Here is a 72,089-nt window from a genome sequence, read left to right as displayed (position 1 = left end):
ACGCCCAACCCAGCAGACCTTTACACGCACAATTACCTCCCCATGCTAAAAAAAGGCAACGGAGGAACTGCACAAATGGAACTCCTACTACATATCATGGCTAGGAAGGGTAAATGCGGTCAAAATGACGCTGCTCCCCAAACTACTATTCATATTTCAAACACTCCCGATAACAGCCCCACCAACCTTCTTCAAGGCACTGAAAACGGAAGTCCGTAAATTCATATGGAAGGGCAAGTCTCCCCGGGTAGCGCACGCCCAACTAATCCTTCCCAAACTCTGCAGGGGACTGGCACTGCCAGACTTTGAAAAATACTATCACGCGGTACACCTCACGAGAATCATCAGTTGGACGGTGGCCAGCGGCACGAAACCATGGACCCAACTAGAGTCAGACACGACCAACTGCGACCTCAGAACACTACCTTGGATCCCGAAAGCAACATACAAACATAAACACATCAACAACCCATTCGTGGTGGCCACCATGCGAGTCTGGCATGGACAAGGCACGAGGCAATACCTAACGACGGACCCAGGCCCACTCCTCCCCTTGAAAGGCAACCCAGATTTCCCGGCAGGGGACATGGGCCCAACCCCACACCCAACAGGGCACAAGCCAATCATCCGCATGAAGGATGTCCTTCGGAACCCCTTCGACATCCGACTGCTGAACGAACTATTCCCGGATAGACCACTTACATTTGCGCACACACTCCAGTGGGCACAAATGACACAATACGCCCGATCCATCCCTCAAAAACCATCTCTCCTGAGAGACCTAACAACGTTTGAACACATCTGTATGCAAGACAAAGAGCCGCCACGCGCCATATCACAAATCAACGTGCTCCTAATCACGAGCAGATACCTACTAGCACCCCCATGCATCAGACAGTGGGAGGAGGAACTAGAAGAACCCATGACAGAGGCGGAATGGGACACCCTCATCACCTTGATACAGAAAACGCCGGGCTCAGCACGCCTACAGGAGAACTCCTACAAACTCTTCACCAGGTGGTACTTGACACCATCAACGCTCCATGCAAGAAACCCGGAGACACCTGCTGGAGGTGCGAGGAGGCAGTGGGGACGTTCACACACATCTGGTGGACATGCCCCAAGATCCGCCCATACTGGGAGACGGTCAGGAAAACTATACATGAAGTAACGGATTAATTACTGCCTGAGACCCCAGCCGCCTTCCTTCTACACAAAACCACCATGCCGACACAGACATACATCAGATCCATTATTCCCAGACTACTCAATGCAGCCAAAGCGACCATCCCCATCTACTGGAAGCAAACTACTACACCCCCACTGAGACGCTGGATAGAAGAGGTGGAAGCGATGCGAAAATTTGAGGACCTGAAAGCCGACACCACGCGACAAAGAGATCGCTACACTAAACGCTGGTTTCACTGGCTACGCCACACCGCGTTGGACCCCTTCCAAAGCCGCCTCGCAGCAAACACCCCTGAGAGGAACGAGCGAGAGGGAGACGGGGGCTGAACGGAACGGGGCGGCGACGGGGGACTGGAAGACAGAAAAAAGGCCACCAAGCCTACCCTCACCCACCCATCCATGACACATCCACACACACTAACATACTCAAAAATCGACTTCGGACACAAGAGAAAGTTACACTACCATATGAAGTGAAGGGGACGCACACCGCGATCACAACCAACCACAGGCCAAAACGATACACGCATGACAAACCTAACCCACACAACACAAACACCGGAGTACATTCTGAGAGCATACGACGAACAAGCACGGTATGACCAAGACGTGACAAAGTAATATAATTGCTCCCACACCACAGACTCGAACACAGGAGACACGGGCCGCAACAACGACCCCCCCTCCCACACAACAACCAGTTGGGTAAAGCGACAACATGACCAAAGAATGAGACACGCCCAGACCCGAGGAACTACATAGTGACAACCCAAGGGCATGAACCCACCTGGAACACTGGATACAGTGCAACCCATAGGACCGCAACAAGCCCCGCTCACACCACGCACCCATACAATACATAACCACACACTGCCTTAAAAACGCTCCAACCACACATAAGGCAGACGGCCACCTCTGTAGATAAGATACGCAGCGCTACAACACGCGACAAAACCCAAAACACACACAGGAACACGCCCACACTCATCGCACAACACACACACACGAACCAAACTAAAGGCAACACACGCACTATGACAGATGATAAAGATGCAAAAACTGGCTTGGATCCTTTACGGGGACTCAGTTTCGTGCCAGATGTTCCACAGTCAACTCTTGACCGTCTGGCGGGAGCTTGTACCAATCAGCTTTTTCTGCAGGACATCAGGCATTGGATGGCTTCCCAGCTGGAAAACACCTATTGGTGTGCTGGCTCCTTCGGGGAATCAGATTCGCATGTCCACCCTAACTTAGGTACTCTTTACTTTGGAATGTGGACCTTGTCCTCTGGCTTTTTGAAAATTGGCAAACGAATGAAGACCTCTCACTCAAACAACTATAGGCAAAGCCCTCCCTCATATGTTTTCTTTTATTTGCTAATGGAATTATGATACTACTGGGTATGCACTTATTGAGGGTTCTTGTACGTTATGATTCTGCTTACTTTGGATTTACTACTCTATTTAATAATGTATTATGGATATATTTTGTTGTCCAGAAACATATTTCACCAGTTGTTTCTCTGTTCCTTTCAGCCTCATAATCGGACTTGGCCCTGTTGTGCATTGGTTCTTTTCATACTATAACGGATGACCCATCTCTCACGGAGTTCCAGTTCATCTACCCAAGGACTTGCTATTTCGGTTCCACATTGACCATAGGTTTCTTGAACTAAGTTTTTTGTCGGCATCAACAAGAAAGAGGAGTGGCTTAGGTCACATGGGGGTTTATGATACAGAGAGCATTCTTATTGGATGTAGTGTTATGTGTTAACCCTTTAAGGGTACAAGTTTAAAGTTTTTTCTATGAATATGACAATATCCTTTCTTTGCTGCTGAGGAATAAAGAAAGCGATAAAGCCTAATATGAGCCTCCGTGTCCTTAATAAAATCATGACTTTACGTCATGAAATTAGTAAAATCTGGACATTCAACTTCAACACACATGGCCCCAGCGTGCATCTCTGATGTCTGCCCCAGTGGACAGATTCTAGGAGCCATGAATGTGGGTGACCTGCTAGATGTATTGGACGCTTAGCACCCATGCTGTCATGGCGTCCTGTGTGGCTGCACACTTTGCACATCCCGAAGGCTGACCCTGTATACTATATAATTACTGTGGCATTATCTGCACCTTAGGACCTTGGGAAAAGTACATAATTGGCACAGTAATTCCAAGAAATCATGTTTTCACAATGCTCCCACAATTGTCATTTTGGGTCACTCACAACCCATGATTAAGTTTAAAAAGCTGCGTTTAACCCCTTAAGGACACATGACATGTGTGACATGTCATGATTCCCTTTTATTCCAGAAGTTTGGTCCTTAAGGGGTTAAAAAAGTGATCCATTGCTAACAATATATTGGGACACACACAACCACACACCTTTTTTTTTTTACCTGGCAGTGAAAATGTTAATGGTGTTTGTGTGTGGTTGGGGAGGCATGCAGTTCTACACTTTACTGTTTATCTGCAATTTCCTTCCTCGCCCACTCCATTGACACCACAAACACATTTTGTGCCTTAAAAGCTCCTTTTTTTATCTCATGTAATACATTTTTAGCTCAGTGTCAAGGGCAGACACACAGCTATCTCTGATCTTAGGCTGTGATTTTCCCATCTGTGGATAACACCACATCCTGTGAGGTGGAAATGGGAGGGGTTCAAGTGACAGGAGCAAGGTACATGCGTAAATACAAATAATTTATACCTCAATAAAAAAAACTTTAAACTATGGCTTTAAATACTGCACATTATCCACTCCAGTCAGACTCTACTAAAATGTTGTCATGCTGTAAACTTACATAATTTAAAAAAAGATTTATAATAATTTATGTAAAAAAATAAACAGATTATTATATATAAAAAACAAAGACATCACAGTGTCTCTTTTGATCTATTCTACATAGAAGCTTTTGGGAGACTCTAAATGTTGATGTTGTGAAGTTTCCTCCTCCACCTCCCAATATGTTCCATGGCCGAGTGCTCCTGTATTATTCTAGAAAACCCTTTATAAGTTTTTTTCAGTGGGAACAGAGCAGTTAGACGCCATGGTGTCTGAGCCGGACACAGCAGACGCCAGGGAGAGGGTCTGTGTCCTGATCCCACCCATTTCTTCCTGGAAATAGGAAGGGGGGGGATTGGTAGTGAGATCCGTGTAGTGAAAGCCTTTCACATAATAGATCCAAGGATTACTGACAATGCATTTCTACTTTTTAAATTCTCCCTAAACAGCAGACACTAGGCCGATATGTCAGCATCAAAAATGGTATCTTATTAAATTGTCAATTTCTGTCATGTGTTCTGTCACTGAATATACAATACAAATACACACCCACTTTGAAATATGTATAAGAGTAAGTAATTTAATTTTGGAGACACAATCCATATGTACAAGAGAATACATTGATTACATGGTGCAAATTCAAACAATGGAGCACTGCAATAGGTGATATTACATTCTTTATTGAGGTAAGATTTGATTATCTCTCTATCTATCTATCCATCCATCCATCTCCCAATCTACCTAATTATACAGCTTGATTTACTAAAGTATTGCCATTTAAATCTAACATCAAAATTCCAGGGCAAAATAGATAAAGTGGAAACATAGTTAATTTAATTTCCAAAGTGTTTGTTTTGGCCTTACTTTTGAAACTTATGTAGAATTCCTAACTCTTCACAGTCTAGTGCACAATCCTATGTATGCCTAGTGTGGTCACCAAATTTATAGCAGTAGAACCTGGGCCGATGGCTATAGGCTGAGGTTACAGGCTAAGCAAGGGTCTACCCCTATCCATCTTTATAGTGGCTGCTTCTCTCTAGAACCTAATATCACGGTCAAACATTTTTCAGCTGTAATCAAAAAATTTTTTTTTTATTAATTTGAGTTCTTTAACTAAATCACATTTGAAGTAAATATACACTCAATTCATTTCAGGCAGTAATTCAATTCCCCATGGATGTTTTACCTAGCTAGGAGTCAGCTGCACTTGAACTGTACCAAAATGTTTCCAGATTCTCTAAATTAGAAATATACCTAAATCAAAGTGTATAATGAACAAACCCCACAGTGGTTTGTCTAATAATGAACATGCCGTGTACAAGTAAACCCAATTGCGTAAGGTCACATCCATCTAAATATGCAGTTTATTTCTTCTCGTAATCCCCCCTCCTTTCTCACACACACATCCTCATCCTCCAGCTCCTGTCTCCAGTGTGTCTCGGGCCTTCATCTGGAATGCAGATTCCCACACACATATGGAGACAGAGTGTTTTGAAAGCAGCCTTAGAGTTCTCTGCATGTTATTATGTATATGGGTGTGTGCGCTTTTTACTGTTTGTGGGGTTGTCTGCTCAGGTGTGTTTTACTGAGTTTGTCAGTTGGTTGGGTAAATATGTATGTAGGTAGATGTATATGGCTATATCTGTTTATCTTTATGTGACTGAATATAAAGGTGTTAGTAAAAATCATGAGTATGCGTGGTTATCTTTGTAGGTAAAAGTATGTTTATATAGCACTTTACACCTGTCACATGCTCTGTGTCAATACGACACACCCAGTGTCATAGAGAGCAGGAAATGCCTTTTTAAATGCATGATAACATTGTATGTGTTTCAATTCACAGGTCATATAATGAGTATGAAAGCATCCAAGTATATCTACCCATTGTACAGCGTTGCAGAATTTGCTGGTGCTTTATAAATAATAAAAATAATATGTATATATGTGTCTATATATATACATGTATATAGAAAAAACACTATCAAGCACACAAAACCAAACACAAAACAAATAACTCGGTAAAAGGAGGCTGTCTAAATACTGTAAGAAGTACAAATGAGTTAGGCATTACTAACAGGACTGTTATGGAACTTTTGCATTTTGATGCATCTGCGTCAATTCAGTAATGGTTGCAGTGCTCCCATTCCAATAACGGTGCATCCACGTCATGTATGTACGTAGTGGGCATTGGATAGCATTCCCTTCATCCCCCATAAAACCATAACTTACCCCTTCAAATAACGACAGACAACTTCTTGGAGAAAACAGGCCACAGCATTTATTAACAAAACCAAATACTGTATAACTCCTTTAACATATAACGAAATAATAAATATCATAAATTAACATAAACAATTTGCATATAGTCATACAGTAACCAAAGAAACCGTCCTTGCCAATCTAACTTCCCCACGGCTCTCACTTTTCCCCCCCTCGGCATAATAAAAACATCTTCCTTTTCAGGGCTCCCCACCAACTCGGTGGGGCCCAACCATAATGCTCCCCACTGGTCGACTTACAACCCAGTGGGGACACGTCCAACCTGGTACCTCCTCCAGGTTCACCATAAGAGACAGGGGGAGGATGAGACCCGGCCATTATCCCCATTTTTCATCTAATCTACCAAACCACCCCTTATTTGGCAAGGACACCCCCCGCCTCGCTGTGACAACCCCCCGGGCCCAAAGCAGCAAAGGGAGGGTGGGCGGGAAACTTGTTGCTGGCCCAGCTCCTAAGTGGCACTGAGGTCAGTCTGATCTGTCACCACCCACTTCCTCACATCTCACACTCCCACACGTAGCACATAGCCAATCATGCATCATCCATCCCACACTCATACATGTGCCCCTGTCCGCTAAGCTGCGCACTCTCCCTGGGGCCTAGTCGGGGCGTTCATTCTGAAAATAACGCATCCACGTCAATTCCAACATGTCTCTTGGCTACTCACTCTAACTTGGACATAGCCGTGTCAATTTGTAGAGCATAGCCATGTCATTCTGGACGGGGCATTATTGTCACTAGGTCGCAGTTGCATCATTCTGACCACAATCAAACTTAAATAATGTGAGCCATGACTTTCATTACTTTTTTTTTGTTTGTTTCAACAAGGCTTTATTGAAGCAAAGAAACATAGTTATAGTAGTACAATAGGGCAGTAAGTTGATGTGTGAGACTCGCAGGTCTCAATGTGAATAAACAAAGATGCAGTAAAGTGATAGATATTCGGTATTCAGTACTTCAGAAAAGTAAAAGGGGTAAATATATACTAATGCGTAGGTATCGAAGCCTATCGGGTATCACAGAATATGAAGCGGAAGTAGACGTACCCTTTGGGGAAATGCTATGTGCGGAGCCCGCATAATTATTATCTTACTTGTTTCCGCTTTTGTTCAAGCGGGTTCGGTTAGGTTGGGGGCAACTAAATTGTAATTGATATGTCTGAACTATTGGTCACATGTATTGGTCACATGTGTGGGAAGGCCGAGTGCCAGGAGTTTTGGAAGTTGGGTAAAATTTGAGGTAGCAGCAGTAGTGGGATTAAAAAAAATGTTAGTAACCAGTTCCGACTTTTCAAGACATTGTGCTGCCTGGGTTCAAGACACCCTCACCCCCATCATGCATGCACACACACACACACACACACACACAAGCACATTGACACACACACACATATATATTCGGGGGGGGGGGGGCAAAGGGAATGCTATTAATGCATTAAATGCATAAACTTTATATGTCTTGCCAATGAGCAGAATATACAAAAAATAGGTATACCATGCAATGAGCTTAATATATCACGCCAATGGAAAGTAAATGCATACACTTGGTATATCATGCCAATGAAGCAATAAATACATAAAATTTGTATATCAAGCCAATGAGCCACATGTGTCCCCAAACAGCCTGTCAATGCCATTCTGCCCTTAGCCTGTGTGTGCCATCCCTCTGACGCCTGCCTCTCTCTGCCACTAGCCTCTCTGCCACCAGCCTCTCTGTGCCATCTTTCTGCCACCAGCCTCTCTCTGCCCTGTGCCATCTCACTGTCACTAGCCTCTCTGTGCCATTTCTCTGCCACCAGCCTCTCTGTGCCATCTCTCTGCCGTTAGCCTCTCTCTGCCCTTAGCCTCTCTGTGACATCTATCTGCCACTAGCCTTTCTGCCTCCAGTGAGGGTGACAGTGTGTGGAGATGGTGACAGTGTGTGGAATGGAGACATCCCCCCTTTCATCCATGTCTCTCTCTTCCTCCCCTCCATGTCCCCATCCCCCTCCCCTATATGTCCTGCTACCTGTTCCATCCATGTCTCCCCCCTTCTCCTCCATGTCCCTTTACCAATTCCATCCATGTCCCCCTCCCCTGCATGTCAACCTACCAATTCCATCTATGTCCCCCTCGTCTCCATTTCCCCCTCTCCTCTCCATGTCTCCCTATCTCCTCTGCGCGTCTTCCTTTCCATGTCTCCCCCTCCTCTCCATGTCCCCTCACACATTCTAGCCCTGACTGATGTGTTTCTCTCTCCCTTCTTCTCTCCCTTCTCCCTTCTTCCCTAACTGGCACGTAACGATATATGGCCCCGCTCCCTGCTTACCTGTCTAGGCAGGGAATGGGGCCTCTCACTATCCAGCGCACTGTGCTTCCTTCACACGTGACTCCCGGCGCTCCGACACTGAGACTGACAACTAATTTCTGCGCTCCTGGTGGCGGCAGTTTCGCAGACGGTTCGGCGAACTTGTTAAATGTTAGTAAAAGGTTCGCACTAACTGGTGCAAACCTTCTGAATCCCACCACTTGGTAGGAGATCGAGGTTGTGGCTAGGATCAGTGTGGTTGCGTTTGTATGCGTCCCCAACATCTCTTATATATCCGGTGTTGCTATGGGGTAAGACTCTCAGAGCTTTCATGACTTTTTATGTGTTAATAGGTTGGTGCCCTGCCTGGCGTTCTGTGCATGCATCATTGATGCAAAATTTACACAAGGGCACGCATGCCCCTTAACAGTGCCGGTTTTGGCAGTGCTGTCCCGATCTTTGGGTCCTGTCCCAACTTAACTACCCTCAACAATCATAGCATGAGCGCGTCATAAGATGCACTCAGGCTATTTTCAGGGCACTAGGACCCTGCAGGTCCTGCCTTCAGTGGCCTGCATAATGCACGGGCAGCCTGGCGTGCATTCACATCAGGCTGACTTGCCATTAATTCAGACAGACTTGCCCCATCTCGGGAGGGTCCACCAGCATCACTTCCTACCTCCCACTGGAATCCCAATTCTTAAGTCTCTAGTGTTGGGAGTTATGTAAGGGCCTTTACCTATATATCCTCTGGCTTTACTACGATCCAGTGCCCTTTTGTGATTTCTGGTGACCTTTAAGTGGGTTTTACATGCTTGACTTCTGTTTTTGACCTAGCTAAATTATTAACCATAATTTATTCCAGTCCTCTTTCCAGTGTTCCTGACCCGGCTAGTTTGTGACCACGAGTTATTATTCCTGTCTTCTGTGTACCTGTCCTGGCTATGATATTGACAGAGAAGGAATAAATCTCACAAGGCCCTATTCAGGTTACAACTTTGGGCCCTGCTTTCATTCTTCCCATAGAGATGGCTAACAGGATCAAGCAAATTCATGGTTGTGGGCCCACTGCCTATCCCAGGCACCTGCCTAGGGTCACCTTCTGGTTAATCCTGCTCTGGTTATTAACCATGTTTTTGTTTAGCAATTTTTGTAAATTATTATTTTCCTGGTCTGAACCAGGATAGATATAATTCTGATACTTACTATTTCTGTCCTAAACTTAAACCCTGGCCACTCTTAGATCTGCTAATACTCCTGTCTAGTTTTCTTCTTGCTTTGACTTTGGTAGGTTGCGGCAGATCTTCACGTGTCATGGCACAGGACAAACAGTAGTTGTTTTAATTAGGAAAAATGAAATAGTTGAATACTTTGATATAATGCAGTATTGGTTGTTCCCATAAATTAGGAAAATGTTTGAGGAAAATAATTGAATTACTCATTACCAATGCATTGGCATTTAGTGTATAAATTAACTAGAATTCACTGTTTAGTAGGCCCAGAATTGTTTTTTCACAGAATCTAGTGCTGCTGACAGATGTAAGCATCTGAGCTTGTATCGTGTGCTATTTGCATTGATTGTCCTTGTAGAATAATAAGTTTTGTGCAGCATAATAAGTGCCATCCCAGTTTGCTCTCAGATACATAGCACATTACCCATTAATGAGCAAAGGGAGATGAAGTGCCCGCGGAGGCCTGCCTTGTTGTGAGCCTCCCAACACATCAATTTTGAGACTCCAGGAGTTGCATTAGTGGCATTAAATAAAGTAGTTTTTTGATAACATCTTTGGACTTACCATGATCTTTCTTTCGGAACCTGGATACCTAATGCTTTGATGGGAAACATACCCTGTAGACTGAGCAATGCCTCTATTTTGCTCCTCAGTAATCCAATCTTCTACCAGTTCACAAGATCTTCAAGTGGGGTTTTACACAAATCCATTTTTTGAGAGCTGGTTGGAGGCTCTATTTACTGAGCACTCGCTATTGGATTAAAGGAAGACACCAGATATCCCCAGGCGGGGATTGTACCACCCAAGCCAATCTATGTAGAGCTACCTTAAATTTTACACTCTATAAGTGCATTTCTATATTTGTAGTCGGGGGACATAAGTTGTAATAATAACTAGAAAAGCTACAATTTCTGGGGAAATTGTGAAGTGTTCTTGCCTCCACCAGTAGTATACAACTGGAGTGGGCGGAGTAACTGTTATTATTTATTTATATAGCACATTTAATTGCAACGTTGTTGCACAGTTACATTAAAACATACAGTTATAAAAACATTAGCAGGTGCAAATGGCCCTGTCTATGACATCACTTGCTGCTGCAGCCTTGCACAGGTCAGAGTATTTTTGCGGTTGCCATCTTCAAACGGTCGTATTTTAAAAACTATAAATCCTACAGTGAAGAGCTTTATATTGTGAGAATCACAAGACCCAGACCTACATTTTGATGTATAGTATGTCTCTGAGATATTAACAAGGAAGGCACAGTCGCAGTTTAGAAATTGCCCTTCAAATGTGAGCTTTGCAGAGTGGTGTTTCAATGAATGTCAATGGACTGCGTGAGTTGCAAACAAATGGTCATATTGCGAAAACAATCAGGACTATGGCTTAGCCGTGGACATTTTTAGTGGCAGCAGGGATAGCTGAACGTTTTGATATAAGATTTGTGTAGGTGGGCTTGAAAATGAGGGAGTAGTGGCAGTTTAGAAATCATGTCCTGATTTTTCAGCTTTTGCCAGCTACCACTCTAGCTTTGCCATTCATTCCTATGGGACAAATTTCGCCACAAGAACTACGATATTCCGAGAACCATTAAGCGAAACGTTCCACAAAGTAATAGCAACGCGATCGGGAACAATCTGCACGTTTTGGTAAATATTTGTCTATGTAGTGTAAAAACTGTGGGAGGAGTTAGGGTGGCAAATTTGGCTATAATAAGAATAATAATAACTAGAAAAGCTACAATTTCTGGGGAAATTGTGAAGTGTTCTTGCCTCCACCAGTAGTATACAACTGGAGTGGGCGGAGTAACTGTTATTTATTTATATAGCACATTTAATTGCAACGTTGTTGCACAGTTACATTAAAACATACAGTTATAAAAACATTAGCAGGTGCAAATGGCCCTGTCTATGACATCACTTGCTGCTGCAGCCTTGCACAGGTCAGAGTATTTTTGCGGTTGCCATCTTCAAACGGTCGTATTTTAAAAACTATAAATCCTACAGTGAAGAGCTTTATATTGTGAGAATCACAAGACCCAGACCTACATTTTGATGTATAGTATGTCTCTGAGATATTAACAAGGAAGGCACAGTCGCAGTTTAGAAATTGCCCTTCAAATGTGAGCTTTGCAGAGTGGCGTTTCAATGAATGTCAATGGACTGCGTGAGTTGCAAACAAATGGTCATATTGCGAAAACAATCAGGACTATGGCTTAGCCGTGGACATTTTTAGTGGCAGCAGGGATAGCTGAACGTTTTGATATAAGATTTGTGTAGGTGGGCTTGAAAATGAGGGAGTAGTGGCAGTTTAGAAATCATGTCCTGATTTTTCAGCTTTTGCCAGCTCCCACTCTAGCTTTGCCATTCATTCCTATGGGACAAATTTCGCCACAAGAACGACGATATTCCGAGAACCATTCAGCGAAATGTTCCACGAAGTAATAGCAACGCGATCGGGAACAATCTGCACGTTTTGGTAAATTTTTGTCTATGTAGTGTAAAAACTGTGGGAGGAGTTAGGGTGGCAAATTTGGCTATAATAAGAATAATAATAATAACTAGAAAAGCTACAATTTCTGGGGAAATTGTGTGAAGTGTTCTTGCCTCCATCAGTAGTCTACAACTAGAGTGGGCGGAGTAACTGTTAGTATTTATTTATATAGCACATTTAATTGCAATGTTGTTGCCCAAAGTGCTTCACAGTTACATTAAAACATACAGTTATAAAAAATTAGCAGGTGTAAAAGGCTTTGTCTATGACATCACTTGCTGCTGCAGCCTTGCACAGGTCAGAGTATTTTGGCGGTTGCCATCTTCAAACGGTCGTATTTTAAAAACTATAATTCCTACAGTGAAGAGCTTTATATTGTGAGAATCACAAGACCCAGACCTACATTTTGATGTATAGTATGTCTCTGAGATATTAACAAGGAAGGCACAGTCGCAGTTTAGAAATTGCCCTTCAAATGTGAGCTTTGCAGAGTGGAGTTTCAATGAATGTCAATGGAAGGCGTGAGTTGCAAACAAATGGTCATATTGTGAAAACTATCAGGACTATGGCTTAGCCGTGGACATTTCTAGTGGCAGCAGGGATAGCTGAACGTTTTGATATAAGATTTGTGTAGGTGGGCCTGAAAATGAGGGAGTGGTGGCAGTTTAGAAATCATGTCCTGATTTTTCAGCTTTTGCCAGCTCCCACTCTAGCTTTGCCATTCATTCCTATGGGACAAATTTCGCCACAAGAACGACGATATTCCGTGAACCATTCGGCGAAACGTTCCACAAAGTAATAGCAATCCGATCGGGAACAATCTGCACGTTTTGGTATATTTTTGTCTATGTAGTGTAAAAACTGTGGGAGGAGTTAGGGTGGCAAATTTGGCTATAATAAGAATAATAAGAATAATAATAATAATATATATGTGAGATAACATTAAGTGGTCTTGCTATGCAAGAACACTTAATAATATATATGTGAGATAACATTAAGTGGTCTTGCTATGCAAGAACACTTAATAATAATATATATGTGAGATAACATTAAGTGGTCTTGCTATGCAAGAACACTTAATAATAATAAAAGTAGAAATACGCACAAGTCAGTTGCTGTGTGCCTGAACCGACATATGGGGTAGGCCGGTGATAAAAGAGGGCCCACCCATGAATTGAGGTAAAGGGGAAAAGTGGGATGGATTAACCCAGTGGTGATGGTTTTGTCATGGAGGGGGTCTGAGTTTTTATAGCTGGGTAACCCCTCTCACAATTACAGGTAGTCGGGGACATAATAATAACAAGTAGAAGTAAACACAAGTCGGTTGTGGTGTGCTGGAACCGACATATGGGGTAGGCCTGTAATAAGAGAGCAAAAAATTGATGTATACAAACAGTGACGTACCTACCCCCGGCCACAGCTCGACCCCTGCAACCATGGGCCACCACAACTTCAGGGCCGGTGCACTGCCTCACCGGCCCGGGCCCTGCGGTCGCTGGGTGACCGGCAGTAGGGGAGCGCTGTGCAGTGTTGCTCCCCTCCTGCCAATCTCTCTGTGTGTAGCGTTACCGAGCACCGCAGCTGACAGGAAGTGCTCACTGAGAAAGCACTTCCTGTCAGACTGGGTACTGCTTGGCCACGCTACACACAGACATAAGGTACAGGGGAAGAGTGGGGACAGAGGGATTGAGTGCTGGATGGGGGGAGTGAGGGGGCTTAATGAGGGCTGGAAGGGGTGGTGAGAGTGTGAGGGCTGATGGGGGAGTGAGGGGGCTTAATGAGGACTGGAAGGAGGATGAGGGGAGTTAATGATGGCTGGATGTGGGGTGAGAGACGGAGTGACGGCTGGATGTGGGGTGAGGTGGGTTAATGAGGACTGGATGGGGGTGCGGGGGTTAAGGAGAGCTGGATTGAGGTGAGGGGGTTAATTTGGGATGGGGGTGAGAGATGGAGTCAGGGCTGGAAGTGGGGTGAGGAGGGATAATGAGAGCTGGATGGGAAGTGAGATTGAGGGCTGTGTGGGGGGGCAAAGGGGGTTAATGAAGGCTCAAAGGGGGGTGAGAGGGAATGAGGCAAATTGAGAGGTGGAGAAATTAGAGGGGCTAGGGGGGGAGTGGGGAAATGAGCGATGGAGTAGCTGAGAGGGAGAAAACGAGACTCGTTAAGGGGCTGGGAAGTAGACACATGGGGGAAAAGGAAATTAGACACATGGAGGAACTGGGGAGGGGAAACACATGTGTGTGTGTGTGTGAGGGGGGGGGGGGGGCGGGACAATTGTTGCACCGGGGCCCATTGGCTTCTAGTTACGCATCTGTATACAAATAACCTTTATTACACACGTTACAAAACTAAATCTAAATGCTAGTCTCAATTCCTGTTTTAATATGAGCAGGCACATTGTGGCTTGATGTTGTGGAAGCGGCTCCAATTCTAAAGGAGTGACCAGAAAAAGCAGAGTGGTCCGAGGCTCATAAAAAGTGTTCTAATATATAAAATGAATTTAGTAGTGGTCAGAGGTTTGCTGTATAAAAGGAGTAATGACGTATTTGGGTTTAGACCGGCTAGTGTTGAACAATATGTATCCAGTAATTGCCGGTGGGGTAGTAGCATACTTCAGTAGAAGGGCCTAACTGGTTTGTCTTGGTGTGATCAATGGTAAGTACATAATGTTCAGTATCTTTTTATAGGCTCATTTTTAGGTGTAGATGGTTGGACGTGATGTTATTGGTAGTGCATTTGTTTGGATGTAAGAACCCATAGAAGGCTAGATAGGCTGCAGTTTTAACCCCTTAAGGACCAAACTTCTGGAATAAAAGGGAATCATGACATGTCACACATGTCATGTGTCCTTAAGGGGTTAATTATAAGATTAGTGCTGGTTTCAAACGGATTGGTGTCTAGAATGTCTGAAAGGGCACGAAATTTAGGCCGATCAATAGGTTGTCTAGTACTGGTAGTGGGTTTGTCCAAACGTTGTATGCCTTTCAGTATATTCTTGACAAGATAGGTAGACATGAAAGGATTCGTGCTTGGATAGGCACTTAGGATGTGATGTTGTATAAACGTAAGGTAGAGTTTTATGGTGTTTAGTGATAATTTTAGGTTAAGGTGGCAAAAAGAAAAACGCCACTATGGAATCTAGGAAATGTATGTCGCTGATCAGTGAGAAGTAAATGTGGTATAGAGAGTGAAAGCACTATTGTAATCCCAGGATGTATTGGTTGAGAGGGCAGACCTGGCCAGCTAAGTGCTGTGAGCCATGAGACGAGTCTTGGTAGGAGGGAGTGCTGACCGGACTGATGTTGACTGTAGGGTGGGCTCTGAAGAAAACCTGTAAATTAGAACGAGACAACGCATCAGCGGCTGTATTAATGCGGCCTGGTAAATGTATGTAAGTAATGTGAAATTGTAGTGTAGCCGCTAGCCCTGTCAATCTTCTAATTAGTCTCATGATGGTGAGTGATGATGATCTGCCCTTATTTATGATGTCACAAGCCGCTTTGTTGTCGGAGAAACATATAACTGCTTTTCCTTGCCACAGGTACCCCCAGGCTTTGGATGCTGCCACGATAGGCTAGACTTTAAATAGAGTTTATGTAGTGTGGAATGAGGGTAGACCACAGGTCTCGACTGGCCAAGAATCTCTAAACCAGGAGTCACCAAAGATAGCTTTGAACCCTGTATGGGCTGCCGCATCGGTCCATATGACTGGGGATGATTCAGAGATGGGGAATAAACATCGCCTTCTCATTCCACCGAGAAAACTAAGCCACATGCATAGGTCAGCCTTAGCGTGTGTATCTAGGGGAACAGTACTTTTGTCAGTATTTAGAAGGGCAAGAAGGCACAGTAGTCTGGAAATAAAAGCCCGGCCCTGTGGAATCACTGTCATGGTGAAGTTCAGCGTGTCTATTAAGGATTGTAGTTCCATTCTAGTACACGTGCCCTTAGCCAGAAAATATTCCACAGACTCTCTGATATGTTGTACCTTTTCCATATGTAAACTGGCTTGTAACAAGATAGAGTCTAGATTAATTCCTAGGAAAGTAAGATTAGTTGTAGGGCCAACAGTTTTTTTCTGAGAAAAATGCTAATAGGTGTGGATTAAGGTTTTTCTATAGTGAGAAATTCATTTAGATAATGTATGACTGATGGACATTTGGAAATGTTGAGGAATAGCCAACATAATGTGTCGGCAAACACAGAAAATTTTGGACTACTCTTAGCACCAAAAGTCAATTGTGTGGCAAAGTTGTATTTGCTCTACCACAGTATGCATAGTGATGTATGTATGGGTAAAAGCTTGAAGGCATTGGAAATATCAGTTTTTCCTAACCATGCTCCTACACGAGCCTTCAGTATGGCATCATCTTCTGCAAGGAGAATTCCTTAGATTGAATTAATAAGTTGATGCTAGGGGTGGACAATGGATGTGGAGCCGATAAATCGTAAATTAGTCTCTTTTTATTGTTGAAGTTCCCTGTGGCTATACCTATGTGATTGGTAAACCAGCAGGAAAAGGGTGGTTTTGAGAAAGGGCCTATAATAAACCCGTTCAATTCTTTCATGAGCAACGCCCCAGTGCTGATGGGGTCAAGTAGGGCGGACTGTAAATTTGGGCACTCGTGTAGTGGTGAAGAGGAACAGATTACGTCATGGTACAGACCAAAGCCAGGACAAATTCAAGGCAGAAAGGCATTGGAAACATCAGTTTTTCCTAACCATGCTCCTACATAGAACAGAACATAGAACAGAACGGATTGGCACGAACAAGATACAAAATGGGTTCGTTCGCAAGAATGGGAGCTGTGCGGCGGCCGAACATATAATACGTATGGACCCTTTCAGGTCAGCCTGGTACTAATTCCGGCGGGCTCCGACAGGAACGAGTAGTAGAGCGGAGCGTGCGGCTGAAGATCAGCGGCTGTAGCAAGGTGAGTTGGACAGCAGGGAGGCTGTTAAATTAATACATTGCTAAACACAAATACACACACCAGTCAAGCCATAAGACTTGCTTTTCCCACAGAAATCTCACTTTGGCAAGGGATTGTGGGCAGGTAAATTCAAATGAACTCAACAAAAAAATTATTTTGCCTCATAATTCCACCACACATGGATCATTATATATATATATATATATATATATATATATATGAAAAACCCCTGCACTCTAACCAAAAAATTCAAAATACCTGGTGCTCTGGTTATAATTCCCAGATAGAGTGCACTCGAAGGTCTTATTAATATGCTTTCATTCAGCAATTACAGCGATTACAAATCATGTCATGTCGACATTTCAGTCCATACAGACTTTTATCTTGATTAAGTCCGGGTGGACTGAAACGTCGACATGACATGTAATCGCTGAATGAAAGCATATTAATAAGACCTTTGAGTGCACTATCTGGGAATTATATTTGTATATAACTACTGATATTACTAAATCGAGGGAAGCGGGATGGAGCGCAGGAGGGAGGGAACAATGATGCTATCCTTTGCAGGCACACTCCAAGCTGTAGAAACTGTAGTAGAAGCTGACTGCGCTTGGAGCCAGTATGTATTGAGCGAATCTTTGCGTGGAATTGAAATTAGGGAGCACAGAACAGAGTTTGGGCTTCCTATGTCATGTATGCCAGGCGTGCAACAAACTGCAAATATATCAAGCAACAATGCTGCACATACATATTCCTACAAGGATGACCATGTCTAAAAGCAGAAGTGGTCATGGTGATTGGAGTAAACCTATAATTGTTCTGAAAGATGCATTCATTATTAGCATTAAGCAACACATAGGTTGTATCCACACTGAACCACCAATAGAACACAGGTGTATATGTAACAAATCAAGTGACTTGTTAGAATAGTATGTTTGTTGAGTAGTGGATGTGTGTCCAGGTCCCTAGCAGAGTTAAGACTCCCACGCAGAACACCAAAGCCTAGAGACACCTGCAGAGCCATTGTACAGGTGTGCTAGAGGAAATGTGTGGGTGTCAGAGTTCAGTCCTCAAACAGCATCTGTGCTTCCTGGAAGCAGAATTCTGAACATGTCATTAAAAAAAGCACTCAGGAGTTTATACTCTGACTGGATAATCCTGTCCATCTAATGTGCTGAAGATGTTTCTTCCCACCCCCCCAAGAAAAAATGTACTCAATGAAGTGTCACACTATAATATGCAGAATTAGGGAAACTCATTTAATAAAAGCCACCATATAACAAGAAAATAAACTTCCAAGGAAAGGTATAGAATAGTAGAAGAGATTTGTTTGTGTGGGAGATAAAACATGACCTCGTTTTAACATGACTTAATCATACAGGATGGTGATCTACATGCTACATCAAGTTCATCATAGGAGTATGTTCACAATTAACCCTTACAATAATAGCTTGGGTTTAAACACTGGAACAACGGTCAGTATAGGTGAATGCTGAGATACAGACAGGGTAATTCACTAAACTGCAAATTCAAAGTAAATTTAAATTTAAGGTCAAAATAACAGGAACATTTCTGTAAGTCAGCTATTCTTTCAGATCGGCTCCTCTTGTCTGAAATTTGAAATTCACTTTGAATTCTCACTTTCTTAAATAACTCTGAGAGACAAACCTAGATAATTATCCTTTAAAATCTTAATATATAGCTATGATATTAGTCATTGTGTGGTTGGGAATAAATCTGGATATTGGATTACATCAGGAAGATCTCTTAGGGATAGTAGGGCCTCTATTTATTTCAATGTATGACAAAATTAATTCCCCAATGGGCATGTGACTCCAGTTCCCTTAATGCCACAGTAGCCTTCTGGGTTTTTGTGCAGGTATTGCTGGTGGTAATCCTCGGCGTAGTAGAAGACAGGAGTAGGGTGGATCTCTGTGGTGACAGCGCCCCAGTTACATCTTGCAAGTTGCTATAAATATATATATATAGATACAACAATATAAAAAAGTTGCAGTCACATTTGTTAATTAACAGCTTTCAATACACGTAAACCTTTTCTCTTTAAGCAGATTTGATGGTACAGATTAAAATTAGCAGGTATGATAGGTTCATTAGTCAATCTCCTTACTACATTAAGTATAATTTGAAAGATAAAAAACAGAAGGAAGGTACTAGCGCTAGTATATAGGTGTGATTCAGGTGAGGTAGAGCAGCAGCTATAACACCAAATTCTTATCTTTAAAATGGTTAAATAGTGAAGTAAAGGTGAAGCGCTGTATATTTAACCGTGAAAAGACGTATTTGTGTACTAATTACTAAGTGACAATACCTTAATGTTTATACAAAAACGTCCATTGGCGGTATGCAATACCTAAAAATATAAACAAATACAACCAAACATAGCGTATACTGTGATATAAATGGTATATATAAATATAGAGTGAAAAAATTCCCACTCACACTTTTAAGAGCTAAGTATGTATAGCTCAATATAATAGCTTGCGGGGTCCGTAGAGGCGACCCTATCCCTTCTTTGGTAAGTTTTCTTTCCCTTTCTTGATTTCTAGAGTGAGGGAGAACTGCATCATATGTGTTCTCCCTCACTCTAGAAATCAAGAAAGGGAAAGAAAACTTACCAAAGAAGGGATAGGGTCGCCTCTACGGACCCCGCAAGCTATTTTATTGAGCTATACATACTTAGCTCTTAAAAGTGTGAGTGGGATTTTTTTCACTCTATATTTACATATACCATTTATATCACAGTATACACTATGTTTGGTTGTATTTGTTTATATTTTTAGGTATTGCATAATTTGACATATGTTGTTCAAATAATGTGTAATTCAGAACAAAGTATAACATTAGAAATTACATGACAATGATAAAACATACTTTTTATTATTTAAATAGTGCCCTCATATTCCACTGTATCAGCAGGGCAAATGTTAAATTCCGTTCCAGTGATATTTTTGGCAAGGCTGATAATTATTGCCTGTGATCATATTAAACAAGAGGAAAGTGGCTTTAGAAAAGCTACTTAAGATATTTATTTATTTTGTTTATGACTTAAACAATACAGAAGAAGGAATACACGTGGTGATCCTATGAGGTTGCATTTGCTATTAGGGGCACGGGCTTTGAGATTTTAGGCATTTCCTGGTTACATCAGATGCCACTGCGGAAGAATTAGAGCTTGGGAACCTGCTCATAAGAGGGACATTTGAAGTCTTAAAAAAAAAAGACATTCTAAAAACATTATTTAGTGCATTATGCCTATAACAGCATAAATAACCAACTGCAAATCCCCTTTAGAACGGCCCTTGAACGTAAAAAATAATTACTTATGTAACCTTACGTTCGGTCTACGATGCATTGGCACATGTAAAACATGCAGTAGTTTAGAGTATAATATTGCCATTTAGTAATTGACCATTACAGTATTGTTTTCAGTAATATGTTTTGTTAATTAGATAGACTTTATTCTCCATGCATTGCTTTTCTAGACAGGTGAGTAAACACGTATTTCAGGGGTATTTGCAGTGGCGTACACATGACCCATGGGGCCCCGGTGCGAAAATTTATCTGTGGGCCCCCCCCCCACCCCCGCGGGCCGGGGCAGCAACACATGGCGGCGGGCACCTGGTCGCAGGGGTTGCAGGGCTGCGACCCCTGCGACCGCGGTATGTACTCCCATGGGAGTCCGGCGCTGGAGAAAGGTAAGTGCTGAAGACACACACACTCTCACGAACAAACGCATACGCACTAGCTAACAGACACACACATTTACTGACAGAGACACATTGAGCGGCAGACATACATACACACTCACTTACAAAACATACACTCTCACTGACAAACACACATTCACTAACAGACATCAAACAGACTTACTAACACACACACACAAACACACTCAGTAACAGACACACACAGTAACACACTCTTAAAATATGTTTGCTTTGTTTTTCTTATCTTTGTAAAACATATGACTTCTGGGGGATGACTACCTAGTGTCATCCCCCCTATGTTGTCTTTAAACCCATGCTTAATACAATCGACAGATATATATAGGAACTATAGAAATATAATCCACAAAGGATGCGGTCAGCAGTCTTTGGATCCAATTGCTGGCCCAACACACCCTCTGCTGGTTGTACTGTAACATGACAACATAAATTACTACACAGTATCAAGACGTTTACATTATTATTATTATTTTATTATTTATATAGCGCCAGCAAATTCCGTAGCGCTGTACAATGGGTGGACTAACAGACACGTAATTGTAACCAAACAAATTGACACCCAGAAAAGAGGGATTGAGGGCCCTGCTCAATGAGCTTACATGCTAGAGGGAGTGGGGTATAGTTAAACAAAGGGTATATGTAGGGGTAATGAACTTAGGTTATTTTTGACAATTACAGGAGAGGAGAATGAAAACCCGCTAACAGTTTTAATGATATGCTTTCCTGAAGAAGTGTGTTTTTAAAGATTTTTTTTAAGGAGTGGAGACTGGGTGAAAGTATAACGGAGAAGGGAAGGGAGTTCTACAAAAAAGGTGCAGCCCTGGAGAAGTCTTGGAGGCGAGCATCAGATGTGGGAGTACGGAAAGAGGATAGATGTAGGTCTGCGGCAGAGCGCAGGGGCCTTGATGGGACATATTTGTTTTAAATGGTTTTTATTTTTGTGAACAGTGCGTATAGTCAAGTACTTTACATTTATGACAATATGACTGTGTATGCCTACGCAGAGGCTTAGCTCAGATGGAAAAGCGTTGTATGACGGTGAGCCGTCCAGTGCAACAGGTCTAATCAACGGTTACAATATAACAATAACAAAGCGGTAACAAAGTGAACTCTGTACAGTTAACAATCATATGTTGGCTGATGACAATGCTGTGGAAGTTAGTAGTAGAAGCTCTTTGAGCATAGGTTGCGCGAGAGCATGCGTTCTCTCAGCCCCCTCTAGTGAGCAACGCAGGTAGAGTCAGGTACTTGTATTCTGAAACTTGCCATTGTATAAGAGCCATATAGGTGATCATTATATAAACAAAATGAGAAACGTTTGTCTTGTGTGTGTCTATGGGACATATTTGTGTGTTAGGGAGGATAGGTAGGTTGGAGCAGCATTATGTAGGGACTTGTAAGCAAGGACCAGAATCTTAAATTGAGCCCCACGTCTAACTGGAAGCCAATGTAGGGACTAACAGAGGGGGAAGGCTTGGGAGGTGCAGGCAGACAGAAAAAATTAGCCTTGCCACCGCATTCATTCTAGATTGCAGCAGTGCAATCTGGAAACACGTAAGACCACTGAGAAGGGGATTGCAGTAGTCAAGGCGAGAAAGAACAACGGCATGGACCAGCACCTTAGCTGTGTCTGGTGTTAAATAAGGGCGGATACGAGCTATGTTTTTTGATGGAAGCGGCAGGATTTGGCAATCAACTAGACATAAGGGGTGGAGAGGTCGGACATTGATGTCTGTATCTGCATGTTTCTGTAATCACAGAAGAATCCTATAGGCCTGCTCTGTCCACCTGTCGGACAGTGAATGGGATTTAAATTGTGCAACGGCGATCCTGCTAAAAACCTCCGTGTGCCCATTGTACCTAGATTGGTATCAGCTGATGAAGCCCACATAGGCTTAAACAGTTGTGTGGTATAGCAGCATCTCTCATCCGATATTTCCATTCTCGACTACATTTGTGGGCATGCTCCGTCTGATATGCAATTGGTATCAGCTATCTCTGCAATGAAGAAAGTGAGCTACGCCCTTACAAATCTATTTTACAGGGCGTCCTTGACACGTACTTCCAGACATGCACGCAGATACATAGACATTTCAAGAATTGCACAAATATGAATGTACTCTCCTAAATACACAAAGCTACAGACTGCCAGACATATATACACACACGTTCAGATAAAAACTCAAAAACATACATTTGCTGCTGCAAATAGGCATTTTGAAACAAACAAACACAGTTACACATTTGCAGACAAACGTTCATGCACTAATACATACTGCCAGACACACACACAGATACACATTATTAGATACACACATTCCAGGCATACACTGCCACACACAGATACACATACATAGAAACAAATGAATAAATGCATATGTCAAGCCAACCTGAAACATCTGTATCCCAGAAAGCAGACACCTACGGTTCTTTTATATTGCTGTGCAACATTAAAATTACTTTTGCTCATCATGATAAAATTTTTGGAAGTATCAAAAGCAAATGCAGTACCCTAATGTAAACTTTTACCTTTTGGAACGTTTCCTTTGATATTAAGGCGGCTTTCATCTGTTGGTCTCCATAGGTGTAGATCACAGAACGGTATTGGGTCCCTATATCCTCTCCTTGCCCCATTCCTAATAAGACAAGATGATTAAGTAGCTCTTGCAAACGGTTATCTACTTGAATGTCCCTGTCTGATACAGAGCGCATTATATTGCTATTTGAAAGTTATTTTTTACATATGTGGTATAAATCTCTACGGCAGGAAAGGTTTACATTAGAACACTCCGTACCGGATTCACTAGCGTATTCTCTGGCAGGGAAAGGGTTACACTGCAAGGCTGCAGTATTCTCTCTCACAAGAGGAAAGTAAGTTTTCAGACTGCAGTGCTACAGAATATGGTGGTGCTATATACATAACGGTAAACTGAAGGATCACAGAATTCTCATCCTGGTAGGGAAAGTGTTACATTCCTTGACTCCAGTATTCTTTTCTAAAAGGGAGAGTGTTAATCTGACAGAGTGCAAGATTTGTTATCAATAAGACAGTGTCTCTGGCAAGGAAAGGATTACATTGACAGACTGTAGCACTTTCTCTATTGCAAGGAAAGGGTTATACAGTCAAACAGCATGGGGTACCACTGGCATATCCTGCTATGTTCTCCAGTTGGCGCTGGAAGGGGTTAGAACGTTAGAGAGCAGAATTCTCCAGAGTGTGGAAAAGAGTGAAACTGTTGAGAGTGTCTAATGAAATAATTTTGACTCTGACAATGAAAGATAGCACTAGCCGGACACTCTTTTCATTGAGCTAAGCCCGGCAGAGTGCCCAAACTCTAAGCCAATGAGCAGGCCATGCACAGCAGAGTTTAGCTCTGGTGTGCTAATGTAAGTTCCTAGACTCTGGCTCTCCATGGAGGTTGAGACAAGCTGAGCCAAAGTGAGGAATCAAATTAAGGTGGGTTTGCGCTAGATCGTGTGGCACCAAACACAACACACTGTAGTAGTTATTTTGCTCGGAGTGTACCTATAAGATCTGCATTGAGAGAAAATACAATTTTTGTACCAAAAGAATACATTGTTTGCATTTGTGACAAGTGACCAGGTGTATGCAGAATTGTGATTTTTTTTCCCATTCAGGTACATAACATGATAACCCAAACGCAAAAGTGCCCAAAGAAATCTAATTAGGAAATAGGAGCGAAATAGGAGAAGCCTATGAGCGGCATCTTTAATGTAATGAGCTTTATATCCCAAAAGTTAATAGCTCAGAGACACTTTTACACACTGGGCAATTATTCAAAAGGATCTCCATGGACTCTGCTTTTAAAACATTTGTTGCTGGTGGAGGGGGAATAGTTACCCTCTGTTGGGTTGTGGTTCTCCCAAAATATCTTCAATAATGTTGAATAACTTATCACATTAGGGTCAAACACAATTCGAACAACCTCGACATGAGCTGTGAGACCTGTAGGTGAAAAAGAATGAACAACTGATAAGACAACAGGTAAGAAACAAAACACTACGCTCAGGAATATAGATACAGGCGTAATGTATGGATTATTTTTATGGCTGTTTTGTGTATTTTTTTTATTTTAAATTGTGCAAGACTAAGGTTAAAGGGACACTATAGTCACCTGAACAACTTTAGCTTAATGAAGCAGTTTTGGTGTATAGTACATGCCCCTGAAGCCTCACTGCTCAATCCTCTGCCATTTAGGAGTTAAATCCCTTTGTTTATGAACCCTAGTCACACCTCCCTGCATGTGACTTGCACATCCTTCCATAAACACTTCCTGTAAAGAGAGCCCTATTTAGGCTTTCTTTATTGCAAGTTCTGTTTAATTAAGATTTTCTTATCCCCTGCTATGTTAATAGCTTGCTAGACCCTGCAAGAGCCTCCTGTACGTGATTAAAGTTCAATTTAGAGATTGAGATACAATTATTTAAGGTAAATTACATCTGTTTGAAAGTGAAACCAGTTTTTTTTTTTCATGCAGGCTCTGTCAATCATAGCCAGGGGAGGTGTGGCTAGGGCTGCATAAACAGAAACAAAGTGATTTAACTCCTAAATGGCAGTGAATTGAGCAGTGCAATTGCAGGGGAATGATCTATACACTAAAACTGCTTTATTTAGCTAAAGTAATTTAGGTGACTATAGTGTTCCTTTAATCACCAAAAACAGAATTTAGCAAGCTAAATCTGAATGGTAAACCTGATTCTAGAATAGTTGATTTGGAAACAAATTTCCAACTCCGCTTTAGTCGTAGATTAACTATTAACAATTTTGTCAATCGCATATAATTTACGGAAAATCTGGTATTTAGTGAATACACCTGTATGGGTCCCAGCTCCCTGTGGAGTGAAGATGAGACAGAATGAAGGGAGCATAATTCTTTTTAAAATATTTTTGCATATGCAGACTTATTAGGGACACTTTGGTACTTTTATCTAAAGCTCTGGAATGTCTAAAGGGATTTAATATATGTAAAGATTATGCACATTCTTGGGTTATGAAAGTGTTACTATTATTTATTGGAAGATACTAGAGGACCTACCCAATATAATGATAACGATCAATTAAAACATTTGTATGGTACTGGGGACCAAATATATAAGATATAACGTAGAAGATATAGCAGCGAAACCAAAATCTTCCTTTTCTGTTACACCTAGTATGACTGTGCCACAATGCCTGTTAAGACCTGTTTTGACCAGACGGTGACATCACCACTAGAGGTCTGGCCACATGGGGGGCAGGTAAACGTGAGATTACTTGCCTGAACCTGTCCCTCGTGGCCCCTCCATCTTTCTTGCCCTGAACTTGTCCCTCGCGGTACCTCCATCTTTCTTGCCCTGAACTTGTCCCTCGCAGCACCTCCATCTTTTTTGCCCTGCTCCTGTTCAACTTCTGTCACTTCAGCACCAGGAGCCGACGTCACTGCTGTACTCTCAAACTTGCGCCAGAGTACAGCATTGAGGTCTATTGACTCTTAGAGTCTGTCTTGAGAAAGTCATACGGAGGACAAATACAGAGACAAAATACTCGCTAATTTGTCTCTATATATCTCTTGACTAGCTTGGAATGTCAGTGAAATTCCAACAAAGTCAAAATGTGTATTTCACAAATATACTCACTTTAATTGTTCTTGATAAAGCCATTTACCTGTGCACAACTCTTCATAAGTGGGATTCGGGGTATAACCTCCAGCGTATCCCACCTGTGTGGAAAAGACACCTTTCTGATTCCAAAACAGCTTCTCAACACCCCAAAAACAGCCCATTCCTTAAAAAAATTAAAATAAATATATAATTATTATTATTCATATAATACAAAAATGTAGTGTAGAACTGCTCAATGGATAATCAAACAAAAATATACAAATAGAATAAAACACATTTAAGAAAATAGGAACTTATGAATACTTAAGTACATCTAGTGCCAACTTGTTTTGCGGCACTTTATAATATGATGAAGGGGGAATTTAACAATAAATTAGACAACTACAAAATGTTACAGAAACAATAGGTTGATGAGGACCCTGCTAGAAAGAGCTTACAATCTAGAGATGTGGTATAAAAATACACAATAGTGAGCGCAGTGTGGGGGATCATAAATGGTGAATATAAATTAACCAGACTATATGGAATAACTCTAATACTAACACAAATAAGCAAACATTCAACAAAGCAAGAGTTGAGCATGGAAGGTACAATTGTGATCCAATTAAAGAGTTCCAATTAAAGAGAGGGAGGAAAAGAGTAATACAATTGAAAATTAAGATATAGATTCATAAAATATGCAAGATTAATAAGGTTAACCTTCCCAGAAAATCTTGGGGGGGGGGGGGGGGGGATTCCAAGCATAGCTTAATCATTTGACAACAGTAAATTGATACATTTCCTTCAAACCCTTCTGGTAAAAATTCTTCCACAACACCCAGGAAAAGCGATACTCATTGATGGATGACACCATCTACTTAAGTCGCCAAGACATAGACATCACTCATCGTGGTGACCTTCTCAACCTCTTCTAGTCACAAAAAAAAGAATATTGCACAAAGTGTCCTTGCTGGCAGAACAGGCATTTTTATTGCGGACCCTTTGCCTGACCATGACACCGCTACTTGTGGAGCCCCACACCTTTGAACTATTGTCCCTTTTGAGCCCTGTATGTCTATGGATACCAGGTGAGGATGACTAAGGCAGGACTCTAGGTTTATGCTCATACAGTTTTCTTTATTGAACCTACTGTATTTAGTTTCATGACCTGTATTTTTTTCCCCATTTAATGTTACTTGTCTTGTTTGTGTGTGCGCAAGACTTCCCTCCACCCCTCTGTGCTCAGGGGTTAACGAGCTATATGTATATACTGAATAGTGTCCTTCCTAAATTAGTGCATTCCTTACAGAATTGTTCCCATCTTCCCATTGTTGTTGAGTACACCATCTTTTATTTCAGCTACCTTTCTTTGCTTGTATTTGTTCCTTCATACATATGGGTACTGACTATCTATGCTATTTGCTGTATACCTACATATGATAAGCGTATATGTGCTCTAACATATTGTGCTCAGGGGTTAATGAACTGTATATATCTCGAGTGTATAGACCTGATAATGTTCTTCTAAACTGCATGCACTCCTTACGGTCCCCATAGTTTTAGAGTGTACTGGTGTTTTACATCATCTGGTTCTCTTCACTGTTAATGGTTACTTTATATAGTTAAGAAAGGCACTGTCAAGATCAGTTGGTCACATTTGACCACCTAAAACAACTAGCGCATCTTACCCCTGCCAATTTCTTCAGGTATATGCAAATTAGAGACTATGTACAGCAACCATTAGTGCAACAGGCCGCTAGGAAACCACAGACCTTCTTTGAGAGGATGTGTATTAAAGAAACCGCACAACGAGGCCTAATCACCAACCTATACACACACATATGTTCAGAAATGGAGGAATAGGGATCCCTAGCATACACAGACACCTGGGAAAGATATCTAGGGGAGGTACTAGAGGGAGTAGAGTGGAGAGAAATCTGGGAAGCTAACAATTCAGTGTCCATCTGCGTATCCCTTCAAGAACAGGCATATAAACGATGTTTAGATGGTACACTACACCGGCCAAACTGCATTGCATGAAACAAACACCAACTGATACCTGTTGGAGGGGATGCGGCCTTAGGGGCACATACATTCATATGTGGTGGGAATGCCCCCAAGCACAATCCTTTTGGACAAAGATATACAACCTGATTAAAATAATTTTTCATAGAGCGCCCAACTTAAACCCCTGGACATACTTGCTTAGCAGATCGGAGGGTCATATCCAAGATAAAAGAGGTATATCTAATGGACAACTTGACCGCCGGACTAAGAGGGACCATGACCAGCTTCGACAAATTGTGGGACCCATGGCAGAACAGCGATCTCTCTGACGAAATGACATCCACCCGACCCCCGTGAAACAGGGGTAGGAGTTAATTAAGGACCCCCCAGAGGAAACGGACATACCCCAGGGAACCTCACACAAAGCCACACTGCACGGGACTGACGTACAACCCAGCCCCTTCCCCCCCCCCCCCATTATTTTCTAGCTAACTCTCTACACTTTCTCCTATTCTATGTTCTTTTACTTTTCTCTCGATTCATAATATCGTGGGGGAGCCCGGGAACCAAACCTTACATAATTAGCGAATTAGACGACCCCAGGCCGGTCCGGGTACATTGCACAAGGGACGGGCGACGGAGTTTCCCCCCCGACCAAAACCTTTACCATACAATAATATTAGCTACATTGTGCTAAATAATGTAGGACACCACCCGCTAATGTACAGTGTGATAAACAATAACCACCAAAAGTGCACCGTCCTGTTGAAACCAGAGCTTGTCCTATTAAACGGGGATACAACATGAGAAATCTCGCTACATTCTGCACCCCTACTGCAATGTACCAATTGTGTTATGTTAACGACAAGATGAGCACACAGGACGTATATTATAGTATATTATATTTTATTATATCGTCTGTTATGTCTAATACATGATAAAACCCTTGACGAGTAGCTAGGCAAGCCTACTACTAATGTTTTGTTGGATACGCATTGAGCTATCATGTGTATAACAGTGTTCAAATATGTTGCGAATTAATAGGCTTTTGCACAAGCCATGTTGCTGATGTTATAAAACTACCCTTGTCAAGGGGGGCGGAGCTAACCACCGAGCTGATCAGATGCCATTGCTGACAGCTCCGGATCCAATCTTCCGTATCTCGCCTTAATCCTGAGCATCACCACAGATCCCACCACCCTAGACCCATACCCTGATTGGGGACACCGAGCTGCATCGATAGATGCCCTTTTTAAAAAAAAAAAGACACAGCAGAAACGGCAACGGAGGGCCGGGGCCTACTCCACGTATCCACTGCCCGACCTGACTGCACTCCTCGGAGGAGTTTACCAAGGCCTTGTACCCACCCTGTCTACCGAACCCCATCCCAGTCTGGTGGATAACATGCCTGCCATGGGAAGACGTTCCCAGAAAACCGTCACCCAGACAGAAGGGAGAGACATAGGGGCTATGCTGCAACGGCCCACTAGGCCCAAGCCAGCCCCAGAAGAAAGCCAGACGGCGACCACACAAATGGACCACGCTGATCATCCAGGGAGCACCGACTTCGGTACCATACCGCCAGCCCCCCCAGAGGGATCACCACCAGCGACCAAACATGACTTACAGGTACTCCTGCATGAATTCCACAAAATGCTAGCGAAGGAGCTTGCAGGACTCAGAGCTGACTTACAAAAGACTAACGACCGAGTGCGTGCCACAGAGGCTGACATGACAGAAGTCACAACAAATTTAACAAACGTACAGACCTCGGTGCAACAGCTCCAAAAGTCCCAACACAACCTGACCTTACACCTGAATGCCCTAGAGAACAGCCATAGACGAAATAATATTAAAATCCGTGGCATTCCAACAAGTGTCACATCAGAAGAGCTGCCACATTACATAAGAAGGCTACTGGCAACAATACTACCTCCAGCGAAGGCAAGGAAACTAATAACCGATGGAATATACCGGGTCGCAGGCCCCCTAAGAGCTCCCTCACAAACAGCACGTGACGTTATCCTACGCTGTATGTCCTCACAAGACAAGGGACAGATAATGGCGGCACTGCGGGACAAGACCCCACTATCATTTGAAAACTCCAACTTAACCTTTTACTAAGATTTAACGAGGGCCACCCTCCAATGGCGCTGATCACTCCACCCAGTGACCCAACAACTGCGAGCAGCCAACATGAGCTACAGGTGGGCAGCACCAGGATCGCTGATGGCCACGCATAACGGGACTACCCATACACTTACCTCTCTTGCAGAAGCCCCGACCTTCCTTGAAACTCTGGGGCTGAAAGCGGCGGACGCACAAACCATAGAGGGAACCTGGGACCCAGAGAACAGCGCCCCCTTTACCCCGCGCGCTGCCCCGGCACACCACCAGTCCACATGAATGCAGCTAAAAGGAACAACCACAAGGACACTGCACAGAGACTTTGTATAACCGGGCTCCTCGGACACTAACGATAAGAATGTTTTTTTTTCCTTTTTGTTGTTTTGTTACCTGTTTATCTGTTTATCTCAAATTAGAGACCGAGCGACAGACACTTATATCTATACTTATGATGAGATTGTTTATACCCCAGCTTATCAGTTCCCAAGCTGCACAGTATAGCAGACACATAGGGACCCCCCTCAAAGGCCCACGACCCCGCCACAAACACCTACCACCGTGCCAACACGCACACACCCAATAGACGAGACGACCCCCCCCACCCCCCCGCTAAACCCCTTGGTCAGGGGTAACAAGCAGCACATACCTAGCACTGAACACCACACTGAGATGGAAATGCAACCGAAGGGATGGCAAACAGACACAGGATCAACAAGTGACCTAAGCACAGCTTGGCAGCACCCCATATCGGATTTAATCCCAGTAATAGGAACTATATAGTAATGTTCGATAAACACACGGTTCTGAGATAATAATGTCACCTAATGACAACCAAAGCATATTCTCTGCACACATAGCCCCAGAACCACAAATCCAACCTCAATCTCAAGCTAGACATAACTCATGAGCATTGACATGTCCTGTACACCTTAGGAAGCTCTCATTTAACCTCTGGCATGCCCTATCAAACGTAGTAAATACACATAAAAAAGTGCTGTATAATCGTTAAATAACTCTCTGTCACACAAATGTATGCCTGTTTATAACCTATTCCTGCTGTTGTGGCAGAATAGGTACTTGTGTACCATTTATGCAAGATAAAATAAAGAATTTAAAAAAAAAAAAACTACCCTTGTCAAGATAAAAAAAAGAAAAAGAAAGGCACTGTCTATCTGTGATATCTTCAATCAACCTGCTTATGATTGTTATGATTATGAAACCAAAACATTCTGTACATGTACCATTCTTGTGCCAAATAAAATTATTTAAAAAAATAAATAAAAAAACAATTAAATTCTGCATCTAGAGGTCACTGCATATGCAAACAGAAGGTGTTCCACTGTTTGATTAGCATGTGGCAGAGAGATACATGGCATCAAAGTGAAAAGAACACTGAGGATAAATGGATCATCTTCCAACAAATATTAGAAAAGTACATTTCTCAGTATGTACCATTGGGAAATAAATATAAAAGAAACAAATTAAAGCCAATGTGGCTTAGTAGAGAAGTAAAACAAGAGATTAAAAATAAGAAAAGGGTCTAGTGTGTTTATTTCCCTAAAAAGCCACACATATGACACTACTCTACTGTCATCTTGTATATTATTTTTCCCCAATCGTTGAGTTAATGTTTCACAAGACATGTTTATTGTCTATAACAAGTGCAGCACTATTGACATTCATGCTATATCTGTGCCTAATCGTTATACTATATTGCCGTGCTCACTCATGCTATCTGTTGTACGTTCTGCTGAGTCTAAAGCTTTTGTCTGTATGCACACTGCAGCAATCTGCTTACTTTACCGAGAATTTGACTACGACCTCTCTAAGCACAGATTTCTATGATCCAACTCACTGTTATTATGCGGATCTTGTGAAATAAGTTTATGTTTCTAGCCTGTTTCCTTAGCATATTATCCTATTTCATAACAAAAATGTGCAACTGTATATCGCCATGACTTTGTATGCATTACTCCACCTGTGCCTGCTGTCGTGGCACCACAGGAATGTTTGTTAATCCTATTTGCACCAAAAATAAAGAATTTAAAAAAAAATAAAAAATAAGAAAAGGGCATTTAAAGCATTTAAATTGGACAAATCAGATGCATCTTATAAAAGATATAAGGAAGCAAATAATGCGTGCAAAAAGGCAATTAGACTTGCTAAACTTCAAAATGAAAAAATGATAGCTAAAGAGAGCAAAACCAACCCCAAAGCATTTTTTAAGTACATAAATTCTAAAATAAAAAAATAAAAATGGAAGTGTAGGTACACTAAAAACTGAAACGGGGGTGTTAGTTATGAAGACCAGGAGAAGGCAGGAATTTTAAATAACTATTTCTCCTCCGTATATATTAAGGAAGAACCCATGGCAATAGATGTGCAAATGATTGCTACTAAAAACTTGCAGAATAATTGTAATTGGTTAACTCAAGACAAGGTGCTGCAGCAACTAAAGAAAGTTAATATAAACAAAGCTCCAGGGCCTGACGGTATCCATCCACGTGTAATTAAGGAACTAAGTGTAGAAATAAGTGAACCTCTGTTTGTAATCTTTCAAGATTCTTTTCTTTCAGGAAGTGTTCCGGAGGATTGGAGGAAGGCAGATGTGGTTCCTATATTCAAAAAGGGTTCAAAATCCTTGCCTGGAAATTATACCTGTGAGCTTAACTTCTGTGGCTGGTAAAATATTTGAAAGGTCATTAAGGGATAATATTCAAGAATTCCTTGAGAAGAACATGGTTAACAGCAAAAATCAGCACGGTTTTATGAAGCACAGGTCATGTCAAACTAACTTGATTGCGTTCTACGAAGAAGTAAGTAGAAGTATACATCAGGGTGTTGCAGTGGATGTGATCTATTTGGATTTTGCCAAGGCATTTGATACAGTTCCACACAATAGATTAGTGTTCAAACTCAAGGAAATCAGTCTAGATGAAAATGCTTGTTCTTGGGTAGAACATTGGCTTAAAAACAGAGTACAAAGAGTTGTCATTAATGGTTAATTTTCAAGCTGGACAGAGGTGGCAAGCGGTGTCCCACATGGGTCTGTTCTGGGACCCCTTCTATTTAACATGTTTATAAATGATCTTGAAGACAGCATTGAAAGTCATGTTTCAGTGTTTGCAGATGACACAAAAATTTGTAAAATAATACAATGTGAGCAAGATATTACTTTGCTGCAGAGGGATTTAGATAGACTGGAGGACTGGGCACTATAATGGCAGATAAAATTTAATGTTGAAAAATGCAAAGTTATGCACTTCGGCGTAAAGAATACACAAGCAATGTATACCCTTAATGGAAGCAAATTAGGGATAACAACACACGAAAAGGACTTGGGAATTGTTATAGACAACAAACTATGCAACAATGTGCAATGTCAATCAGCAGTGGCCAAGGCCAGTAAGGTATTGTCATGCATGAAAAAGGGCATTCATTCTCGGGACGAGAATATCATTTTGCCTCTTTATAAATCACTGGTAAGACCACATATTGAATATGCTGTGCAATTTGGGCACCTGTTCTAAAGAAGGATATTATGACACTAGAAAAAGTGCAGAGGCGGGCTACAAAATTAATAAAAGGAATGGAACATATCAGCTATGAAGAAAGGTTAACAAATTTAAACCTATTTAGTTTAGAAAAACGTCGCCTGAGAGGGGATATGATAACATTATACAAATATATTCGGGGCCAATACAAACCATTGTGTGGAAATCTATTCACAAACCGGACTTTACATAGGACACGAGGCCATGCGTTTAGACTGGAAGAAAGAAGATTTTGTCAAAGGCAAAGGAAAGTTTTTTTTTTACTGTAAGAACAATCAGGATGTGGAATTCTCTGCCTGAAGAAGTGGTTTTATCAGAGTCCATACAGATGTTCAAACAGCTACTAGATGCAAACTTGCAAAAACAGAATATTCAAGGAAATAATCTTTCAATGTAGGGTAATAACTGCTTGATCCAAGGATAAATCTGACTGCCATTCTGGGGTCAAGAAGGAATTTTTCCTAGCTTGTTGCAAAATTGTGCTTCAAACTGTTTTTTTTTTGCCTTCTTTTGGATCAACAGCAAAAAAAACAAATGTGAGGAAGGCTGAACTTGATGGACGCATGTCTCTTTTCAGCTATGTAACTATGTAACTATGTAAAGTTCCTGCCTAAGCAGTGAGAAAAAGCATTGAATGAAATATACTTACATTTGTTTCTGCTGAGACCATTCTATCATATGTTAAAAGCAATGCATAGTGTTATAACCCCATAGACTGTAAGCTCGTTTGAGTAGGGTCCTCTTCAAGCTATCATTTCTGTAATTTTTTTTTTTCAATTGACCTATTGGCAGTTAAATCCCCCACTCTTATAATATTGTAAATCTCTACGGAATCTGTTGGCGCTATATAAATGCCAATATTAATAATAACAACAACTATTTAGATATTCTGTCCCCCCCCCCCCCATCCCCCACTCCCCAATTACACAAAAAAACACAAACAGTTTTACTGACCTTATATCATCTGGCGCAAAGGTCTCGCCATGGCAGAGATCATCAATACAGATGATCTCAGCCAATCCAATGCTTCCCCGATTGTCATTTACTCATAGCTGCATTTACTCAAAGCATCACTATGAGGAGTGTTCGATGTCTTTAAGCAGAACATGGATATGCTGAAAGTCAGTGCTGCAACCTCTCCAGGACTTCACCTATGAAGTCCCTCTAGTGGCTGTCTAAAGGAAAAACTCAGAAAATACATTGTTTACACTGCTGATCCTCCAGGAGCAGTCTGGTAATATGCCTTTAAGGGCTAGTGTGCCTTTAAAGGCTTAACATTATGGTGAACCGATTGTAAATTTGTGTTTCATGTCTCATGTGATAAGAAAGAATATGTGTCTAACCAATGTATGTAACTAGACATATTTATAAATCTAGTCTAAATCTAAAGCTATAAACTGGAAACCTCAAGCATATAAAATCCATCTTCATAAGCAAGCAGAGGAGGGAAAACTGCCGGAAGGACAAGAACTACAATGGGTTCCTGTCTGTTCTTATGGGCCATGCAGCACATGAAATTGCATGGATCTTGGAGCATGGAGAAACTTTGTAGAATGGATTTGGAGCAGAGAAAGGCCCCTCTTATGTGCAATGAACCTAGGGTAAATTTGGGGCTGCAACGCCCGACTGGGTATTGCTGAACAGGGACCTAGTCGGGCGCTGCAGCTCTTTAAGATCTCAGCAAGGCAACACGCCATATGCCTTTTTTTTTTAATTCTTTTTTTTTGTATTGCAGGTGGGCAAAAAATTTCCACAAACGCCACAACAGCGTGTATCACCGTATATCAACATATAAAAGAGCTCGACAGTGGCATGTGTAATCCCACATTTTTTTATTTTTTTTTTAATTCTTTATTTTTGTTGTGCATATATATATATATATATCACAGGCAGATAAGAGGTGCCCCAAGAGCAGTCCTCCAACTTTTCCCACGCTCAACATGCGGGGTACGAGATGGACAAGCACATTTTGTAATAATAGAAACAGTCACTTGTGTATGTAGCTATATGGTTAATTTATGCTAGGTCTATGCGTTGGCTATGCTTTGGAAGTCAAGTACAGTGTATGTATAACATTTAAAAATAAAATGCGTTTGCCTGCGCCGGGGTTTGACTTAGCTGTGGGAACGTACAACAGTAAGCTGTCAAAAGCAACAGGGTAAATCAATGTTTCCAATGTAACGGTGACTAAACAAACTCTCCCCCGATAATAGTTATAAATTGGGTGATGCTGACGTTGTGAATATTGATATTATAGGTTCCCTGAGCAAGGGTTATTCGAGGGCATATGCCCGGTCAGCCCTCCAAGTAGGCTACTATAGCAGATTTAGGTATACTCAGTGAGATACATTCATGTGTACGTTAATTATATAAGTGCATATAAAATAAACAAAATGAAAACCGATAACTGTTTCAGCTTTCTACTTTGTGCAGTGGTAGTTTGTTTACTTTCCCCTCCTTTGTACCTCCCCTCTTGTTCATTTTAATAAGTATGAAGTCCTATATTGGCAGCAGTGGCACAACCGCTTGTTAGGTTACATGAGCTTGGAAGGAAACTCCTAATAATAAGGCTCATTGCTGTGATCTAAGACCGCATATTAAGTTCTGTGTACATTTTTTAAATTAAAGATAAGAGAAAAAATGATATGCAAACCATAATAAACAAGGTATGTGACAGTCGAGTATTATTTTAAACCTGTATGTCTAAGCTGTAGGCATTTTAGCTGCTTAGGTAAAGGGGTCTTCTCGTGTGTACTCATTAAGATAGGTGCTAGCATGCTTTCGTCGTTGCATGAGACGTTCAGTAAATAAGTGGCGCGCAATCTTAAATGAATCGGTTCCATAACAAATATGGCACACTGGCTTAGAGAGTGACGTCTAAGTCTGGAGTACCAGGTTACTGTATTACAGGCTAAGCGAATATGCTAGTAAAATTATTAGTAAATGCAAGCTGTAAATGTCCCTGTGAGTTCAATTTCTGTGGCGAAGATAAGTAAGGCCCCCCATCGGGAAACAGAACAACCTAAAACATATTAAAACATATTAAAACGATGTGGCTTAACAGGAGCCTAGTGGGGGTAATCTGTGGACCTCTTTGCACCGGCCTCAGGTACAACATTTATCCGTGTGTGACTGGTTTTATGTTCGCCAGTCTCTGTTTATGTAGTGACCGCTACGTATGGGTCGGGTGTTAGTCCCTGAGGTATGAATGGGACAGTTCTCGTCGGGTCCCAGGAGTACGTTGGCGAGTTAATTCCTTGCCGGCCCATCTGGGTGAGGGAGTCCGGTGGTAGGCCCAAGGCCTGCAGTAGCTGCGCCGTGTCGGCTGGGTCCTGTATCTTGTGGGAGTCCGTTCCCTGGCGGACTGCGAGCGTGTGGGAAGGCCGCCAGCGGTATTGAATGTCATGCCTTCGGAGTAGTGCGGTAAGCGGCCAGAAGGAGCGCCGCCATGCCAGGGTCTCATTCGAGAGGTCAGTATAGAAGTTTAGTGTCATGTTGTCGAATTGAAGGGGCGTTTTACCCCTTAGGGCTTTGAGGACTGTCGTTTTGTCCTGGATGTTGCGAAAGGTAACAATTAAGTCTCTGGTGGCCATGGTGCAGTCAGGGCTAATGCTTTTAACGTGTGAGGGCGCCAGTATGTTTGCGAGCAGTCGTTCAACTACCTGTGGGAGCTCCGCATTGGGTATTGCTTCTGTAACCCCTCGAACCTTCAGGTTAGTTCTCCGCCTAGCGTCTTCATATTCTGCAAGGCGGTGTTCGTGGTTTCGCTGTTGTGTTTTCAGGTCGCTCACAGCCCGCTGAAGTTCCCCAATATCTCTGGTGTTGGTTGTGGGGGCTTTTTCGAGGGCGCCCATGCGGGTCGTCAGGCTTTTCAGGTCTCCCCGTACTGCTGTGATGTCTTTTTGTAAAGTCATTTGTAGGTCAGTGAGCAGTTGTTTTAAGACCGCTGTAGTTACCGGAGCTGAGTCCGGGTTGGGTTTGTGCTGCTGTGGGGGTTGTCCCGCTGTGGGTGTTGGTAGATACTCTTCTCCGGAGAGGTCATCAGAGAAATCAGAGCAGCCTCCGTGGAGCGCCGCCATATTGGACCCGCTTGGGCCTCGTGCCTGTCTCCACATATCCCCGATGGTGAGCCCCGAGGTTGGTTTATCCGCGATTATTTTTTTTGTTTTTCGTCCCATGTTGTCGGGGACACGCAAGGGGTCTTGGCTTATAATTGGGGGTCTGTCGAGTGGGTGTTTCCCCCCGATTTTGCCGTTTGTAGCCCGGAGCTCTCGTTTAATGCGGCCGCTTGCTCCTGTAGTTAGGCTCCGGCTCTTCCACATTTTTGTTTTTATACATACACTAGTTTCATCAGTTATCGCCTTCAGGTCATTCAACATTTAGCAGTGATTGTTTGGCATAGCAGGGCATCACACAATTTATACGTGGAGGAAATGTAGTTGCAAGTAGGGTATCACTACATGTCAGGTGTTAGTCTTGGCAGGCTAGGCAATAAATCTGGGTTACATGCTGACATACTTGCTATATTGTGAGGTCTCTAGGAGTATCATTTTGACATATATATACACTATACACTTAAGCGCTATCAGTAGCTGACAATATGAGTTCACTGGAAATAAACATTAACAAAAACAAAATGACGGGGACTACAGTAAGGGAACTGCTGCAGTGCTTAAAGCTAAGTGCTAAGAGTATCGTGGGGGGTTGGGGGGTTGCTCCATGCTACGTAAATGGGTAAACCTTAACCGCTTAGGAGGTATACTCCATACCGCGACAGCCGAAAACATGCTCTCAGGATGCAAAGTAAGGCATGTCCGCCGAGAGGCACAGTATTTGGTGCTTCAGCCTATGCCCAGTGCATGAATGTCTCGAGATTTGACGTTGTTAGCCTCTTCAATGGCGCCCCAGGGCTGAGATTTAGCTCCAGCGGTAGACAGTGGGATGGACCTCTGTATAGCAACCCGGTTTGCAGCTGTGACCATAGAGGGTAGAGGTATGCCGCGCTGGTCCCAGGTTCTTGGGTCAGATGAGGTGCGTGCGTGTGGGGCTTGCTTGGTAATCCAGCGTGTGGGAGCGAGTGCTTGCGCCAGAGCACCATGGTGCCGTTTCCTGCCTTGTTGATCGTTGGTGTATGCGTAGCCAGATGGCTGCTCTGGGGGCTTGAGGTAGGGGGCTATAGTGGCGGCGCCGGACTGCTGGGCGGTTCCATAAAGCCACCGCTCTCACTGCTTGATGATAGACCACACCACGATTGCAGAGCCGGTCAAAAGCCTCCAGGGGCTGCGTTGGTGGCTGGGTGCCTGTACTCTTTAACTTGGGCCTTTGCTGAGCCACCATCTTGGCTGTGCCTCGACGGTGTGGTACCTACTGCAGGCGTCATAGTCTGTAAGCCCGTCGCCAGGCCTGATCAGTGCCCCCCTCCCTCACATTTTTTTTCCATAACTGTGAGTGCTTGAAGTCAGATAAAGTTATCCAAAGACTGTAGATGCCTCTAATATAAAATGAATTGCATGACTGTAAATGTATAACAACTCCAGGGCGGTGAGTGCCCAGAGTAATAAATTCACACATGGTTGTGAGTGCATAGAATTTAAAGAATCACTATAGTGTCAGGAAAACAAACTCGTTTTCCTAACACTATATAACACTTAGGCCCCCTCCTCACGGCCCCCCTCCTCCTGGGCTGAAGAGGTTAAAACCCCTTCAGCCACTTACCTTTATCCAGCGCCGGTCTCCCTCGGCGCTGGTGACCTCTCCTCCCCTGCCGTCAGCTCCTGAGTGGAGCGGAATGCGCATGCGTGGCAAGAGCTTTCCTATGGACGTTCTGCACACTGAATGCGATTTTTCGCATCCAGCGTCGCAGAAGCGCCTCTAGCGGCTGTCAGGAAGACAGCCACTAGAGGCTAGATTAACCCTGCAATGTAAACATAGTTTCTCTGAAACTGCTATGTTTACATCTCAAGGGTTAAAACCTGGGGGACCTGGCACCCAGACCACTTCATTGAGCTGAAGTAGTCTGGATGACTATAGTGTCTCTTTAATTCCAAAATTGTGAGTCTATGGAACCAAACTTAAATTCCAGGGCTGGAGGCTAGAACCAAAGTTTACAGACCTTTCTGTATTACTCAAATAATCAAAAACAGTTTTCAAAAGTTGCTTGCTATCCAATTCATTTACTTCTCATTGGGCTGTAATACAGCTCAATGAGAAGTCCTAGCTGGGCGGGCAAGTGCCGTTGTGAATGTGTACGTGATTGGAGAGCTGTGTGCACACAGCTCTCAGACATTGATTGTCTTGCCTGCCTAAGGGGGCAGAAACGATCACTAGACCACCAGGGAAATAAAGTCAATTTTTGATGTCTGTGAGCTCTGGGAATGCATATGCTCACAGACACATTGACACTTGGGGGAGAAGGCAGGCGCACTCTAGCACACTGATTAACAGTTGGGTAGGTGTTTCTGAAATTATTTATAAAAGCACAACTTTTAAATAGAAAGCAACACTTTTATAAACTGCAATTAAAATGAGTATATCTTCATACAGGCAGTACAGCAAGCTAAAGCGCTGTATGTGTGTGGAGGTTTACTTTGTGTAAAGCGGACTTTCTTGCAAAAAGATGCATAGTAGTCTCTGTTAATTGTTCCTTATTTTGTGAATTCAATGTTATACATCATCTACATCTGGTTACCGGTCACTTTATTTCAATAGGCATATACTGGTTTTACTGTCACTAGTTAAATTACATATCACATATATTGCTTACCATGGCCACCTCAAGTGGCTGTCAGTATGAGAGGCACTAGAGGCACGTCCACTGCACTAAATTAAACTCGGTCACATGATGCGGAGGTCCCCATAAGAAAGCAATGATTCAGTGCTTTCCTATGGGGAAGTCTGAATGGATGCATTGGACATTGGGAGATGAGTCCATGCATTCTCCGAGACGTTGTGGGAGGCAGAGGTGTGCAGCGCTGAAGTTGAGTAAACATTTTTTCTATTTTATTTTAATGCACCTGAGTAAGGAAGGGGAAACCTAAATAATAGTTGAGACAGGGACACTATAGCATTAGGAATAGTGTTCCTTTAAGTGATACCATATGTAGCTGAGATGCATATAATCTGTTTATCAGTTCCAAACAAATTAAATTTTTATGTCTTCTGTTTGTATCAGCCTGCAGATGTAACACTGCAGATGTGTCAGACAGGGTTAATGACTAAAGGGAGAATTGTCAGGAATTCATAGTGAATTTAAAAATAATAATAAGAAGAAAAAAATCTTCAAGTTAGCTATGCTTACAGTTCGGCAACTTAAGCCTTAAATGTGAAATTATTTTGTATTTCCCATAATGTTCACTTTGGTGAATAACCTGGATTGTGTTCTGTTCTAAAAAGAGGTCTAACATACTAAAAGTTGAGCAATCTCTATGGAAACCAGCATGGGCGTAGGAACCCCAAAAAATCTGGGGGGGATACAATTTTTACTTGCCGGGTATATTCTTATTCCGTAAACTAGGAATTGTTTATCCCATTGTACAGCGCTACGGAATTTGCAGTCGCTATATAAATGATTAAATAATAACATTAAAGGGTCACTACAGGGAAGGGGTTTTACTTACCCGGATACAGCGCCGGGATCCTCCTGATTAGAACCACCCCTACCCTTCCCATGAATATTAGAACCACCCCTACCCCTTCCATGCACAAAAGAACCCCACCTACCCCTTCCACGCATATTAACCCCCTACCCCTTCCATGCATATTAGTACCCCCTAACCCCTTCCATGCATATTAGAACCCACCCTACCCCTTCCATTCATATTAGTACTCCCTAACCAACCAACTCCAATAATTTTTCTACCTCCCCCTCCTCCCATCCATATTAGTAGCCCCCCTAAACCCTTCCAATTATTTTTCTACCTACCCCTATCCTTATTAGTAGCCCCCCTAACCCTTTCCAATTATTTTTCTGCCATGTTAACTAACGCCAGTGCTGGAGTGCCGCCGTGTTTACATTAAAAGGCCTGCAGGGACAGGCTATAGACACCAGAACCACTACATTAAGCTGCAGTGGTTCTGGGGACTATAGTGTTTCTTTAATGTGAGGTAAATTAGAGATTAGTGCCACGAATAATATGCTAGATTGCCTACTTACAACCAGATGAGGATGATGATGGGCTCTAGCTGCAGTCTGGCTCCACTGGTCTGGTGTAGAACAGGCTCTCTGGAGGCTGTTTGTAACTGTGGTCACAAAAATCAATGTTCTGGGAGAACGGGAAGCAGCTCCATTTTTGGGGGGCCCTTTACACAGCTCAAGGTCTGGGTCCCAGGGTCCACCTTCATGTTCCACCAATGAGTTTGTTCACAGGGGGTGGAGTGTGTAGGGCATGTCCTGATATGTGTGTAAGGAATGCATTGTGTGAATCTGTGTTTGTATGTGTAAGGGCTGCAAGGTGTCTTTCTGTGTATATACGGGATGCAGTGTGTGCGTCTGTAAGGGGTACATTGAGTGTGTGTACAGGGTGCATTGAGTGTGTGTAAGGAATGCATTGTGTGTTTCTGTGTGTGTAAGGGTTGCATGATTGTGTGATTGTGTGTGTGTGTGTGTGTGTGTGTGATAGATGTCAATCTTTCTCCCTCCCTTGTCACCCTCTTTCTCCTCCTCCCTCCCTCCCTTGTCACTCTCTTTCTCCCCCTCCCTCCCTTGTCACTCTCTTTCTCCCCCTCCCTCCCTTGTCACTTTCTTTCTCCCCCTCCCTCCCTCCCTTGTCACTTTCTTTCTCCCCCTCCCTTGTCACTTTCTTTCTCCCCCTCCCTCCCTTGTCACTCTCTTTTTTCTCCCCCTCCCTTGTCACTATTTCTCCCCCTCCCTCCCTCCCTCCCTTGTCACTCTCTTTTTTCTCCCCCTCCCTCCCTTGTCACTCTTTTTTTTCTCCCCCCCTCCCTTGTCACTCTCTTTTTTCTCCCCTCCCCTCCCTTCCTCCCTCCCTACTATCTTCCTCCCCCCTCCCCTACCTATGTTGTAGCGTGGTCGAGTCCTGTATGGTCCGCGGGTACAGGGAGCTTTTGTTTCCTGTACCCGGCAGGACTAAAAGGAAGTGCACACTCAGTGTGCACTTCCTGTTAGTCCGGCCGGGTACAGGAGACAGATACTACCTGTACTCGCGGACCATACAGGGCTCGGCCACGCTACATTGAGGGAGTGACAGGAGGGAGCGCTGAGCCCTTCCCTCCTGTCAGCCCCTCTCCTCATGCTGCGCCCGGGCGGTGAGCCCTCATGGACGCACCAGCCCGGGCAAAGCTGCAGCCGCCTGAGGCTCTCTACAGAGCGCTCGGGCGGCTGCAGCATGAGGGGGGCCGGCGGAGCTGGGGGGGATTTCCCCATAACCTGTCCCCCCTGCATGATTTGCTAGGGGGGGATGCGTCCCCCCCATTCCCCCCGGTTCCTACGCCCATGGAAACCAGTGAAGTCTTCAGGGACATTCAGTTGGTGCCTTCTCATCATTTACATTTTTGCTCCACTTCTTAGAATAGAGGATGTGGATAAACGTCCCCCAATGTGTCACGATTATATAATTCCACCCTGGGAGAGGGAAGCTTACTCAGTATTTTTTATATCTCTCATTAATTTTGGGTGCATGCTCACCGAACATGGCCAGTTCCATGCCTGCTGGGAATGGTTCCAATGTCGTATTTCCATTTACAGTATGTTTTGCTGTAAGAAAAAAAATTACATAATTAGAGAAAAAGGCAAATATTCTGGCAGATTCTTTGAGTTTAGTTACTGAATTACTTAGGATAATAAATTCTGTGTGTAGAGAAGGTCACTAGAGTGAGATTATTAACTTGTTCATTTCCTACTTTCTCAAAACAAGAAAAAGTTTGCTTAATAGCGTTCTAAATGAAAACAGGGCAGCCACACTGGTTCTTACCAGCTACTTGAAGAGTCTCAGCCCGTCCTGGTAAAGCCTCCTGGGCTGTGGGTAGAACAGTTTTGCTCGGCATAGCTGTGGGATTCAAACGTTGAAAAAAAGCACGTAACAGCTTAAAGTATTTATAGTAGTAATTAACAGGAGGGGATATAGGTCAAAGACACACCTCTAAGTAAGCATTGGCAGAGAAAAACTGCATTTGATACTAGAAATGAAAAGTCATGAGACAGCAAAAGGACATCATCCCTGTTCCACCTACCGCAAGGTGGCATTTGTACACTAATGTACAGGGCCAAGCAGGGTTTTATAAACATGAGAACTATTGGGACATTGTTGTTTCTTTGGCATAATGACCAATGGATTTTATTTATTTTTTATAATTCTTTATTTAGTAATGACAGAGGAAGTCACTTATCACAGTTGTACGGCTTATGCAAAAGCCTATGCGTAATTTGAGCATGAGTAGGTGTTTTTAAATTATACAGTGTATACAGAGCTCGTTTCGTATCTTGAATGGCGTCAAGACTCATTTTCCATCTCTCAGTGTTTATAAATGCAATACAATTGATAGTAACAATAGAAACAAAAATACTCATAACGGAAAACATTGTTAACTTATTGTAACAGTTCGCTAAGTTTGGCATCTTGTCTTGGTGGCTGTAGTGTGCTGCACTATAAGCCAGGATACCGGTTGTCCCGGCCCATGTGCATAAACAAAGATAGGGGAGGGGAGTGGGGGGAGGGGTCAGTCCTGTTCGTCTTTTGAGTGTCATGTCTGTTGGTCAGTGCTCTGATTCATGTTTTGTTGATGTAAGTTACCCATGGCTCCCATGTCTTGGTGAATGTTTTTGTGGTGCCTCTGATTTGCGAAGTCAGTTTGTCCATGAGGTGACATTCTTTGATTTTATTGAGTACCATGGTCATTAGGGGGGTCGTGGGTTGTAGCCAGGTTTGGGCAGAGGTGGGAGTACAATTGGGTGATCATGCCCCATTGGTATTGTTCTGCAAGGCAGATCCGTTCGAAAAAGGTTGGTTTGGTTTTAGCGGCAGTTTTCACCGTCTCTTGGGCTGCATAGTTTCTGAGTTGAAGATATCTAAAAAAGTTGGCTGGTGTTAAGGTTGCTCTAGTTTGCAGCTCTGGGAAGGGGACTATTGTGTTGTCCGTGTACAGCTGGTGGACCCTCTGAAGGCCGGCTCGTTCTAAGCCCCTGAAGTCCCTAGGTCTCATGCCTGGTGGGAAGGCTCTATTGCGGTATATGGGTGTGAGAGGGGATGATGTGGATGTTAATGTAGTGTGCTGCACTATAAGCCAGGATACCGGTTGTCCCGGCCCATGTGCATAAACAAAGATAGGGGAGGGGAGTGGGGGGAGGGGTCAGTCCTGTTCGTCTTTTGAGTGTCATGTCTGTTGGTCAGTGCTCTGATTCATGTTTTGTTGATGTAAGTTACCCATGGCTCCCATGTCTTGGTGAATGTTTTTGTGGTGCCTCTGATTTGCGAAGTCAGTTTGTCCATGAGGTGACATTCTTTGATTTTATTGAGTACCATGGTCATTAGGGGGGTCGTGGGTTGTAGCCAGGTTTGGGCAGAGGTGGGAGTACAATTGGGTGATCATGCCCCATTGGTATTGTTCTGCAAGGCAGAGCCGTTCGAAAAAGGTTGGTTTGGTTTTAGCGGCAGTTTTCACCTTCTCTTGGGCTGCATAGTTTCTGAGTTGAAGATATCTAAAAAAGTCGGCTGGAGTTAAGGTTGCTCTAGTTTGCAGCTCTGGGAAGGGGACTATTGTGTTGTCCGTGTACAGCTGGTGGACCCTCTGAAGGCCGGCTCGTTCTAAGCCCCTGAAGTCCCTAGGTCTCATGCCTGGTGGGAAGGCTCTATTGCGGTATATGGGTGTGAGAGGGGATGATGTGGATGTTAACCCCTTAACGACGAGTGACGGACGAGGTCCGTCACTCAGGGGAATCCCTTAATGACGAGTGACGGACCTTGTCCGTCACCCGTTAAAATTAACCCCAGATCGCCGCAATTGCGGCGATCGCAGGGTTAATGGTGCTCCGGTCTGCCTCTGTATTAGAGGCAGACCGGGAGCACCGACTTGCGCTGTCCCAGCACATGTGCCCGCTCTGACAGCCTGTCAGAGCGAGTACATGTGCTGTGTTTACTTATCTTCCGCCTCCCTGCACTTCCGGGTTCACTGTGAAGTGCAGGGAGACGGATCTTCACTGATCCTGCCCCCTGTAAAAAAATAAATAAAGTTAAATTAAAATCCCACCCCCCTTTACCTAGTTTAATAAAAAATTAACCCCTTCCCTGTCAATTGATCACTGACTACAGTGATCAATTGGCAGGGATTACATTTTACTATGATCTGATTTATTTTTTTAACCCCTGAGGGTTAATTCTTTTTTTTTTTTTAACCCTCAGGGGTTAAATTTATTTGATTAATTAATTTAAATATTTTAAAATGATAAATTTAGCTAGCTGGGGAGGGTGGAAGTTAGTGGGGAATTGGGGGATTTAGTGTTAGGCTAAGTAGGGGTTCACGTTAAAAAATGTTTTAAAATAAGTTTTAAAAAGTTACAAAATTAAGTTAAAAAAAGTTTTAATAACGTTTAAGTAATTTTTTATTTTTTTTAAAAACCCTTTACCCAGTCTAAATAAAAATTAACCCCTTCCCTGCCAGTCGATCACTGCCTACAGTGATCAAAATACAGATCACAGTATTATACTGCGATCTAATTTTTTTTAACCCCTGACGATTAACTTTTGTTTTTTTTTTAACCCTTTAGGGGTTCAATTTATTTAATTAACTAATTTAAATATTGTATAATTAAATATTTTGCTAGCTGAGGTGGGTGGGAGTTATGGGAAAATGGGGAATTTACTGTTAGTGCTGCTTACTGCTAGTTATGGGTTAACGGTAAAAAAAAGCTTAGAAAAATGTTAAATCTGTAAAAAAAAAAAGTTTTAAGAAAGTTTAGGAAACTTTAAAAAAAATAATAAGCAAAACAAAAGTTTAAAAAATAGTTTTGGGGGCGGAGCCTGACTGCCAAGGGAACCAGACGTGCTTAACACAAGCTCCTGCATCTGGCCCCAATAAAGCGAGATTTACACCCAGGTCACTCATCTAGCAGACCGCTTTAGGCACTTATCTTACCGAGGGAGTTGCAGTACACCGGAGGATACTCGCTGTGAGCAGATCCGGCCCCGGTACGTCCTGAAAGCAGTCAGCGGCCTACAAAAGCCTGAGCTCTGGAGAGACGGCCGCTCTCCAGGCTCCTTTGTTGCCTGAATGGCCCTGGTGACCGAAGATATGCTCCTTCCCCCCCCCTCTACACCGGCGGGGGTTATCCCGGTATCCACTAGCTGGTGCCCCTATCAACCCTGCACAGCTACCACCTCCCGACGCATGATCGCGGCTGACCCACCTAAGATGGCGGCCGGGCCTACGCATCACCAGCAGGGCCCGCTGCAACCCATGGAGACACGAGGAAGTGCGGCAGAACATGTGCTGGAGCGACTGGATGCCGCCTTTGCTGACTTCTGGGCCAAATTCGAGGCTCTAATTGCAGCGACACCAAATCAGCCTCCAGAGGGAGATCAACCCAACAAGCTATCCTGCATACCTGCAGACAACCGAGCAGTTCCAGGGGGATATCCTACTACACAAAGCATCAAGCATAAACAGCCCCCCCGTACAGCTTCCAAACAGAAGAAGAGCAAGAAACCACAGTGGCGAATAACAGTCCGCCGGTCAGGCCAACAGCATGGACGCTACTACTCACCTCGACCACGGAGCTCCAGACGCCCACAGCAGGGGCAACATAACCCAGAGGCGATCATCTTAAGCTACATGGCGCACAAAAATGCCAACCCCTGGAGGTCACATTCTTCACTGGCTCGACGCCGCACATGGAAAGCGCAAGGAGGGGGAGCAGAGCCCGGCTCCAAGCCACCTCATCAGGTCTGGACTCTAAGCGGCATAGGCTGAATGTCCTGAGCAGAACTATATTAACCATGTGTAGCCAAGGGACATACCAGCTATACCATATTGCATGTTATACTCTCGATTGTCTTCACTTTTACTCTTATTGCCTTTGTTTATGCAGCACTCAGTAAGCATATGTTTTAACAGACAACAACAGATGTGTTGCATGCTCCAACCAAACTAGCACAGTCAAACCATTAGACCGGGCTGTCAGTTAAAGCATCTAGAACCTAGCATTTGTAGAATTACCGATTACAGACATAGTTTAAAATATCATCTATTTTAATTTTGTTAGCATGTATACTACCGTTACCTTAAGCTAACCTCTGCTATGACCTCGCAATGTAAATACATAATGCGTACCTATGCTAACGCATTGTTTAACATTTCTCATATAACAGCCTACCCAGATAGGCATCGTTATCGGAATAGCTTGCTTCTTTTGTTTTTTCTCCTACAAAACTAAAAATGTGCTGTATACTCATATGCCACGCTATGTTTTACCTGTTCGTTACATTACTGCTTGTGACTGCTATTGTGGCTGAACAAGCCTGTTGTTATACCATGCACAACAAAAATAAAGAATTACAAAAAAAAAAAAAAATAGTTTTAAAAAGTAAAAAAAGTTTAAAAAAAGTTAACAAATACATTTAAAAACGCTCATTACCACTACACCTGGAACAAACTAGAGAAAAAATTATCCCACGCCAAGGTTCAAAATATGCCTTTTGAATTACCCCAGGGTGTATTCTTCAATAAATAGTATGTGTTTGTGGGGAAGTTTCAATAACCAACCATCTAAACCAGCGGTTCCCAAAGTGTGACCCACACATCCAGGGCCGCCGGCAGTCAGGCAGACTGACACCAGGAGGGAGCCCGGCGGTTTGCCCTGTTTGCCCTGTATGGGCTCCCTCCAGTCAGTCTGCCCAGCAGCTCCGGTCTGCAGCTCCGCCGGGTGCAGAGCTGCAGACCGTGTGATAAAAGTCTCGCGAGCTCCCAGAGCGTTACCATGGCAACACTCAGGGAGCTCGCGAGACTTTTATTACACGGTCTGCAGCTCAGCACCCGGCGGAGCCGAGACAGGAGAGTTACCCCAACGGACCACCAGGGAGACACTGGACCACCAGGGATGTTTAAAGAAGGTAGGGCACAGAGCCCAAACAATGCCCCCCCCACCCCAATATAACCCCTTCTCTGTCTACCCCCCACCCCCCACCCACTGTAACCCCTTCTCTGCCCCCTCCTCCCCCTGTAACCCCTTCTCTGTCTGCCCCCCTCCCCCCACTGTAACCCCTTCGCTGCCTGCCCTCCCCCCCAATGTAACCCCTTCTCTGTCTGCCCCCCTGTAACCCCTTCTCTGCCTTCCCCCCTCCCCCCCACTGTAACCCCTTCTCTGTCTGCCCCCTCCCCCCAATGTAACCCCTTCTCTTTCTGCCCCCCTCCCCCCTGTAACCCCTTCTCTGCCTGCCCCCCTCCCCCCCAATGTAACCCCTTCTCTTTCTGCCCCCCTCCCCCAATGTAACCCCTTCTCTGCCTGCCCTCCTCCCCCCCACTGTAACCCCTTCTCTGCCTGCCCCCCTCCCCCCAATGTAACCCCTTCTCTTTCTGCCCCCCTCCCCCCTGTAACCCCTTCTCTGCCTGCCCCCCTCCCCCCCACTGTAACCCCTTCTTTGTCTGACCCCCTCCCCCCAATGTAACCCCTTCTCTGCCTGCCCTCCTCCCCCCCACTGTAACCCCTTCTCTGCCTGCCCTCCTCCCCCCACTGTAACCCCTTCTCTGCCTGCCCCCCTCCCCCACTGTAACCCCTTCTCTGCCTGCCCCCTCCCCCACTGTAACGCCTACTCTGCCTGCCCTCCCCCCCTGTAACCCCTTCTCTGCCTGCCCTCCCCCCACTGTAACCCCTTCTCTGCCTGCCCTCCCCCCTGTAACCCCTTCTCTGCCTACCCCCCACTCTAACCCCTTCTCTGCCTACCCCCCACTCTAACCCCTTCTCTGCCTACCCTTCCCACTGTAACCCCTTCTCTGCCTACCCTACCCACTGTAACCCCTTCTCTGCCTACCCCCACTGTAACCCCTTCTCTCCCTGCCCCCTCCCCCACTGTAACCCATTCTCTGCCTACCCCCACTGTAACCCCTTCTCTCCCTGCCCCCCTCCCCCCACTGTAACCCCTTCTCTGCCTACCCCCCACTGTAACCCCTTCTCTCCCTGCCCCTCTCCCCACACTGTAACCTTTTCTCCCCCTGCCTCCCCACTGTCGCCTTTTCTCCCCCTGCCCCCCCACACTGTAACCCTTTCTCCCCCTGCCCACCCACTGTAACCCTTTCTCACACTGCCCCCCACACTGTTACCAGTACACACACTCCCTCCCACACTGTCACCCTCACCTCCTGTCTCTGCTGTCCTTTTGTGTCAGTGTGTGTGTGTATTTGTGTGTCTGTGTGTATCTGTGTACATGAGTGTCTGTGTATCTGTGTGTGGGAAACTAAGTGTCATTGTGTGTATCGCTGTGTCAATGTGTGTATTTGTGTGTCTGTGTGTGTGTGTATACACTGCACACATACTCCATACAAAAACCATGCTTACATTGAAACACACATTGTGTATATGTATATTTTATAAACACAATATACACACACTGCATCCACTACACACACACACTGCAATCAAACGCAAACATTACATACAAATACACCCCTGCATTAAAACACTAAAATGATCTACAAACACCCCTTCATTCAAACACCAACACTACACACAAAAAGCACACCTGCATTTAAAGTCCTACACTACATATACAAACACCCCTGCATTCAGATGCAAACATTACAAACAAGTACACCACTACATTCCAATAGCAACAGTACATACAAATACACTCATACATGCACACATATACTTAATACAAAAACATGCATTCAAACACTGCTCACAAATATAACCCTGCAATGATGTGCAAATGGTAGATCTCCATCTGGCATATTATTGTTGAAGTTCTCCGACAGATGGAGATCTACCTTTTGGCCACACTTTCACTAGATGGGGGCCCAGAAAACATACTTGCACCACGGTCCTCTCTACATTAGTTCCACCACTAGGATAATCAACGTGAGGTGCCTGGATGAAAGAGCAGGACAACAAAATTTCTGATTCTGAGTTTGTGAGTAAGCAGTTGTATGTCTCTAAAACTGATTGCCATGATGTGTAAAGTTTCTGCCTCTAAAACTGCCATGATATATCAAAATTATGCCTCTAAAACTGCCATGTTATGCCAATTTTATGCATCTAAAGCTGATTGCCATGGTGTGCCAATTTTATGCATCTGACTGTTTGCAATGGTGTGCCAATTGAATGCTTCTGAAACTGATTGCCATGATGTACCAATTTTATGCATCTAAAACTGATTGCAATGGTATGCCAATTGTATGCATCTAAAGCGGATTGCCATGGTGTGCCAATTGTATGCATCTAAAGCGGATTGCCACGGTGTGCCAATTGTATGCTTCTGAAGCTGATTGCCATGATGTGCCAAGTTAATGCATCTAAAAGTGATTGCCATGATATGCCAATTTTATGCATCTAAAGCTGATTGCCATGGTGTGCCAATTGAATGCTTCTGAAGCTGATTGCCATGGTGTGCCAAGTTTATGTATTTAAAGCTGTCATGATGTTCCAATTGTATGCCTCTAAAACTGATTGCAATGATGTACCAATTTTATGCATCTAAAACTGATTGCAATGGTATGCCAATTGTATGCATCTTAAGCGGATTGCCATGGTGTGCCAATTGTATGCATCTAAAGCGGATTTCCACGGTGTGCCAATTGTATGCTTCTGAAGCTGATTGCCATGATGTACCAAGTTTATGCATCTAAAAGTGATTGCCATGATATGCCAATTTTATGCATCTAAAGCGGATTGCATTGGTGTGTCAATTGTATGCATCTAAAGCGGATTTCCACGGTGTGCCAATTGTATGCATCTAAAGCGGATTGCTATAGTTTGCCAATTGTATGCCTCTAAAGCGGTTTGCCATGGTGTGCCAATTGTATGCCTCTGAAGCGGATTGCCATGGTGTTCACTTTTTAAAATACGCATTAAAAGCAAGTGGGTCTCGAAAAATTACCATTTTGAAAAGTGGGTCTCGGCCCATAAAAGTTTGGGAAGCCCTGATCTAAACTACTCCAAATTGGAACATGGACACAGCGTAAAACTTCAAAGTTAGAAAAAAACTGAATGGCTGCATCTCAAATGTGCCCCTTCAACATCCACATATACCTGGCAAAGGTACATACGGGTGTATTGCTGTACTCAGACCACATAGCTGAGCAACATATGAAGTATTATACAGTGGTAGCACACATAAGGTTTGCAAAATATACTGTGCAAACTCACTTTGTGTGTCAAAAAGGCAGTAAAAATGCTTATTACCACTACACCTGTAAAAGCCTCCTGGGCTGTGGGTAGAACAGTTTTGCTCGGCATAGCTATGGGATTCAAACGTTGAAAAAAGCACGTAACAGCTTAAAGTATTTATAGTAGTAATTAACAGGAGGGGATATAGGTCAAAGACACACCTCTAAGTAAGCATTGGCAGAGAAAAACTGCATTTGATACTAGAAATTAAAAGTCATGAGACAGCAAAAGGACATCATCCCTGTTCCACCTACCGCAAGGTGACATTTGTACACTAATGTACAGGGCCAAGCAGGGTTTTATAAACATGAGAACTATTGGGACATTGTTGTTTCTTTGGCATAATGACCAATGGATTTTATTTATTTTTTATAATTCTTTATTTAGTAATGACAGAGGAAGTCACTTATCACAGTTGTACGGCTTATGCAAAAGCCTATGTGTAATTTGAGCATGAGTAGGTGTTTTTAAATTATACAGTGTATACAGAGCTCGTTTCGTATCTTGAATGGCGTCAAGACTCATTTTCCATCTCTCAGTGTTTATAAATGCAATACAATTGATAGTAACAATAGAACCAAAAATACTCATAACAGAAAACATTGTTAACTTATTGTAACAGTTCGCTAAGTTTGCCATCTTGTCTTGGTGGCTGTAGTGTGCTGCACTATAAGCCAGGATACCGGTTGTCCCGGCCCGTGTGCATAAACAAAGAGAGGGGAGGGGGGTGGGGGGGGGGGGGTCAGTCCTGTTTGTCTTTTGAGTGTCATGTCTGTTGGTCAGTGCTCTGATTCATGTTTTGTCGAAGTTTCCCATGGCTCCCATGTCTTGGTGAATGTTTTTGTGGTGCCTCTGATTTGCGCCGTCAATTTGTCCATGTGGACATTCTTTGATTTTATTGAGTACCATGGTCATTGGGGGGGTCGTGGGTTGTAGCCAGGTTTGGGCAGAGGTGGGAGTACAATTGGGTGATCATGCCCCGTTGGTATTGTTCTGCAAGGCAGAGCCGTTCGAAAAAGGTTGGTTTGGTTTTAGCGGCAGTTTTCACCGTCTCTTGGGCTGCATAGTTTCTGAGTTGAAGATATCTAAAAAAGTCGGCTGGAGTTAAGGTTGCTCTAGTTTGCAGCTCTGGGAAGGGGACTATTGTGTTGTCCGTGTACAGCTGGTGGACCCTCTGAAGGCCGGCTCGTTCTAAGCCCCTGAAGTCCCTAGGTCTCATGCCTGGTGGGAAGGCTCTATTGCGGTATATGGGTGTGAGAGGGGATGATGTGGATGTTTTTTTGTAATTTAATTTTTATTGAAACATTTTTTTTTAAACTTTAAATACAAATAGACATATAATGGTTCATCAATGGAACCGGTTACAAACAAACAAACAACAATTGTTGTGGGATACCTATCATACATCTATATTGAGGTTTCACAATTTTAACCAATAGCTATTGGGCCCTATATTGCAGTACAATATTACCATAATATTCCAGGCATAGGCGTGCGCACGGGGTGTGCCGGGTGTGCCTGGGCACACCCTAATCACACCTCCGTGCTGCACTGCCTCTGGGCAGACTGACATGTCGGGTCCTCGAACCGACACAGGAGGGGGCCCGGCGGCTTGCCCACAATGCCGCCGGGTGAGAGGCCCCTCCTGTCAGTCTGCCCTGACAGAGATCCAGCCTCAGTCTGCAGCTCCGCCGGGAGTGAGCTGCAGACTGAGGTGTCTCGCGATCTCCAGCCTGTCAGAGCGTTGCCGCGGCAACGCCCTGACTGGAGATCGCGAGACTCACCATGAGGTCTGCAGCTCACTCCCAGCGGAGCTGCAGACTGAGGAGAGAGGGCGCCCACTGGACCACCAGGGCAGGTATTTAAACCCCCCTCTGTCCCCTGTCACTTACTGCTCCCCCACCCCCATCTACTCACTGCCCCCCCACCCCATTCAGTCACCCCCTTCTACCCACTGCCCCCCACCCCACCCCCTTCTACCCACTGTCACTCACTGCCCCCATCCAACCCCCCGTCACTGCCCCTACCCCCTTCCCCTCGACCCCCTACCCCCTGCCACTGCCCCTCTACCCCCCAACCCCTGTCACTACCCCTCCACTCCCCCACACCCCCTGTTACTGCCCCTCAACCCCCCCTAACCCCTGTCACTGCCCCTCTACCCCCCTTACCCCTGTCACTACCCCCTGCCACTGCCCCTCAACCCCCCCTAACCCTGTCACTACCCCCTGCCACTGCCCCTCAACCCCCCCTAACCCATGTCCCTACCCCCTGTCACTGCCCCTCCACTCCCCTAACCCCTGTCACTACCCCCCTACCTCCTGTCACTGCCCCTCTACCCCCCTAACCCATGTCACTACCCCCCTACCCCCTGTCACTGCCCCTCCACTCCCCTAACCCCTGTCACTACCCCCCTACCTCCTGTCACTGCCCCTCTACCCCCCTAACCCATGTCACTACCCCCCTATCCCCCTAACCCCTGCCCCTCCACTCCCCAACACCCCCTGTTACTGCCCCTCTACCCCCCTAACCCCTGTCACTACCCCCCCAACACCTGTCACTGCCCCTCTACCCCCTTAACCCCTGTCACTACCCCCTGCCACTGCCCTTCCACTCCCCCACACTCCCTGTTACTGCCCCTCAACCCCTCTTACCCCTGTCAGTACCCCCAACCCCTGTCACTGCCCCTCTACCCCAACCCCTGTTACTACCCCCTTACCCCCTGTCACTGCCCCTCCACTCCCCCACACCCCCTGTTACTGCCCCTCTACCCCCTAACCCCTGTCACTACCCCTAACCCCTTACACTGCCCCTCTACCCCAACCCCTGTCACTAACCATCTACCCCTGCTACCTCCTGTCACTGCCCCTCCACCCCCTACCCCCTGTCGCTGCCCCTCCACCCCCCTACCCCCTGTCGCTGCCCCTCCACCCCCTGTCGCCCACACAGTGCACCCCTCACAATCATACACACTGTACCCCACACACATTGCATCCCTCACAATCACACACACTGTACCATTCACAATCATACACACTGCACCCTTCACAATTACAACACACTGTACCTTTCACAATTACACACACACACTGTACCCCTCGCAATCACACAGACTGCACCCCTTACACGCTGCACTGCTCACAATCACACACACTGCACCTATGTATATTTGTATTTGTGTGTATATATGTATATATATGTGTGTATGTGTATATAAAAATACATATACACGCGGCGTGTGTTTGTTCTTTAGGGTGCACACCCTAATGCAACAGGCTGCGCACGCCTATGATTCCAGGCTAAGCTAAGTCTGTCAAACAGTTACATTTGTTCAGCAATAGTTCATCAAAAGTTATTTCGTTAGTCTGCGAAAAGACTCTAGAATGCCTCAACCTGGTATCATTCTTATTAGGTCCTAGGATCCCATCCTGACCTTACACTTACTCTCTCACTTCCACTCTTACATCTATACCATTCATAAAATGCATTCATGTGGGACTTGGGTTTTCTCATATATCTCATACATATAGAAAAGGACATAAAAAAAAAAAAAGTAATTTATATGCTCAAGTTAACTCTTTACGGGCAAGTCATCCCTTCTCCTTTATCCTTCTCTTACATTTACCTCTCTTTTTCCTTTTTTATTTAACTAAAGCCCGTTTAATATCTGTGATAAGACTCAGATAGAGATCCTTAGTTATATTTTTAGAATGCAAATTTGATGAGATCCCACCCATTTCAATCTCAATTTGTGTAATTATTTGGTTTTTCAATTGGTGCACATTTGGTACTAATGTTTGTTTCCATGCTTTAGCAATCAATAATTAAGTAGCCGAAAGGCAATGAATTACCATAATCTCTACTTTTTTATCTAATTTCGTTCCATACAAATGTAATAATGCTATTTCAGGTTTATTACTCAGGCAAATGTCTCCCACCTTGCATATTAGTTTAAATGAGAGATCCCACAAGGATCTTAATCTAGGACAGTTGCACCAAATATGCATCATAGAGCCATCCATATGGAAGCATCTCCAGTTGGGGGGATTACTCTGGGAAATTTTATTAAGTCTACTTGGGACCATGTACCATCTGTAGCTTACTTTGATGAAATGTTCTAATATATTTAAACAGTGTATAATTTTTTTTACTCTTAAGTAAGCATGACACCATTGTTTATATTGAATCTCAGTACCCAAATCTCTTTCCCATTTTTTAAAAGCTGTAGGAATATCTGATCCATCTATATCCTTTATTAATTCCATTGTTGGAGAGTATTTGTTTTTAGCAGACTCGATTGAAAGGACCTTCTCAATCAAAATACCCGTATCACCTTTAGTAATTAATACATATTCTTTCAAAAAGCTTTTAACTCGAAAGTAGTTAAATAATTCTCTAGAAGGTAGAGATAGCATCTCAGATAATTCCACATACTCTTTTAGATACTTGTCTACATATAGGTCTTTAATTCGAATATTTTTATTTTTATGCCAATTTATCAAATTCATATCTGTCATTATGAGTTCTAATGTTTTGAGGGATAAAGTGTCTGGTATTCTGTTGTTAACCCCTAGCTTTCTCTTTAGTCTATACCATTCGCTCATTGTCTGAGAGAGTATCGTGGATCTCAGGTTTATAAAGCTTTTATTTTTTCCGATATTATTCCATAACAGTATTTCTAGATTATCTATCCCCTCTCTATGTGTTTCTAGTTTGTACCACGCCTGATCATTGATATCCACAATTTGTAAATTGGAAGCGTGGGTAATCATAATTGCTTGGTATGTTTGAGTTATCAAGGGATAGCCCATCCCCCCCCATACTGGGCTTTTTTTGCTAACGTAGTGGATTTTATTCTGTTTTTTTTTTTTTTTTTTTTTTCAATTTAATTTTTATTGAAAATTTTTCTTGAAACAACTTTACCATTGTATGGGTAATGGAGTTATATTTTGACGTTTTAACGCGGTTTAACTGAATATGATATACATAGCATTGTTATAGAAACAGTGTTAGCTTAAGTAGGTCATGTGAACATTATTACATAAAGAAACAATATTACATAAAGAAAACAATAGGTATGGGCGGTGCAGAGCAGGGGAGAACTTAGATGCAGCAAAAGACTTTAATGTGCGGTTGAGGACAGTCTTGTGTCTGCGTCTCCCTCTATTGCCCTTACTAAACCCATCATGTTAGGATGCTGGGGTTTGAAGGGGTTCAGCGGGCTCTCATGGCTCTTGATGTGGAACCGACTTGGTTCTAGTCCCGTTTAGCAAGTCTCTGGATTTTGAGGTACCCAACCGAGTGCCTGGATGTGTTAATGCCCATTTCTTTACTTCTCTGTGAAGGCTGTGCCTTTTGGTTCGGGGATTTAGCCTGCTGTTGGGACTCGAAGGCGTAGTTGGTTGTAGGCTCCCGGTCTTTTTTGGGTGTCTCTAGGAGTGCCTCTGAGGTGTTTGCACGTGTGCGGGTCGGGATTCCGAGTTTCTGCATCAGCGGTTCTGGGTCTTCTGTTGACGTCAGCGTCGCTGTCGTGTCTCCACTGGTTATCACTAGGGATCCCCCCGGCCCCCAGCGGTACCGTATAGAGTGGTCTCTGAGCTGTCTGGCAGTGGAGGCTAGCTTCCTCCTTTCCGCTAGGGCAGAGAATGGTATGTCCGCGTAGATAGAGATCTTCTGGCCTCTGTATAGTGCTGATCCCTGTTCTCTGGAGCACTTCATAACCGCTGCCTTCACTGCAATATCGCGGGTTATGGCAATTATGTCTCTGGGCGCGTCTCTTGGGGCCGCAGCTGACTTTCTCACCCTGAATGCTGAGGTGATAGTGTGCTGGGAAGTGTCGTCTCTAATGCCCATGGTGTCTATTAGGTCCCTCACAAAGGTGAGTATCGTCTCATCAGATATCTGTTCTGATATTCCCCTGAGGCGCAGGTTTTTTTGTCTGTGGCGTGTTTCTAGGGTAGTCACTGTTTGGGTCAGTTGTTGCACCTGAGAAGAGAGGCTGTGCAGTTTGGTGTCGGTGGATTGTATGTGCTTGTCCCTGGAGGCTTCTCTGCCTTCCATCTCCTGTACCCTGTGACGGATCTCTCCTATTTCTGCCTGGGCTGCTTGGAGGTCTTCCTTCCATACCTTCCGGAGGTCTGTCAGTAGCCTCCTGATATCCCCTTTTGTAGAGGGCGTCGCATCCTCCGTTTCTGACTGATCCGACTCCGCTCCCGAGCGGGGAGAGCTCATCGGGTCATCCTCTTCTTGGGAGGCCTCTGATGGCTCCGGCGACCCATGCTCCTCCGGCGCCATTTTGGGCAGATGCCGCGCCGCCGGCCTCTCAAATGAAAGCCGAATATCTTGCTGCCGGGGAGTACCTGGAAGGTGAGACTTCTTGTGCTTGCGCCCCATAGCTTCTGTGTGTGGGGGGTGTCGGTTTGTTCGTCGAGGTTGCTCGTTTTGTGGCTTTTTCGTCGATTATTTCCCCGGCTCTAACGGAGCTTAAGGGAGATGCGTCTGTTCACCAGCGCTGTAGGCCACGCCCCCTATTCTGGGTTTTTTACCTCTCCAGATGAAGTTTGTAAAACTCCTTTGTATCATATTCAGCCAGTACACAGGTAATTTAAGGGGGATCATGCGAAATAGATATATCCATTTTGGAACAATGTACGCTTTGATTGTATTGATCCTTCCCCACCATGATATCTCAAGTGACCTCCAGTCTTTTAATAGTTTATTTGTTTCTTTCAACATTTAAAAAAAATTATTTTCCATAATGTGGGACACATCGGCTGTTAGCCAAAGGCCCAGATATGAGAGTTCATTAACTACCCAGTTGAAGGCGTATGTCTGTCTTAAATATTGTAGCTCGCACTCTTTTATATTGACTGCTAATGACATTGTTTTGCTTATATTTAGTTTATAATTAGAGACATCACTATACTGTTCAAACTCTTAATTGAAATATTGTATAATTAAATATTTTGCTAGCTGGGGTGGGTGGGAGTTATGGGAAAATGGGGAATTTACTGTTAGTGCTGCTTACTGCTAGTTATGGGTTAACGGTAAAAAAAAAGCTTAGAAAAATGTTAAATCTGTAAAAAAGAAGTTTTAAGAAAGTTTAGGAAACTTTAAAAAAAATAATAAGCAAAACAAAAGTTTAAAAAATAGTTTTAAAAAGTAAAAAAGTTTTAAAAAGTAAAAAAAATACATTTAAAAACGCTCATTACCACTACACCTGGAACAAACTAGAGAAAAAATGATTCCACGCCAAGGTTCAAAATATGCCTTTTGGGGGGCAGAGCCAAGCCAGCAAGCTGACAAGTCGTGCTTTACATGTGCTCCTGTTGTATGGGCCACACACTCGACGACTACTCTGGCTACAGTGCTGGAAACCCCACGTAATGCAACTACATGGATGGGGGAAGCCTGTAGGTACCCGTGGATACCAAAATCGACGCCCGGAACAACCGGGAACAGCTGCTGCATTTCGAGGCCTAAAGGAGGCAGCAGAGGGGAGGGACGGCCGTTTTCCCCGTACTGCTGCTAACCATAAGCGAGCAAACACCCCCCCCCCCCCCTATGAACCGGTGGGGTTATCCCGGTCCCCACTTGGGCAACAGCAACCACAGGCTCAGTGCACCATCAGGGAGCTCTGTGTAGCCGCACCGAAATCACAAGCCACAATCAAAATGGCCGACGCATCAGGGAAACAGCCTGAGACGAACTGGGAAGCCAAGTTTCTTGCTGTCTTTGATAGAATTTGCATGAAATTCTGGCAGCGGATTGAATCCCGAGCACGCAAGCATAGCCACCTGCAACCCATGACATAAAGCCCACGACGGAAGACCACATACATACCAGCCGTCCAACATCTCCCACTACTCAAGGGGACGACGTCGTTCCTGTGACCGCACAATCTTCTTCCAAACTGGATCTTCTTCCAAACTGGGGCTCACATGGAGGTAACTCTCCAACACCACCCATACACCCAGGGAGGCTGCCGAGACCCGGTGGAACCTTGGGCCCACGACCCTGATGATGGGGTCAATGGACATGTGGTCAGGGCTCCCACTAAGGCCCCGGGCCGAAGATACACGGCACTCAAGCGACGGGAACCCAAGAGGTGCAAGGGAAGAATCGCAGCACGGAGGGTCAGCCGACCGGATGGTCAGAGCAGACATGCAAGAGAAGCAGGACAGACCCCAAATCATATGTGGGATCGAGGAGGTTTCCCCCCACAACCCGATGGACTAGCTCCCATATATTATAGCACCATCACACCCTGTGGTATAGGCTGAACATTCTTGTGGACTATTGCAATGCTCATTACCCTGGTTTATGGCAAGTAATTGAAATGTCACACTGACACTCCTAGAGGGTTTTAGGGCATCGCTATAAATTGATACATATACACACCTTAGTCTTGAAAGAGGAATAATTGTCTTAACTCAGATTACCCTGACTACTACTGTTATATTGCAATTTAGAACGTGGGCTGTGGACCAACTGGGCCTAGCGAACTTGCTTACACACCCAGTGGCACTCTCAACAGAGCAACACGTGGGCAGTTGAGCCATAGCGTATTTACACATGGCATATGTGATTGGTTGACATGTTAGACCTACCTACCCCATAATCTACCTGGTCCCCTGGACAGTTAACCCTCCGATACCTAAGGGCTGGGCACACCAGCATAGCCAGCTACACTAACCTGTACAGTACTCTGACAGGGGCCTAGCTTGTTATCTCTAACATAATGTCAGACTCTGTAGAACTAGCAAAACTTAAGACATGCCGTACTCCGTGAAATGTTCTCTTAATCTCAGGGGCAGAACACCCACCACATATGCGACCCCAGGCTCAATTGCCCTAACTAACTGTAACCAAGCTGTATCTACTTGTTTAAAAATGTATATTAACACTCAGTTGAAACTTGTAAAATAGAGGCTGTTATTCGCAGGAGTTCCAGCAGTGACCTTGCTATCTTTATGTTTTACACACCATGTGATCTATGTGCACTAACTCCTGGCTTTAATTTCTGTATAGTTAAAAATGCTTAATAATACTCTGTTGAAACTTGTAAAAAAGAGGCTGTTATTCGGAGGAGTTCCAGCAGTGACCTTGCGATCTTTATGTTTTACACACCATGTGATTTATGTGCACTAACTCCTTGCGCTTTACTTTCTGTATTGTTTTACTATATGCCTCAATAAAAACAAAGATTGACAAAATATGCCTTTTGAATTACCCCAGGGTGTATTCTTCAATAAATAGTATGTGTTTGTGGGGAAGTTTCAATAACCAACCATCTAAACTACTCCAAAATGGAACATGGACACAGCGTAAAACTTCAAAGTTAGAAAAAAACTGAATGGCTGCGTCTCAAATGTGTCCCTTCAACATCCACATATACCTGGCAAAGGTACATCCGGGGGTATTGCTGTACTCAGACCACATAGCTGAGCATTATGAAGTATTATACAGTGGTAGCACACATAAGGTTTGCAAAATATACTGTGCAAACTCACTTTGTGTGTCAAAAAGGCAGTAAAAATGCTTATTAGCACTACACCTGTAAAGTAATTAACAGGAGGGGATATAGGTCAAAGACACACCTCTAAGTAAGCATTGGCAGAGAAAAACTGCATTGATACTAGAAATGAAAAGTCATGAGACAGCAAAAGGATATCATCCCTGTTCCACCTACCGCAAGGTGACATTTGTACACTAATGTACAGGGTGTCAGGGTACCTGTAGTCTCTACCTCAGAGGAGGTGAGAGACTTAGACGTTTATCCTCCCAGAGGGGTTGTTTCTTCCGTTCCTCGCGGTCATCTCGGCCATTTACAAGCCGACCGCGAGGGATCCACTTCCTTATATGACGCGACGCTCAGTAGTCGACGTCATGACGCCAACCCGGGTCGACCTGTCAGTCAAGTCCCGAGCACTAATCAGGACTCGTCGGGGGCGTGATTACCCTCTAGAATCAAGGTATAAAGTAAGGCTTTCGGCATCTGCTCATTGCCCTGTCGTGGTTCTAGCCTGTCTAGTCACTCAGTGCTCTTGTATTCTAGCTGTCTCTTTGGTTCTGATCCGGCTTGTTTGTACTACCCTGTTTATCTCTGTTACCCTTTGACTCGGCTTGTCTCTCGCTTACCTGTTCTCTCGTTCCCTCGACCTCGGCTTGTTCCTAGACCATTCTCTACTTACTCCTTACGTTAAGTCCGGCCATTCTAAGGTCCGGTATACGTACCTACACCTGTTTGTACTCTGCGTGTTGGATCCCTGTCCCGATCCTGACATTACGACAGGGCCAATGGATCCTGCAGGTACAAACACTCAGGTTGGTCCTTCTGACTCTAGTTCTAGTAATCAACCAGAAGAGATGCGTAATACTTCTATCTCCCCTGTGAGTTCAGGTCTAGAGGTAGCCACTATAGGTGCTTCTTCCCGTATTACTCCACCTGTACGTTATGGTGGTTCTCCAGAGAAGTGTCGTGGTTTCTTAAACCAAATAGGTATCCATTTCGAATTACAACCCCGCTCCTATCCTACAGATAGGGCGAAGGTTGGATTTATTATCACATTACTTGTTGAGAAAGCTCTGAGATGGGCCAATCCATTGTGGGAAAATGATAATCCGTTAGTATATAATTATAATGCCTTTGTAGCTGCTTTCAGAAGAACTTTTGACCCTCCAGGTAGAAAGGTCAATGCAGCTAGATTACTGTTGCGCCTTAGACAAGATAACCGAACACTTGTGGAGTATGCACTAGAGTTCAGGTCCTTGGCGGCAGAAGTTAAGTGGAATGAACAGGCTTATATAGATGTATTTTTAAACGGGTTATCAGACGTAATCCTTGACGAGGTTGCTACTAGAGAGCTTCCTGAAAATTTGGAGGATTTAATTTCTTTTATTTCTCGCATTGATGAACGTTTAAGAGAGAAGCAGAACACTCGAGAGAGAAACCATAGACCTTCCTTTAAACTAGCTCCTTCATTTCAAAGTTCTGAATCCACAACCTCACTTTTTCCAGAACCTATGCAGATAGGCAATACTCGTCTCTCAGAAGAGGAGAGACAGTACAGGAGAAGGGAGGGGTTGTGTATGTACTGTGGAGTCAGAGGTCATTTACGCCTAAATTGTCCTAATCGCTCGGGAAACGCTCGCACCTAAGTTTCTCTAGAGGACAGGCCTTGGGTGTTTCTATTTTGTCCTCTAATCATAATTATAAGGATCACAGGCTTCTGCTACCCGTTTCTTTAACTTGGGAGAAGGGAGTACTAGAAACTATGGCATTGATAGATTCCGGAGCTGCTGAGAGCTTTATCGACCAAGTTTTTGTTACCAAACACGCTATCCCATCCCAGTTAAGGGAAACACCCTTGGCCGTTGAGGCCATAGATGGTAGACCTTTAGTTGAGCCTGTTATTTTTCGTGAAACCATACCCGTTAAATTAACTGTTGGTATCTTACACGAGGAGGATATATCTTTATTGCTTATTTCGTCTCCTTCTGTTCCCATAGTCCTGGGGTATCCTTGGTTAAAAAAACATAACCCTACTATTGATTGGGAACTAGGGGAGATAGTCTCATGGGGTCGGGGTTGTCAGGACAGGTGCTTACGGACAGTGTCACCGCTTTGCGCAGTTAACACACCGATTAATTCTACCCACTCTACAGAGGTACAAATACCGCCCCTGTACCTGGATTTAAAGGCAATATTTGACAAAAAGAATGCTGATACTTTACCTCCACACAGGTCTTTTGATTGTAAGATTAATCTACTACCTGGTACTATGCCTCCCAGGGGTAATGTATATCCTTTGTCCACTAAAGAGAACTTAGTCTTAGAGGAGTATATTCGTGAGAACCTTGAAAAAGGATTCATTAGGAGATCCTCCTCTCCTGCCGGGGCTGGGTTTTTTTTTGTTAAGAAGAAGGATGGTACACTAAGATCTTGCATTGATTATCGAGGTTTGAACAAAATAACCATTAGAAATGCCTACCCAATTCCTTTGATTACCGAGCTCTTTGATCGTCTAAAAGGCTCCAAAATTTTCACCAAGTTAGATCTCAGAGGGGCGTATAACTTGGTGAGAATTCAGCAGGGACACGAGTGGATGACGGCGTTCAATACCCGTTATGGGCACTATGAATACACAGTAATGCCTTTTGGTCTCTGTAATGCACCGGCAGTATTTCAGGACCTGATCAATGAAGTTCTTAGGGAATTGCAACATGACTGCGTTATTGTATATCTGGATGATATACTTATACACTCTAGAGAGATTGAGACTCACCACAGACAAGTCAGTAGAGTATTGTGCAAGCTTCTTCAACATGGCCTGTACTGCAAATTGGAGAAATGCAGCTTTGACCAATCCCAGATAAACTTTCTTGGTTATGTGATTTCTGGGGAAGGGTTTAAGATGGACCCGGATAAGCTCCAGTCCATTTTAGATTGGCCTTTACCCAAGGGCCTCAAGGCCATTCAGAGGTTTATTGGATTCTCCAACTATTATAGGCGCTTCATTAAGGGATACTCTTCAATTATAGCTCCTATTACCAATATGACCAGACAGGGGGCTGACACTAAGAACTGGTCTACTGAAGCCCTTCTTGCCTTCAAAACACTCAAGGAACTGTTTGCTTCTGCACCAATTTTAGTTCACCCTGATACGACTCTGCCTTTCCTACTCGAGGTAGACGCCTCAGAGACAGGTATAGGTGCTATCCTGTCCCAAAGGTTAGGTGTGGATAAGCCCTTACATCCATGTGGTTTTTTTTCCAAGAAACTATCAGGCCCTGAGAGCAGATATGACATTGGTGACAGGGAACTACTAGCAGTTATCATGGCTTTAAAGGAGTGGAGACATTTATTGGAGGGCACCTTACATCCTGTTACTATTTTGACAGACCACAAGAACTTGTCCTATATTGGGGAGGCCAAGCGCTTGTCCTCCAGGCAAGCTCGTTGGTCTTTATTCCTCACGCATTTCAATTACGTGCTCACCTATAGACCTGGTTCTAAGAATTCTAAAGCCGATGCTTTGTCTCGCCAATATGAACCTTCTGCGTTATCTGAGCCGGTTTTGTCTTCTATAGTACCCAGGTGCAATATTATCGCCAACACGAGTCTCAAGATTCACTTTCCGTTGCTTGGTCAGATCATGAAGTTGCAGCATCTGGCGCCTAGACAGACCCCTGGGGCAAGGCATTTCGTTCCTCCTGAACTCCAACTGGAACTCTTACAGTGTTTTCACAACAGTAAGGCGGCTGGGCATCCGGGTATTCGCAAAACATGTTCCTTGATCTCTAAAGATTTCTGGTGGCCTTCTTTACGGAAGGATATTAGGGATTTCATCGGAGCATGTGAGGTCTGTATGAAGACTAAGCAACCTCATACGCTTCCATGTGGTTTGTTACATCCCTTGAACATTCCAGAGAGACCATGGTCCTGTTTGGCTATGGACTTCATTGTAGATTTGCCTGTTTCTAAAAAACAGACTGTGATCCTCACGGTGGTTGATAGGTTTACTAAGATGGCTCATTTCGTGCCCTTAACTAAACTCCCGACTTCTCCTGAATTGGCGGAGATATTCGCGAGAGAGATTTTTCGCTTACATGGGATACCTTCCGAAATTGTTTCCGATAGAGGTTCCCAATTTGTTTCACGTTTTTGGAGATCCTTCTGTTCTCAACTAGGCATCAAATTGAATTTTTCTTCTGCCTATCACCCTCAGTCTAACGGAGCTGCTGAACGTACCAATCAAAAGATTGAACAATATTTGCGTTGTTTTGTTTCTGAACACCAGGACGATTGGGTCGGTTTGATTCCTTGGGCGGAGTTTGCACACAATAATCTCGTTTGTGATTCTACTCGTTCCAGCCCCTTTTTCATGAATTATGGCTTTCATCCTTCCATTCTTCCCTCGGTCTCTCCTTCCCAAGGGGTACCGTCGGTTGATGTTCATGTTGCCAATTTGAGAAAGTTGTGGGATCAGACTCGACAAATTCTCCTACATAATTCCATGTTGTTCAAGAAACACGCTGATAAGCACAGAAGGGCGGCTCCGGTTTTTGTTCCAGGTGATAGGGTATGGTTGAGTACAAGAAACATTCGTTTAAAGGTTCCTTCTATGAAATTCGCTCCTCGTTACATTGGCCCTTACAGGGTTCTGACTCGAATGAACCCAGTTGCGTATCGCCTAGCTCTTCCAGCTGCCTTACGCATCCCTAACTCCTTTCATGTTTCCCTACTGAAACCGCTAGTCTGTAACAGATTTTCCTCCACTATATCCTCTCCTCGCTCTGTTCAGGTTGAGGGTCAGAAGGAGTATGAAATCAACTCCATCATCGATTCTCGAATCTCCCGGGGGAAGTTACAATATCTTATTGACTGGAAGGGATATGGTCCTGAGGAGAGGACTTGGGTACCTCAGGAGGATGTACATGCTCCTCGCCTCCGCAGGGCTTTTCACTCCCGTTTTCCATCTCGCCCCGGTTCCTTCCGCCCGGTGGGCGTTTCTGAGAGGGGGGTACTGTCAGGGTACCTGTAGTCTCTACCTCAGAGGAGGTGAGAGACTTAGACGTTTATCCTCCCAGAGGGGTTGTTTCTTCCGTTCCTCGCGGTCCTCTCGGCCATTTACAAGCCGACCGCGATGGATCCACTTCCTTATATGACGCGACGCTCAGTAGTCGACGTCATGACGCCAACCCGGGTCGACCTGTCAGTCAAGTCCCGAGCACTAATCAGGACTCGTCGGGGGCGTGATTACCCTCTAGAATCAAGGTATAAAGTAAGGCTTTCGGCATCTGCTCATTGCCCTGTCGTGGTTCTAGCCTGTCTAGTCACTCAGTGCTCTTGTATTCTAGCTGTCTCTTTGGTTCTGATCCGGCTTGTTTGTACTACCCTGTTTATCTCTGTTACCCTTTGACTCGGCTTGTCTCTCGCTTACCTGTTCTCTCGTTCCCTCGACCTCGGCTTGTTCCTAGACCATTCTCTACTTACTCCTTACGTTAAGTCCGGCCATTCTAAGGTCCGGTATACGTACCTACACCTGTTTGTACTCTGCGTGTTGGATCCCTGTCCCGATCCTGACACAGGGCCAAGCAGGGTTTTATAAACATGAGAACTATTGGGACATTGTTGTTTCTTTGGCATAATGACCAATGGATTTTATTTATTTTTTATAATTCTTTATTTAGTAATGACAGAGGAAGTCACTTATCACGGTTGTACGGCTTATGCAAAAGCCTATGAGTAGGTGTTTTTAAATTATACAGTGTATACAGAGCTCGTTTCGTATCTTGAATGGCGTCAAGACTCATTTTCCATCTCTCAGTGTTTATAAATGCAATACAATTGATAGTAACAATAGAAACAAAAATACTCATAACGGAAAGCATTGTTAACTTATTGTAACAGTTCGCTAAGTTTGCCATCTTGTCTTGGTGGCTGTAGTGTGCTGCACTATAAGTCAGGATACCGGTTGTCCCGGCCCATGTGCATAAACAAAGATAGGGGAGGGGGGAGGGGGGGTCAGTCTTGTTCGTCTTTTGAGTGTCATGTCTGTTGGTCAGTGCTCTGATTCATGTTTTGTCGATGTAAGTTTCCCATGGCTCCCATGTCTTGGTGAATGTTTTTGTGGTGCCTCTGATTTGCACCGTCAGTTTGTCCATGAGGTGACATTCTTTGATTTTATTGAGTACCATGGTCATTGGGGGGGTCGTGGGTTGTAGCCAGGTTTGGGCAGAGGTGGGAGTACAATTTGGTGATCATGCCCCGTTGGTATTGTTCTGCAAGGCAGATCCGTTCGAAAAAGGTTGGTTTGGTTTTAGCGGCAGTTTTCACCGTCTCTTGGGCTGCATAGTTTCTGAGTTGAAGATATCTAAAAAAGTCGGCTGGAGTTAAGGTTGCTCTAGTTTGCAGCTCTGGGAAGGGGACTATTGTGTTGTCCGTGTACAGCTGGTGGACCCTCTGAAGGCCGGCTCGTTCTAAGCCCCTGAAGTCCCTAGGTCTCATGCCTGGTGGGAAGGCTCTATTGCGGTATATGGGTGTGAGAGGGGATGATGTGGATGTTAACCCCTTAACGACGAGTGACGGACCTCGTCCGTCACCCGTTAAAATTAACCCCAGATCGCCGCAATTGCGGCGATCGCGGGGTTAATGGTGCTCCGGTCTGCCTCTGTATTAGAGGCAGACCAGGAGCACCGACTTGCGCTGTCCCAGCACATGTGCCCGCTCTGACAGCATGTCAGAGCGAGCACATGTGCTGTGTATACTTACCTTCCGCCTCCCTGCACTTCTGGGTTCACTGTGAAGTGCAGGAAGACGGATCTTCACTGATCCTGACCCTGTAAAAAAAAAATAAAGTTAAATTAAAATCCCACCCCCCCTTTACCTAGTTTAATAAAAAATTAACCCCTTCCCTGCCAATTGATCTCTGACTACAGTGATCAATTGGCAGGGATTACATTTTACTATGATCTGATTTTTTTTTTTTTTAACCCCTGAGGATTAATTCTTTTTTTTTTTTAACCCTCAGGGGTTAAATTTATTTGATTAATTCATTTAAATATTTTAAAATGATTAATTTAGCTAGCTGGGGAGGGTGGAAGTTAGTGGGAAATTGGGGGATTTAGTGTTAGGCTAACTAGGGTTTCACGTTAAAAATTGTTTTAAAAAGTTACAAAATTAAGTTAAAAAAAAGTTTTAATAAAGTTTAAGTAAAAAAAAAAAAAAAAACCTTTACCCATTCCAAATAAAAATTAACCCTTATCCCTGCCAGTCGATCACTGCCTACAGTGATCAAAATACAGATCACAGTATTATACTGCGATCTAATTTTTTTTAACCCCTGACGATTAACTTTTGTTTATTTTTTAACCCTTTAGGGGTTCAATTTATTTAATTAACTAATTTAAATATTGTATAATTAAATATTTTGCTAGCTGGGGTGGGTGGGAGTTATGGGAAAATGGGGAATTTACTGTTGGTGCTGCTTACTGCTAGTTATGGGTTAACGGTAAAAAAAAAAAGCTTAGAAAAATGTTAAATCTGTAAAAAAAAAAAGTTTTAAGAAAGTTTAGGAAACTTTAAAAAAAATAATAAGCAAAACAAAAGTTTAAAAAAATAGTTTTAGGGGGGCGAGCCAAGCAGCGATCCGAAGCAGACGCACTTTCCCACAGCTCCGTGGCTAGCCACGACAAAATTGTCAATAACGGAAAAATCAGTGCAGTGACCGGGATACAAACACCTCCAACAAGTAGCGGAGGTGTCCACGAACAAACGGATGCCCTTCGTTTGTCCCGCGACCGCCAAAACCCGGCGCCGAGGCTCTCGGGCCTACCGCGTGGGAAGCCTGCGGCTGCAAAGCGACTCATACTGGCTCGGAGCGGGCCTAGAAAGGGAAGCAACCCTAGAGTGCCACAGCCAAACCTCCCTGATAGGAGATATGGTGCGCAAATCCCAGAAAACGAACCAGCCCTCAACCAGAGACGGCCAGGACATCGGCCATATGCTGACCTCCAGGACCAGGGAAGCAACATCCCCAGGCCCTACCAAAGCACCCGACCAACCTGCTGCACAGCTCTCTATGCCGGAGGCCCCGGCGATCGCGGATGGACATGCACCGTCCACTAAACAGGACATATACAACCTGTTGGTGCACATCCAGCAAATGTTCTCAGCGGAGCTTAAGTCAGTGCAGACGGAGGTTCAAGCAGTAACAAACAGGGTCCTACAGACTGAAGGGGAAATTACTGGCCTGAAACAGGGCATGGACACCATCAATGAAACTATACAACACCTACAAACAGCGCAAGTTCACCAAAGCATCAGGATGGCCCAGCTGGAGGATAGAGAGCGGAACAGGAATATCAAAATTCGCGGAGTGGCAGACACCCTCCCGTCTGAGGAACTCCCCCACTTCGTTAGGCGCTTAGTCTCCTCCATCATGCCTGCAAAAAACGCGAAACAAATAGCCTTCGATGGTATGTACCGCATAGCGAAATCCTCACAAGCCCCAGCTCAGGCCCCACAAGACATTATTCTCTGCTGCCAAACCCTAGCCAACAAGAACAGGCTCCTCGACGCAGTGAAGGGCAAGACCCCATTACAATTTGAAACGCACACACTTACGTTTTTCCAGGACCTCAGCAGAGCCACACTGCTTTGGCGGAAATCAATGCAGCCGATCACAAAAGGCTTACAAGGAGCTGGGCTCCCTTATAGATGGACTTTCCCCAGAGCTCTCACAGTCACCAATAATGGACAGACTTACAAGGCAACCCTCAGAGGAAGCTGTGTTTCTCCAGGCGCTTGGACTACAAGCCCGAACCAGTGAGGCGGGTGCAAGCCACTCCTGTGATGCCTCCACAATCAACCCTTTTGTGCCCAGCAGTACCGACGACTTGGTGACCTGAATCGGATCGGGACTTAAACCTATGTTATATTTCTTTTGTGTTTCCTTATCATTTACCGTTTTACACTTTTAATTGTTACTACACCAAACGTTTAACTTGCATGTCTCTGACAATACGTCATGTCTAGATCTGGTGCAGAATGTCATGATTAGCCTACTAGAACCAACGTCCCAGGCTATATGCCATTGGGACCCCCACCTACGTAACTAATCGACACAGGGCTCAGACGCACAAAGTGACAACCCCCCCCCTCCCATGGCCCCATAGGTTAGGGGGCAACAATACCACTTACAGGAGTTACAACACCCCATACCCCTAGTCACTCACGGTTCGACCGAACCACCTAGTAGACCGAGATATATGACGTTAACAACATAATAACCGAACACTCCTATATGACTCTAGCCATCACCTAGATGTATAAAATTTTTAAAAAGGGACCACCACGTAAAAGACACCACCACTTATGTATAACAACATTATTTTACTACCTACTGTCTTTTATATAGCTCATCTGTATTGCATCACCCGAACAAAATAAAGAATTTAAAAAAAAATAGTTTTAAAAAGGAAAAAAAGTTTTAAAAAGTTAAAAAATACATTTAAAAACGCTCATTACCACTACACCTGGAACAAACTAGAGAAAAAATTATCCCACGCCAAGGTTCAAAATATGCCTTTTGAATTACCCCAGGGTGTATTCTTCAATAAATAGTATGTGTTTGTGGGGAAGTTTCTATAACAAACCATCTAAACTACTCCAAATTGGAACATGGACACAGCGTAAAACTTCAAAGTTAGAAAAAAAACTGAATGGCTGCGTCTCAAATGTGCCCCTTCAACATCCACATATACCTGGCAAAGGTACATACGGGGGTATTGCTGTACTCAGACCACATAGCTGAGCAACATATGAAGTATTATACTGTGCAAATTCACTTTGTGTGTCAAAAAGGCAGTAAAAACGTTTATTACCACTACACCTGTAAAAGCCTCCTGGGCTGTGGGTAGAACAGTTTTGCTCGGCATAGCTGTGGGATGCAAACGTTGAAAAAAGCACGTAACAGCTTAAAGTATTTATAGTAGTAATTAACAGGAGGGGATATAGGTCAAAGAC

The 72,089-nt window shown here is 44.0% G+C and overlaps 1 protein-coding gene across 1 annotated transcript; it reads right to left on the bottom strand.

Moving 5' to 3' along the window:
- Positions 1 to 18,431: 18,431 nt before the first annotated feature.
- LOC134591140 (peptide methionine sulfoxide reductase MsrA 1-like) lies at positions 18,432 to 44,267 on the bottom strand. The gene is made up of 6 exons (XM_063444447.1): positions 44,160 to 44,267; positions 43,874 to 43,942; positions 26,607 to 26,726; positions 24,804 to 24,908; positions 23,471 to 23,577; positions 18,432 to 19,164 (listed from the first exon to the last, which is right to left on the bottom strand). The coding sequence occupies exons 1-6, from the start codon at positions 44,230 to 44,232 to the stop codon at positions 19,006 to 19,008; spliced, it is 633 nt and encodes a 210-aa protein (XP_063300517.1). The 5' UTR covers positions 44,233 to 44,267; the 3' UTR covers positions 18,432 to 19,005.
- Positions 44,268 to 72,089: the final 27,822 nt, after the last annotated feature.

This window comes from Pelobates fuscus, chromosome 1 (genome assembly GCF_036172605.1).
Source record: "Pelobates fuscus isolate aPelFus1 chromosome 1, aPelFus1.pri, whole genome shotgun sequence".
Classification (NCBI taxonomy): Eukaryota; Metazoa; Chordata; class Amphibia; order Anura; family Pelobatidae; genus Pelobates; species Pelobates fuscus.
The sequence above is the reverse complement of the archived record's forward strand: the minus strand, read 5'-3'. Positions and strand labels throughout refer to the sequence as shown.

Bases quoted from the DNA above. Each gene is read 5' to 3' on its own strand.
- LOC134591140 (XM_063444447.1), bottom strand. From the start codon at position 44,232: ATGCCGAGCAAAACTGTTCTACCCACAGCCCAGGAGGCTTTACCAGGA. The intron at 26,727-43,873 runs GTGAGCATGCAC...AATTTTTTTAAG, and splicing joins CATGGAACTGGCCATGTTCG to GAATGGGCTGTTTTTGGGGT. The intron at 24,909-26,606 runs GTAAATGGCTTT...TTTCACCTACAG, and splicing joins TTATGAAGAGTTGTGCACAG to GTCTCACAGCTCATGTCGAG.